This window comes from Schistocerca americana, chromosome 2, assembly GCF_021461395.2.
Source record: "Schistocerca americana isolate TAMUIC-IGC-003095 chromosome 2, iqSchAmer2.1, whole genome shotgun sequence".
Classification (NCBI taxonomy): Eukaryota; Metazoa; Arthropoda; class Insecta; order Orthoptera; family Acrididae; genus Schistocerca; species Schistocerca americana.
The window spans coordinates 769,896,585-769,968,673 of NC_060120.1; the positions used below are offsets into that span (position 1 = coordinate 769,896,585).

General features: G+C 38.7%; 1 protein-coding gene across 1 annotated transcript; it reads right to left on the minus strand.

The window, feature by feature from the left end:
- Positions 1–4,013: 4,013 nt before the first annotated feature.
- On the minus strand, positions 4,014–47,030 carry LOC124595123 (DNA polymerase delta subunit 3). Its single transcript, XM_047133721.1, has 8 exons — positions 46,818–47,030; positions 46,642–46,697; positions 41,827–42,084; positions 39,396–39,555; positions 22,233–22,391; positions 21,026–21,470; positions 14,748–14,936; positions 4,014–4,494 (listed from the first exon to the last, which is right to left on the minus strand). Exons 1-8 carry the CDS (start codon positions 46,887–46,889, stop codon positions 4,286–4,288), a joined length of 1,548 nt encoding a protein of 515 aa, XP_046989677.1. The 5' UTR covers positions 46,890–47,030; the 3' UTR covers positions 4,014–4,285.
- Between the last annotated feature and the right edge of the window lie 25,059 nt (positions 47,031–72,089).

Below are 72,089 nucleotides of genomic sequence, written 5' to 3' on the forward strand. Positions count from 1 at the left end.
GTGCTGGTTGACCGTCCAAAGAATGCCAAAGTATTGTAAAACCACTGGGTCCTACGGCGAAAGGTCGCAGTCAATGGATGATTTTTTTTCTTTTCGAGGAAGTGTTGAAAGAAGAGAAAAAAAAATCCTTGAGGTCTATGTTTATGTGCTGCTCCATGACTCTGCTGTAAATATCTTTATTCTTTGCTTTTGTGTAACTTCTGTGTTTTTTAGTATATGTGTTTTTTTTGTATCCAGGGTGTATTTGTAAAGTTAATAAAATGTTTTCTTGATGCGAGATGACACACTGCGATCTTCCTACCACGAAATTCTCAGCCCAGTCACAAGTATAATTTTAATTTCATACTCATACGATAGTACTTTTGTTAACTGGTGATACTTTCTGGAATGCATTTTGGAAGTCAAAACACACTGCATCTAAAAATAATGGCACATGTAGGCATGAATGACACCTGCTGCATGGTTTCTTAGGACATCTTCAGTTCTTTTCGATTGATACTGATTTGGTGAAGGCAACTAGCATTGCATGCATGGTGCAGGCTAAGCTCACGATTTGTAGCATTGTACCCACAATTGATCAGAGTCATCTGGCTTGGAACAGAGTGGAAGATCTAAATCAGAGTCTCAAACGATTCTGAGAGAGTATCAGATGCAAATTTCTCAACCTCTGCTGTTGGGTAGAGAACTGTACAGTTCCCCTTAATAGGTCACGTGTGCACTACATGCACAGTGCCAACTAGGGTATTGGATTGTGTGTGGTATGCACAGGAGGATTTTTTACGTTAGAGGAACCCTCCTTGGAATCAGAGACAAACTACTGCCCAAGATCTTTGTTCTCAGACTGGGTATAGAAAAGATTAAAATATGAATAAACTCTCAGAGTGCCCAAGGAAAGGTCCCACAATTAGTACCACTTAATGATATTTATAATGCCCAGATAGTATTAGGAACAGAACACTGCTGGAAACCAGAAGTGAATAGCAACAAAATCCTAAGATCAGATTGGTATATTTATCGTAGGGCTAAGTTAGTCGTCAATGGTGACTATATATTTCTTGCAGTACAGAATTCAATAATATCTAGCGAGGTTATCATGGAATCTGAAAGTGAATTAATCTGGGTGATGTTAAGCATCAAAGGTGGGTGAAAAATAGTAATTGGAAGCTTTAATAGACAGTCTGAGTCAGGAGCTGTAGTTATAGGGCAATTCAGAGAGAACTGGAAGAATACTGTTAATATCTTTCCTGATCATGCTGTCGTCATAGATGACTTCAAATTGACAGGTATTTGTGCGACATTATTCTGAATGTCTTGTCCAAAAATTACTTTGAGTAGATAATTTAGAGAACCATCTCAAGAAGATAACATCTTAGACCTCCTAGCAACCAACACTTAATGCGCAGGAAGATGTCAATGATCATAAGGCTGTGAGAGCAACTATCATTACAGGTAAATGGAAAAAATTCAAAAGCATCATTCAATATGTCTCAGACAAGCATGTACCAAGCAAATCCTTAAGGACAGGAAAGATTCACTGTTGTTTAATAGTCTCGTTACAAAACTGCTACATAAAAAAGAGAGCTTCATCACAGACTCAAGTGAAGTCAAAATGTACCTGACAAATGAAAGCTGAAGGAAGCACAGTGAGTGTAAGGAGAAAAATGAGAGAAGCATTCAGCGACTTTGAAAGTAAAATTTTGTCAACCGATCTGACTTAAGTCCCTAAGAGGTTCCAGTCTTACATGAAATTGGTAAACTGTTCAAAATTAACTATTCAATCACTCAGTGACCATATTGACACTGAAATGGAAGATAACAGAGAAGTTCGTAAAACTGAATTCAGGTTTCCGAAATTGTTTCACTGTGGAAAATCATAATATGGCCCCTCCTTTCATGCATTGTATGAATGTCAAAATGGCAGATATTGAAATAACTGATTGTGGAATAGAAAAGCAACTACAGTTGCTTAGTAGTGGAAAGGTATCAGTACCTGTACGATACTACAAAGACCATGCCAAAGAATTTGCTCCCTTTCTACCAGCAGTTTATCATAGATCACTGGAGCACCAAAGGGCACCTAGTGGAAAAGTAATGTGTACTCATACCCATCTTCAAGAAGAGTCACAGGACAGATGCGCATAATTATAGGCCAATTTCACTTACATCAATCCATTATAGAATTATGAAACATGCTCAAGAATTGTGAAGTTTCTGGAGCACAAAAATCTTCTCCATAAAGATCAACATGGATTTCTCAAACACAGATCTCGTGAAACTCAGCTTGCTCTGATCCTCCATGAGATGTATAGTACTATAGACAAGAGCACTCAGCTTGATTCAATGTTTCTTGACTTCATGAATGCATTTGATTCCATCGCGCAATGCTATTTAGTGAAAAAATATGAGCTTACCGAGTTCTGGACCAAATCTGTGACTGGATTCAAGACTTCCATGCAGAGAGAACTCAACACGTCGCTCATAATGAAACAAAATCAACAGTTATAAAGTACTGCAAGGAAGTATGATAGGACCATTACTGTTTACAATTTGTGTACATCATCTAGTAGACAGCATCAGAAGATCTTTCATACTGTTTGCAGAAGATCCAGTTGTGTATAAGAAACTAGCAATGCCAGAAGAGAGTATCATTTTGCAGACTAATCTACAGAGGACTGATGAATGGTGCGGACTCTGGCAGCTGACCCTGAACATAAATAAATGTAACATATTGTGCTTACATACGTAAAAAAACTACTATTGTACAATTACATTATTGATGACAAATTGCTGGAAACAGTATCTACCATAAAATATTTAGGAGTAACAATCCTGAGACCCTATGCGGAATGACCACATAAAACAAATAGCAGGAAAAGCAGATGACAGATTGAGATTCATAGGACGAATCTTAAGTTATAATTATCCATGAAAGAAGTGCCTTACAACGCAAATGTTCGACCAATTCTAGAGTATTCTGAATCAATCTAGGACCATTATCAGGTAGGACTGACAGAAGACAAGGGAAGCTCCAGTGAAGAGTGGTGCATTTTGTCACATGATCGTTAAATGGTGCAAGAATGTTACAGAGATGCTTAACAAACTCCAGAGGCAGATCCTGCAGAAGAGGCATTGTGCATCATGGAGAAGTTGTACAATTAAAATTCAGAGACATTACTTTCCAGGAAGAGTTAGACAACATATTTCTTCTTTGCACTTACATCTCGCGAAATGACGACAATGAGAAAATGTGAGAACTTAGAGCTAATGCAGAGGCTTACTGACACTCATTCTCACCATGCGCCATTCGTGAGTGGAACAGGGAAACAGGGAGGGGGGGGGGGGGGGGGGGTAAGATAGTGGTACCAGAATACCAGAAGTACCCTTCAGCCCACACCATCAAGTGGCTTGTGGAGTACTGATGTAGATACAAATCTGAGATAGTAGTGTGTGTTTGGACAAGAAGGGAATAGAAGCTTTTGAAATGTGGTGCTACAGAAGAACGCTGAAAGATTAGGTGGGTAGACCACATAACTAATGGGGAGGTATTGAATAGAATTGGGGAGAAGAGAAATTTGTGGCACAACTTGACTAGAAGAAGAGATCAGTTAGTAGGGCATGTTCTGAGGCATCAAGGGATCACCAATTTAGTATTGGAGGGAAGCGTGAAGGGTAAAATTTGTAGAGGAAGACCAACAGATGAATACACTAAGCAGATTCAGAAGGATGTAGGTTGCAGCAGGTACTGGGAGATGATGAAGCTTGCACAGGATAGAGTAGCAAGGGGAGCTGCATCAAACCATTCTCTGGACTGAAAACAATAACAACAACAACAACAACAACAACAACAAGTGTCTCACAATGAACTCACGTTCTTAATATATTTGAGGCTTCTTGTTTAAAGCCCTGAAAGTGAGTTATTTTCATGTGCTTTGGTAAAGCAGCAGACAATCTGTAACTGCATTCCAAAATATGACATCAAATTATAAAATTTTAAGTGTACTGTTTTTAATAATCATATGTTTTTGTGTACAATTCTCTCAGAACACAAATAGCTCAATAATCAATCCATCAATGAAAGGCACATTACATTACAAATTTCTTTCAGGATGTATATACATGCAGAATAACAAAATAAACATGTTCATATACATCTTGGGTCACTAATAATAATAGCAAAAAACCTGAAAATATGTTCCTTGAATAGAATTAAAAATACACATATATCTTACACTTTTGTAACACTACTATGTTACACGGGGCTCCAATTAAAATATATTTATAAAACTTAACTCTTTTTAAAAAAGTTCATAAGTGTTGCCTGTTTTGATCTCTGAGGAGGTGAAACCTTTTTCTTTGGGCTCTCTTTAACATTATTCTGAGTCTCTTTTTTGGTATTTTTTGGTGTGGATTCATTTTCTGTCTTCACTTCATTTTCTTTCCCTTGTTCATGATCACTTTCACTGCAGCTTTCATACACAAATTCCTTCTTTGTAACTGAAACAAAGCAGTATAGCGTGATTACTATTAAGAGACTAAAATTATTGCTAAATTATAGTGAGACTTAATAAAATTGTGTTTAAAAGCAATTCCTGCAATAAGTAAAATTCCTTTTTTCTACACTGATGAAAATTTAGCGGACACTAATGAACACAGAGTGTGTCCATAAAAGTTTGGAACTTTAAAACCTAGTATAAAACAGGATGACAGGAGCACTACATGCTACAAAATCAATTACTCGTGGTAATAAACACCAAATCTCTTATTTTATGCCCAACTATTCATTCCTTGTGGTATATGTGGAATAAAATAAAGAGAAAAGTAGATAGATGTCATACATCCCCTGAGATGCGCTTCTCTGTCTAAGTGCTTGGAATACTATGTATGACAGTCTGACCACTAACACCTATACAAGAGTCAAATAAGGTACAATGACTTAAAAAAAGAAGGTAGTCTCAGCAAGTGAGAAATACAATTACATAACTTAAAATAAATGAAAATCCTGTACAAATATGTATGATCTTGATAGTGGAAAATACACTCCTGGAAATTGAAATAAGAACACCGTGAATTCATTGTCCCAGGAAGGGGAAACTTTATTGACACATTCCTGGGGTCAGATACATCACATGATCACACTGACAGAACCACAGGCACATAGACACAGGCAACAGAGCATGCACAATGTCGGCACTAGTACAGTGTATATCCACCTTTCGCAGCAATGCAGGCTGCTATTCTCCCATGGAGACGATCGTAGAGATGCTGGATGTAGTCCTGTGGAACGGCTTGCCATGCCATTTCCACCTGGCGCCTCAGTTGGACCAGCGTTCGTGCTGGACGTGCAGACCGCGTGAGACGACGCTTCATCCAGTCCCAAACATGCTCAATGAGGGACAGATCCGGAGATCTTGCTGGCCAGGGTAGTTGACTTACACCTTCTAGAGCACGTTGGGTGGCACGGGATACATGCGGACGTACATTGTCCTGTTGGAACAGCAAGTTCCCTTGCCGGTCTAGGAATGGTAGAACGATGGGTTCGATGACGGTTTGGATGTACCGTGCACTACTCAGTGTCCCCTCGACGATCACCAGTGGTGTACGGCCAGTGTAGGAGATCGCTCCCCACACCATGATGCTGGGTGTTGGCCCTGTGTGCCTCGGTCGTATGCAGTCCTGATTGTGGCGCTCACCTGCACGGCGCCAAACACGCATACGACCATCATTGGCACGAAGGCAGAAGCGACTCTCATCGCTGAAGACAACACGTCTCCATTCGTCCCTCCATTCACGCCTGTCGCGACACCACTGGAGGCGGGCTGCACGATGTTGGGGCGTGAGCGGAAGACGGCCTAACGGTGTGCGGGACCGTAGCCCAGCTTCATGGAGACGGTTGCGAATGGTCCTCGCCGATACCCCAGGAGCAACAGTGTCCCTAATTTGCTGGGAAGTGGCGGTGCGGTCCCCTAAGGCACTGCGTAGGATCCTACGGTCTTGGCGTGCATCCGTGCGTCGCTGCGGTCCGGTCCCAGGTCGACGGGCACGTGCACCTTCCGCCGACCACTGGCGACAACATCGATGTACTGTGGAGACCTCACGCCCCACGTGTTGAGCAATTCGGCGGTACGTCCACCCGGCCTCCCGCATGCCCACTATACACCCTCGCTCAAAGTCCGTCAACTGCACATACGGTTCACGTCCACGCTGTCGCGGCATGCTACCAGTGTTAAAGACTGCGATGGAGCTCCGTATGCCACGGCAAACTGGCTGACACTGACGGCGGCGGTGCACAAATGCTGCGCAGCTAGCGCCATTCGACGGCCAACACCGCGGTTCCTGGTGTGTCCGCTGTGCCGTGCGTGTGATCATTGCTTGTACAGCCCTCTCGCAGTGTCCGGAGCAAGTATGATGGGTCTGACACACCGGTGTCAATGTGTTCTTTTTTCCATTTCCAGGAGTGTATTTTATTACTTGTGCAGTTATAACTATCATGATAAACAAACAAATTCTCCTCTCTAAAAATGTAGGTATGACTTTCGTGCCTATAGAGAACTTCAAAAAGTTTCTGTGCAACAGAAAAATTGAGAACATGCCAGCTATGCTCAAGGCAGGGATGTGTGAGAATGAAAAATCAGAAATAAATCTATTTGGTTTTTGCTGCCAACAGCTGAGTGACATATGCAAGCAGTCTTATTACTCAGCAGTGGGAAAACACAAAAACTGTCAATGTAACAGTATGTTATGAATATAATAGAGGGAAACATTCCATGTGGGAAAAATATATCTAAAAACACAGATGATGTGACTTACCGAACGAAAGTGCTGGCAGGTCGATAGACACACAAACATACACATGAAATTCAAGCTTTCGCAACAAACCGTTGGCTCATCAGGAAAGAGAGGGAAAGACGAAAGGATGTGGGTTTTAAGGGAGAGGGTAAGGAGTCATTCCAATCCTGGGAGCGGAAAGACTTACCTTAGGGGGAAAAAAGGGGTATACACACACACACACACACACACACACACACACACACACACACATCCACGCACATACACAGACACAAGTCTCTTTCCTGATGAGGCAACAGTCTGTTGCGAAAGCTTGAATTTCATGTGTATGTTTGTGTTTGTTTGTGTGTCTATCGACCTGCCAGCACTTTCGTTCGGTAAGTCACATCATCTGTGTTTTTAGATGTAACAGTATGTTATACTGTATAAGCAGAATTGTACCCTGGGGGTCCGTTAAAGTAAGATAAAAAGTGCTGTCTAGTAAAACACCACAGCTGTAGGACATGAGTTCCACTGATGGACTAATCTACTTTATCATAATATATAAAAATGATATATGATCACACGACGATTACACACTGTAGTCATTCATAAAAATGAATGTATCATGTAAATGTATAAAAGATATAGATTCCAGTAGTGTAATGACAACACTTGATACCTACATTAAGGGGAACATAATTATTAAATTGCAGCTGTCACAACTGATATGAGTCTCTGCAATTTCCTAAAGGGCAGCGTCACACACATCCAAAGGCCACCATCAGCAAGGAAGGAGCATTCATCCAAAATATCTATACACATACACCACAAGCATCACCACCATCTGGTACATCCTCTTGCCAAAGAAAGTGGCATGTCAGAAACACTTTACCTCATCCGAAAGTAGGTCCAATATGAAATCAAACAATGGAAAATCCAAGATGGAATGCAACAATATTATGAGAAGGAAAGTTGCTACTCACCATATAGCAAGACATACTGAATCGCAGATAGGCACAACAAAACGACTCTCACAATTATAGCTTTCGGCCGTTAAGGCCTTTGTCAACAACACACACACACACACACACACACACACACACACACACACACAACTGTAGTCTCAGGCAACTGAAACCACACTGCGAGCAGCAGCAGCAGTGCATGATAGGAGTGGTAACTGGGTGGGGGTAAGGAGGAAATTGGAAAGGGGAGGGTTAGGGATAGTATGGGGGAATGGCAGACAGCAAAGTGCTGTACATTAGACTGAGGGCAGTGGGGAGGGGAGGTGGGCGCAAAGTAGCGGAAAAGGAGAGAGATAAAAAGACTGGGTGTGGTGGTGGAATGATGGCTGTGTAGTGCTGGAATGGGAACAGGGAAGGCGCTGGTTGGGTGAGGACAGTGACTAATGAAGGCTGAGGCCAGGAGCGTTACAGGAATGTAGGACGTATTACAGGGAAAGTTCCCACCTATGCAATTCAGAAAAGCCGGTGTTGGTGGGAAGGATCCATATGGCACAGGCTGTGAAGTAGTCATTGAAATGAAGGATATCATGTTTGGCAGAGTGTTCAGCAACATTGTGGTCCACTTGTTTCTTGGCCACAGTTTGTCGGTGGCCATTCATGCAGACACAAAGCTTGTTGGTTGTCATGCCTACATAGAATGCAGCACAGTGGTTGCAGCGTAGCTCATAGACCACATGACTTAGTTTCACAGGTAGCCCTGCTTTTGATGGGATAGGTGATGTTTGTGATCGAACTGGAGTAGGTGATGGTGGGAGGACGTATGGGACAGGTCTTGCATCTAGGTCTATTACAGGGATGTGAGCCAAGAGGTAAGGGATTGGAAGCAGGAGTTGTGTAAGGAGGGACGACTATGTTGTGTAGGTTCAGTGGACAGTGGAATACCACTGTGGGAAGGGTGGGAACGATAGTGGGCTGGACATGCGACAGCATGAGATCGCATGGACTTGGCTAATGTCTGAAGCAGTGCTGAAGGGAATTCACACCATAAATCCTGCAGGGCTGTCCACAAATCCATAAGAGCACGAGGGGGTGGAGATCTCTTCTGAACAGCATGTTGCAAGGCACCTCAGATATACTCAATAATGTTCATGTCTGGGGAGTTTGGTGACCAAAAGAAGTGTTTGAACTCAGAAGAGTGTTCCTGCAGCCACTCTGTAGCAATACTGGACGTGTGGTGTGTCGCACTGTCCTGCTGAAATTGTCCAAGTGCATCGGAATGCACAATGGACATGAATGGATGCAGGTGATCAGACAGGATGCTTATGTACGTGTCACCTGTTAGAGCCATATCCAGACGTATCAGGTGTCCCACACTCCAACTGCACATGCCCCACACCATTACAGAGCCTCCACCAGGTTGAACAGTCCCCTACTGACATGCAGGGTCCATGGATTCATGAAGTTATGAACATACACGCACACAGGCATCCACTTGATACAATTTGAAACGAGACTCATCCGAAAACATGTTCCCAGTCATCAACAATCCATTGTAGGTGTTGATGGGCCCAGGAGAGGTGTAAAGCTTTGTGTCATGCAGTCATCAAGGGTACACGAAAGGGCCTTCGGCTCCAAATGTTCCATATTGATGATGTTTCAGTGAATTGTTTGCACACTGACAGATGGCCCAGCATTGAAATCTGCAGCAATTTGCAAAAAGGCTGCACTTCTCTCACGTTAAATGTTTTTCTTCCATCGTCACTGATCCCGTTCTTGCAGGATCTTTTTCCAACCACAGCGATGTCAGAGATTTGATGTCTTGCTGTATTCCTGATATTCACTGTACACTCGTGAAATGGTCATACAGGAAAATCCCCACTTCATCGCATCGCTACCTTGGAGATGCTGTGTCCCATTGCTCAAGTGCTGACTATAACACCACGTTCAAAGTCACTTAAATCTTGATAACCTGCCATTGTAGCAGTAGCAACTGACGTAACAACTGCACCAGACACTTGTTGTCTTATATAGGCATTGCTGACCATGGCACCATATTCTGCCTGTTTACGTATCTCTGTATTTGAATATTTATGCCTATATCAGTTTCTTTGGTGCTTCAGCTTATTTCAACTGGACAACTACCAGTCATCATCAGGTGAGCCATCGAAGATTGAGGAAGATGTTCTCTGCTCCGCCTTACATACTGGGCTGATAATACTGCTACTCATGCGTCAGAGTAATGGTGACAGAAGTACCACACTGACCGGTGGCAGCACCCTCGCTGTTGGAATTGCAAGAATCAGCTGTCTTCAGTATTGACACTCGCCGCAGTCATCGGAGTACTCTGGCGTCTTTGTATGGAGCAAATCTTGTAGATGACCGAATTCGACATATTATCTACTGGTAGCCACTGTCATGGTTAATTAGATTTTCCGCGTGGCTTATTTCAATGGATTCTTTTATAACAAAGTCCCAAAAAGATGTTGCTGTGCCCAAAATTAATGTTTTGTCATATTCCAGTGAATGTCCATTGGAGATACAATGCTTCACAACTGCAGACTTACTGGGTTGCAGAAGGTGAGTGCAACGTTTATGTTCTGCGCAACATTCTTCCACTGTGTGTGTTGCCTGTCCCATGTAGGCCATACCACCCTGGCAAGGTATTCTGTATATTCCTGCCTTCCACAATAACAATTTATCCTTCACTGATACCAGCAGGTACAAAATCTTAGATGATGGGCAGAAAATCACTTTCACCTGAAAATTACTAAGGATTCTTGCAATTTTGAAGGAAATATTTCCAACAATGGGAAGAAAAGCCGGGTACTTTGCTGGCGCATTCTCCTTTTTATCCGCTCCTGGTTCTTGGTTTTGGCTGAGAATGCCCTGTTAATTTGCCAGGTCAAGTATTCATTGTCTGAACACTGTCCTTAAATGTGCAAGCCCTTTAGGTAAACTATCTGCATCCAGCACTGTATGAGCCCTATGTACAAGGGTTTTAAGCACACTCATGGTTTGGGGTGGGTGGTGACAAGTTGAAGAGTGCAAGTACAAATCAGTGTGAGTGGGCCTACAGTAAACAAAATGTCCCGGAGAGCCATCACTCTTCCATTCAACCAAAACATCCAGGAATGGGTAACAACCATCTTCCTTCACTTCCAAATAAATTGAATGTTCTCATGTACGGAGTTAAGAGGATGTAAAAACTCCACTAACTTGTCTTCTCTGCAGGGCCACACTATGAAAGTATCACCCACATACCTCCAAAAAACAGCTGGTTTTAGAACCGCTGATTTAAGTGCTCTTTCCTCTAAATCCTCCACAAGAAAGTTAGCCACCAGGAGAGACAAGGGGATGCACATGGCGACACTGTTGGTCTGTTCAAAATATTCTTGGTTAAACATAAAATAGATTCAGGAAAGAGCATGCCGAAACAAAGCAGTGATGTCCAACTGAAACTGTTTACCAATTAGTGCCTAGGAATCAGCAAGTGGTACCTTTTTAAAAAGAGATACAACATCAAAACTCACTAGAAGTTCCAAACTACTTAGCTGGAAAACTCCCAGTCTGTTGATAAAATCGGCAGAGTTCCATATATGATGTGGACATTTGCCAACCAATGGTCTCAGCAAGAAAGCAAGATTTTTGGCTAAATCATATGTGGGGCATCAATATTACTCACTCCACATCATAAAGGAAGATATTTGTGTACTTTAGGAAAACCATACCGTCTTGGTGGTACGCTGCCTTGTGGTCTTAACCACTTGATGGTCTCTGGAGGTTAAGGAGTGTACACATTTTCTGTTGCACATATGCTGTAGGGTTGTGATCAATCTTCCTGTACACAGTATCACTAAGTATGTCATACACCTTCTCCGTTACTCCGATACACACGCGGGAATACTATCAGCATGCCATATAAGGTGGAGTGGAGAACGTCTTCGTCAGTCTTTGATGGCTCACCCAAAGGTCACTGGCAGGTGTCCAGTTGAAATATGGTGGAGTGAAGTTTACGACGACTGGCTGCAATCCCAAAATCTCTTCGGGTATTTCCTTAACCAATCTTCTAAGGTAAGTCGTACGGTCAGTATTGCCTTGCGCGTTTCTACATTTCTCTGGAATCGAAACTGATCTTCCCCAAAACCCAAAGTTTGCTTCTACCAATTTTTCCATTCTTCTGTAAAGAATCCTTGTTAGTATTTTGCAACCATGACTTATTAAACTGATGGTTCAGTTATTTTCACACCTGTCAGCAACTGCTTCCTTTGGTATCAGAGTTATTACATTCTTCTTGAAGTCTGAGGTTATTTCACCTGTCTCAAATATCTTGCACACGAGTTGGAAGAATTGTGTAATGTTTGGCTCTCCCAAGGCTATCAGTAGTACTGATGGAATGTCATTTACTCCCACGGCCTTGTTTCGACTTAGATCTTTCACAGCTTTGCCAAATTCTCATAGTATCACATTTCATATCTCCTGTCTCATCTTCATCCTCTTCCATTTCTATAACATTGCTTTCAACTTCATCTTCCTTGTATACACCCTCTACATACTCTTTTCACTTTTTAACTTTCCCTTCTTTGCTTAGGACTGGTTTTCCATCCAAGTTTTTGATACTCATGCACATGCTTCTCTTCCCTCCAAAGGCTTCTTTCATTTTTCTGCAGGCAGTATATATCTTTACACTAGAAAATATGCTTCTAAATCCTTACAATTGTCCTCTAGCATTGCTGCTTCACAATTTTGTACTTCCTGCCACTCTCATGTTGTAGACGTTTGTATTCCCTTTTGCCTGGTTCGCTTGCTGCATTTTTAAATTTCCTCCTTTCATCAATTAAATTCAACATCTCTTGTGTCATCCAAGGATTCATGCTAGACCTTCTCTTTTTACCTATTTGATCTTTTGCTGCCTTCACTATTTCGTCTCTTAACGCTACCATTCATCTTCTACTGCATACCTTTCCCCTGTTCTTGTCAACCATTGCCTAATGCTCTCTCTGAAACTCTCAACAAGCTCTGGTTCTTTCAACTTATCCAGATCCTCTCTCCTCTGGGAATGTCTTAAAATTTAAAATCTGGATTCTAAATCTCTGTCTAACCACTATATAATCAATCTGAAACCTTCTGGTGTCTCCAGTCCCCTCCACATATACAACCTTCTTTTATGATTCTTAAACCAAGTGTGAGCGATGATTAAATTATGCTTTGTGCAAAACTCTACCAGGTGGTTTGCTCTTTCATTCCTTTTGCCCAGTCCACATCCGCCTACTATTTTTCTCTCTCTTCCTTTTCCTACTATTGAGTTCCAGTCCCCCCATCACAATTAAATTTTTGCCACCTTTACCTATATGAATACTTCATTTTACTTCATTATACATTTCTTCAATCTCTTCATCATCCCCTCACCTCACTGCCTCAGCTTCCTCCTTGCCCCAACCACCCTAACTGCTTCACCCATCATGCACAGTTGCTTGCAGTTTGGCCTTGGCAGTCAGGGACAGAGGTCACATGTGTGTGAATTTTGTTTGTGCAAGTTGCATATTCCAGAAAAAGCCCCTGAAAGCTTACTTGTTTAGCAGTCTTTTTTTATGCCTGTCTGCAATTCAGCACTTCCACTATATGGTGAGTAGCATTCTAATACTGTCATTATTCCATCACTGACTTTCCATTGTTAGATAAAGAGTATTCACAAATGAACTGCATGTTTCATCATAAAATTTGTTTATTCAGTTCATGAATGTTACAGAAATCACAAAAAACTTCAGTAGAGACTTTATGCAATAATAGGGGGGAAAATTCTGATATGTCATGTACCCTCCACCACACACTGGCAGCTCAACTAGTACAGATGACGATGTCATTTACTCGCAAGCAACATAAATTATGATTGTGAAGAGAATGGATATTTTATCATTTTGAGAATGGCAATGATTACTACACATACATCAGTATCTTGTTCAATTTGTTTTGACAGAACTTCACCTACTCACTACCTACAACAGCAATATGAGGAAAAGGAAGATTTTCAAAGAAGTAAAATTCATAAAGCTGTTTCTGGATAATATACAGATAGTAGTACTATTGGCCTCATGAACTCTGAGAAGAAGGAAGGAAAAAGAAGGAAGATAAGGGTGTAACATCCAGTCAGTGAGTGGGTCATTAGATATGGACTACAAGCTTGATTGGGGAAAGATAGGGAAGGAAATTACCCACATCCTCTTCAAATGAACCACTCCAGCATTAGCTTTTAGTACATTAGGAAATCACAAAAACCTTAAATCTGGATGGTCAGATATGGACTAAAACTACACGCGTCTTGGACAAATTAGACAGATTAGGGCTCATTCGGATGCATAGAAAATTGTTTTTCCTTCTCTCTACATGTGAGTGGAACAGGAAAGGAAATGACTAATAGTGGTACAGAGTATTCTTCGCCATCCACATTATGGTGACTTGTAGATTATGTATGTAGATGTAGATGCACATGCAAATCCAATGCCTTAACCACCATGTCATCGGTAGGAAAGTCTCCAACATGGCACAGTTATTAGTGGTAGAACGGTTCAGTGAGAAGTATTAAGGACCACATCACCTACCTCTTCATTCTGGATACAAAAATGTTGTTATTCCAAATCAGCAGATCTACGACTGTGCACGGAAAGAGGTGACCAATTACTCACAGTGTTTCAAAACTGACACACACAATTCACAATAGGATATTCATCAACAAACAACTAATTCTCATTTCACACTGAGCTTAAATGAAAAATAACTGACCTCTCAAACAGCCATTTGCACAAACCTCTAGGCACTTCCCTGAATGCTTTGAATGTTGTGTGAATCAAAAAAGTAAGTTGTTCACTACACATAAAATTTAAATATCACTACTACTTACAAGTGAAAAATATGTAGTAAGGGGACAGTATTAGGTCGGATATTATCAGAAAATAGCACACAGAGTAAAGAGATGAAGGAAACGCACATCTGTAAAAGAAACTCTGAGTAGATACTTACTCATATAGCCATCCTCATCCATAAATGTTTTATCAACCAACTTCCGTATGCGTTTCCGACCTTTATTGAGTTCTTGCTGAGGAGTGCATGGTATTATGTCTTCCATGTCACTTCGCTGGGATGGCAATTCAGGTTCATGTTCTTCTAATGGTGGTGGTGATTCGGGAATTTCTTCTTTCTCAAATATATCTGCAAGAAAATACTTGCATGAAATCCTTAGGTTAACTCTGATTTCTTGATAACACTTGTCAGTTAATACAATAATTTACACACACACACACACACACACACACACACACACACACACAAAGAGAAACACACTATATTGTGAAATACATGCAGCTTGCTAGTTTTCTGGCACTAAAATATGGAAGACATATTTCTATCGTTTGATGACAGTTAACTAAACCAAATTGCAAAATGTTACATTTCATGCCAATAACATCAGAAACTAATCATCCATAAAATTCTTTCAATGGCATTATATCATTAGGCTGCTATTTGGTTGGGATCACAGAAAGACACTAATTTCTCTTTAATAGTAAGTGGCTTATATGTATCAGCCATTACACAGGGGATGAATTGCAACTTGAGAACTGATAATGTAGTCGAATGACAAAAGTATGGAAAATGGGTGTAAATCCCAGAAGCCAACAAAGATGTCATTTTCACTTCAGGAGAACAGCTTGACAATTCACTTCATCTTTCAGATAATTTTTCTTCATCTCTGTTTTATATGTGAATACAGAAAACTGCATTTAAAAGTTTAAAATTTTGCCAACTTTGAGTAAAAAGATTATCTTATGAATGGCTGAATAGCTTCTGTACACCTCTTTTAAGACCTGAATATGAAGCATCACACCCAATGTGTGTCAAATTGTCAATGTGTTTTTTTCTTTCTTTGGTTCAGTAACATGTATATCTACCAATAATAGCAAGGATATTGAAGTCATTGTTAATGCAATAATTTTAAGCTTAATGACATCACAAAGTTTGTGAAATTATTACAAAAATAGGTACTGGGGTTAAAAGTGCAATTACAGAAAGCATCTTTTAGAATGGCCAAAATGGGATTCAAATCATGATCACTGCAATCATACATTCAAGGAATTAAATGCTGAAAGTCAAGTACAAAGGCTGTTTAGTCTGATGATCTCATCGTGGATGGAATGTTAAACCTCAGACTCTCATCCTCCCAATTGAAAACAGCTTTGGTCCATGCCATCATTTAAGTTTCTCCACCCACCGATGAAAATCAATTATTGAGTTTAGTTCACCAATACACTCACTCATGCAGCATATTGGTTCAGAGCAAATGGTTTCCTGCTAAATGAAAATAAAACTCAGCAGATAATCTTCACTCTAAGAGACAAGCCACTATCTGATGACCCTAGTTCTGTTAAATTCCTGGGAGTTTATTTAGACGAAAAGTTATCCTGGGGACAACATGTAAACTATATTAGTAATAAGCTATCTAGAGTAATTTATTTATTAAGACAACTCAGAAATTGTGTGCCTGAAACATACATCAGATCATCTTATTTTGCATTTCTCCAAAGTATAATATCCTACGGCATTATCTTGTGGGGTAACTGTAGTCATACACATGACATCCTATTATTGCAGAAGAAAGCCATTAGGATAATTACAAATTCTTCACATAAGGCTCACTGCAAACCCTTATTTACTAAACAAAAAATTATGACAGTAATAAACCTCTATATATACAATGTCTTAATCTTTACGAAGAAGAACCTACAAGATGTGAAACGTAGAGAAAACGTACATTGTTACAACACAAGAAGCATCAAACACATATACACGCCTTACCACAGATTATCAAAATCAATAAATAGCTATGAAGTCACAGGGCACAAACTATTTAATAAGCTGCCACATGCTATACAGGATCTTCCTGAACATACATTCAAAGAAAGACTGCATGAATGCTTTATTGCCCACCCATTCTATGATATCAATGAATTCTTCAACTGTAAAATGCAGTAATCCAACAGATGACCCATTGTTCATTTATTGTAATATAAGGTAAAATATTTCAGTAGTCAATACCTTATCACAATGTATTATAAATTGTATCTTCATTTGACGTCGTCAATCACTGTAATGGCTTAAAGACAATAAAATCTTTATTATTATATAGTCTGTCTTACACCAGCTAATGTCTGCTCAAATGATTGCAACATAGTGCATCTTGTGCACATTTCTGTTCTAGCATTGGCAAACATAATACTGTTTACTGTTGCACTTTGCTATAAACTACATTGCAGGCACTGCTAATGCAGCACACACTGTGAGGAACATTGAAGTGTGTACATCATAGTTAAAAGTTACCTAAAACAAAATGGGTTGACATATCAAAATATTTATGTTCTGAGTGCTTGAGCATATGTTATGATTAGTGCATTTACCAACCGTCATTTTTTTTTTTGAAGTTCTAGCACGTATATGCTTGGCGGTTACATAGTGGAGTTTTCATACTTGAATCTCACAAACGTTGTTTGAGTGTTACAAAACAGTTTCAATTGAGACTTATTGTTCACTTTCAGCTTGTTAGAGTAACGATGACAGCGGAAGTCATTCAAGACATTTGTGCCATGTGTGGGGCAAGCGCTATCAGAGAAATCATGTCAGAAAATGATTTTTTCTATTAAGGAAAGACTGTTATGGTATGAATGATTTTCCACATTCAGAGAAGTCTCAATAATTAGAAAATATAATGAACTGTTACCACTTAGCCTTCCTGTAACATTTTCATTTAACGGGCAAGGTTCAGAAGTTATGTACAGGAGTACGACATGGTCTGATTCGAAACAATAAAACTCAAAGGGGTGCTCTATCTTCGTTTTTGCTTGAACATCCTCAATTCATCCATCTGGTAATCCTATGCAATGCTGCTATTAGTGATGAATTATAGTGTCTTTATGTTAATTTCATGAGAGGGAGTTAACAGCTAAGCCCAAACAGAAGGCGTCTCCTCAAGCAAGCGGCTGCGTGAACAGCAAATATTTTGCAACTTTTGGTACAAAAAGGGTGCTATCTGCTACAAACTGCTCGCCAAGTGTGTTCATCGAAGCTGGCATTTTTTGCCAACAACTGAGACATGTTTTGGTCTCAGTGTTGGAAGAATTATCTTGAAAAGTACATTGCATGTTGCTCAGTGCCTGCTTGCACTTGGTCGATTTCACAAAAGAAGTTATCAAAATTTCAAACCTGGCTTGGTGGCATTGTTAGCTCTGAATCAGTAAGTTTCTACAAGCATGGAATTTATACACCACCTGCACAGTGTCAGCTGGTGAGAGAATATATTTTTTTATAATTAATTTTTCTCTTCTGTTTACCGTAGTATTCAAAAAAATAATGGAAAGAAAGCTATAAAAATATGTGCTGCACTAACACAAATGAATTACTAGTTAATATGATAGCCTAAGTACAAAAGCCTATTTTAATAAAACACTGCATTTTATTAAAACAGTCTTCTGACAGATAGCTGTAACACAAGCAGGGCTAAATCACCACCAATTAGTAAGCATTACACAATTCAGCTTTCAAAACTGCCTGTGTCTACGTGCTATGCAATATAGTATTTCCCCTCCTCACTTACAATCATCATACTTATTACGAAGGTAATTTGGGGATATACAACGTCCGTTCCAAAGATTCTGAAACTTTGCCCACAAAGTTTCTCTATGCTTACCTTTTATTTATTATGCATGGTCTCCTTCGAAATACTCTCCTCCACAATTGATACACTGCTCCTAATGCTCTTTCCACTTCCGGAAGCAGTCTTGGTACGCCTCTTGCTGGCTCACACAAAGTGCTGCCTGCAAATTTTCTTTTATCTCATCTATCGCTGCAAATCTTTGTCTTTTCAATGGGGTTTGCAACTTTGGAAATAAAAAGAATGTCTGCAGAGGCTATGTATGGAGAGTACGAAGGATGAGGCAGCACAGTGATTTTGTTTTTTGTGCAATAGTCATGCACCAACAAGGATGAACGTGTGGGTGAGTTATCGTGATGCAAGAGCCATGAGTTGTCTCGCCACATTCCAGGCCGTTTCTTTCTCACAGGCATCACAACCTGTCCTGATAATATCTTCAATTAACAGTTTGTCCCTGTGGTCCGAAATCATGATGAACTAATCCTTCAGAGTCAAAGAAAACTGTCAGTATGGCTTTGACTTTTGACCTGCCCTAATGAGCTCTTTTTGGTCTTGGAGAACCTTTCTCGACCCATTGCGAAGATTGAATCTTGGTCTCAACATCATAACCGCAGACCCACATCTCATCACCAGTTATGCAGGACATCTCGTTCTCATCTGTGCGATCCAAAAGCTCTTCACAGATTGTGAGGTGAGGGTCTTTCTGGTCTTGCCTCAGAGCTGTGGGACGAAATTGGTGCCAACACGATGCACTTTACAAGATGCTGTGTCCGGATTTCAAGACATGATCCAACTGAAATGTTACATTATTCTGCAATCTTTCAGACAGTCAGTCTTTGATTGGCATGCACAATTTCACAGACATTCCTAACATCAGGGTCACTAGACACCGAAGGGTGTCCTGAATGAGGGTCATCTTTTGTGAACCATTTGGAACACCGATTATGGCCTAAGCACTCGCTGCCGTAAGTTTCCCACCTCATTTGGTGTGTCTGTGTAAAGACTTTCTTGAGTTTCTCGCAAAATTTAATGCAGATACGTTGCTCCTGTAACTTTGCCATCTCAAAATTTGCAAACTATGCAACACAACATTCTACTCAATACAACACTGAACAATAACTAAGAGACATACAACAACGAAACTTCTGGCAGTTACACATTAAACACAGGCATGTGCTGGGGTGTCAACCGCATTTCACTCTCACAAACCAATGGCGCAAAATTATGAATGTTCTGGAATTTTTTGAAAAGACCTCATACTTCACTAATTTACTGTTTCAAGAAGACTTCAATAACTGCACTAAAAATAGATAATCTGGTTAAGTCTCCACATCTAATTGAGTGCAAGCTGACAGTCCATCACACAACTTATATATTTATCACACCAATTCGTGACATATAACTTGCTTCACTGGCAGTGCAATAATTTAAGAAGTAAGAAGCAAATAACGTCTTAAGGCTCATCTATCTCACCTGATTTGCCAGCAATTTTTCATGCAAAACAATTGAAAATATCAAGACAATACTGTTAGATCTTTCAGTCCAAAAAGGATATCAACTGTGTTTCTACATAAATCATTAACAGTGAGTCAGTAATGTAATGCTGATTTTGCACAAACTGGAAGATAAAGATGAGAAATGTGAACATTCAGAAAGCAAAGGAAAGATGCAGGCCACTCAGAAATCAAGCAACTGGCAAGAGATGAAGAAAATACAAATTATGAAACTTGGTATTGCTCATATGGTCATGTTTCTGTAAAAGAATTAGAGCAACTAAGGTCCTGTTTTAGTTGAGAAACATTTTGAAAATTACTTGACAGCAAACAAAAAAACTTTTGCTACAATAAAGCAGCACACAATGATAAGGTGAAGGAAGCCCTGAGAGGAAATGACATATCAGTGGTCTCCATATATTTACTAGGAGCTACTATGGTAGAACATGTACATCACTGATCAGACAGACTTACATATATAAAGATAATGGATATTCCTGTCTGGAAAAATATATAAAATACGAGAAAGGCAGCCAGTTATCTAAAGAGGAATTGTGCAAAGCACATAGAAAATAGTTAACACCAGTATTTGAGCTCTAGCGCTCTTTCTAGTGGTGTACACACACACACACACACACACACACACACACACACACGCACACACTCTCTCTCTCTCTCTCTCTCTCTCTCTCTCTCTCTCTCTCTGTGTGTGTGTGTGTGTGTGTGTGTGTGTGTGTGTGTGTGTGTGTTCCTACTAAAAAAAAAAAAGAGCAAGAGCTCCACAGCATTAATGGTATTCTACTACATGTTTGTGTGCACCACACACCAGTCCTCTATAGGTCAGTGGTTGTCTTTCACTTATTTTAAATATTCATATAAAGACATATTTGTTTCAGAAAGGATAGCTCACCTGAGTTACTGACTTCTCTCTTTCACCTTTTATACCTCTAGTAGTTTTCAACATTCCTGGTAGGTTCCCACATAATAATAACTGAGCACGGCCTTTGGCACTTTAGAGCATCATTAATGTTTGCAAATTCTGGCAATAAATATTATTCATTGACAAGAAAAAATTACAGTTTAAAGTATAGTTCAGCTGAACTTACCATCATCACTATCAGAGTCAGCAACAATGATTCTCTTCCGTTTCTTGACTGACTTTTCAATGTTATCATTGCCTTTTTCTTTCCTTTTATTTGGTTTCTTGCTTTTATTTGATTTGGTTTCAACAACTTTTTTTGACTTCATATTTACTTCTTCTGAATCAATTTTATCCTCTGAAATCTTTCTTCTTTTACTTGAAGTTGATTCTTGCTCTGATATTTCAGGAACTGACTTACGCTTCTTTTCTGGAGGACTGTCATTCCCTTTAGGTGATGGGCAATGGCCATTCTCCTCACTTTTTGGCTTCTCTCCATCAGGTGCTGCTTCTTTTGTTTGGTTTTTAAGAAGTTTTTCGTTGTTAGCATTTGTTTCTCCAACATTTTTATTGAAAAATGTTGCAATACCTCCACTCTTTCCCTTTGCAGTGGATTTTGCAGGTGCCTTTGACTGAAATAATACAGATTCTTTTAAACTCATACTAAAAACATATGAGCATCATGAAGGGAAAAAAATAATTTTTACATGGACACAACAACTGGACAAGCTTTCCTTGAGCAAAGAGAAAGGAGCTGTGGCAGAAAACATGAGTACTAAGCTAGACCTCTCAGAAAGTGCTGGACTGATGTTCCACTATTGTATTCATTGCAATAGCCAATATATGAAGAAAATAGCAAATTCTCATTTACTTTAATATGATACATGATGGCAGAAAACAATAATGTACTTTCCAAAACTAAATGTTAGAGCTGCACATCTAGGCAAGTTTGGCAGCCATCAAATCTGAGCGAAGGAATACTGACCGCTTCTCAGAGGTTTTTCTAAATCACTCGAGAAAAAAGAAATGATTGCTATTTTAATGAAACTAAGATTGTTATTTTCATTATGAAAAGGAAATTGAACAATGAAAAGTCCAGGACAGAATAAGAGTTCTACTTCTGAGGAGGACTTTGTCTGAAAGCTTAAATATTTCTCACATTCTTTTTTGTTGTGCCTGCCTGTGACTCATCGCTCCTCTTCATGGCAAGTAGCAATCTGTTGTTACTCAAAAAGATATTGTATAGAAAGCAAAAGCTCAAATATTGTTCTTTTCAATTTATGTCACTTTGGACACTGTTTGAATTGATTTTTTTTTTCTTTACGTACTTCGGCATGTACTTATTTCACTGTTTTTTAGCAGTTTTAAATGAAGCAAAATGTAAAAATACTTACACTTTCAGATGACTTCTGGACCTTGCTACCTCGAGCTGCAAACATTGCAGCAATACTTCCCGGTTTTGGACCATTTTTTACAACTGCACTGTTACCTTCTACAGTTTTTTCTGCTGTGTCTGCTTCACCATTGGTTACATGCTTGTTGGAATTTTCTGTCTGAAAAACCACACACAAAATATGTTTGTGATTAATGGAACAGTTCTAATTCGCTGAAGTGTATAACGAAACACTTAAACATTAACAGAATACGCTCACACACATAAAGAATGAATAAATATTTCATTCAGCTACCTTAAGAGAACCTAGGGAACTTCCTCAGAAAGCACTACTTATTACTATCTTTCGAAAGTGGACACCCATTAGTATATTAATGATGGTGGATGACTAAATAATTGCTTTCTCACTTTTTCAAGAAGCAAGAGATAATTGTCAGCTTTACAGCAATAGGTCATTTAAACTGCAAATTGAATTCCACAGTCGGTCTTCAGAAAAAAAGGATACTTCCAGCCCCACACAGTGAGACTGGCATGAGCAGCTATAGGTCACATGTACAGATACAAAGATCATTGATAATCTATAGGGGGGAAAAAAAGAACTCGATTTTCTGGCTGAAGTCTAGATCACGGGCAGCACCAGTCAAGACGGTGTGTCTCTAAAGGTCATTGGTCGCAATGCGTCAGTTGCGCATAGCCAATGGGAGGCAAGAAAAGAGCACAGCTTAAACTGCTGCAAGCAAAATGAGCAGCAATTAAATTCATGTGAAAACCTTCTATGCTGTGCTCTGCAGCTTGTAAGTATTTCTTGTTAACACATTTAATGCAAGTAAAATATTTAATTGGTAGACCAGCGATACTGCAGCATTCTCTGGCCTGAAGTTGAATTGTGTGTGTGTGTATGTGTGTGTGTGTGTGTGTGTGTGTGTGTGTGTTATGGGCACACAATGGCAGAGTCATCAGTGCCCTTACACTTATTAAAACAAACAAATGTGGAGATGAACTAAAACTGTTGTACAAGCATGCACTCAAAATGACCACACAGCCATTCTATCTCACATGCACACTCACATGAATTAAAACCAGTTAGGAGGGAAGATAGCCAATCAAGAAATTAAAACACAGAGAAAACAAAATGCAGATGAGCTAAAAGAAAAGCACAGGGAAATGTGACTGGCTGACCACCTGCAAAAAACTTTGGTGAGCTAGCGACCATGTTGACAAATTAAAAACATCTCTCTAAAATACTGTTAAAAATGTTGGACAATTCACAAAACTTTAAAACTTGAACCACATTTGTTTGAACATTACATATAATAGACTGTAGATCTGCCAGCAAATTCGTCGCTAGTTGGCAAATGAAATGCAGTCCAATAAAATGTGTGCACCATGATCTGCAAGCCACAAGCACCACACATTGGAGGGTCCTCTTGCTGGAGTAAGAATCCATGCATCAGAGGGGCTGATTGTATATACAAAGTAGAATTAAGTTCCTAACTACAGAACTAAACGAGTGCAGTGTCAAACAGCTCTTTCAGTGTTTATACTTCAGTATACACACAAGATAAGTCCTAGTAGTCTACAGGCCCTCAACAGGCAAATGGATTTAACTTCAAAATATTGATTACCTTAAGTCAAACTGCAGCCTAGTTTTTCAAAACGAACTACTCATCTTATCAGAAATGTGACCCAACACTAATTACGAGGTTATACACCAAGAAACGGCATGAACAAACTAGGAATAGAGACTGGGTCACAAGAGAAATGAGCAAGCAAAAAGAAAAAGATTTGTCTACGATTTTACCGTACTGGGGTCACATTTCCGAAAAAATATATGTACGTTCCAAAAAATTAGGCTGGAAATTTGCTTGAAGACAGCAGACACTGTAGAATAACGCATTATATGCAACACAGGATAAGAGCCAGGCATATAACATATCCAGAGCATATACATTAGTATATAGTGACTGTGTTAGTGGTGTTGAGAAACAGCTCAAATCGTTAAAATTGAAGAACGCTCGAGGGCCCGACGGAATTCCTTTCAGATTCTACAGTGAATTTGTGGTTAAACTAACCCCTCTTCCAAAGATAATCTATCGTAGGTCCTTCAAACAAAAAACCATGCCCAGTAGTTTGAAGAAAGCACTGGTCGCACACGTCTACAAGTAGGGTAACAACAGTTATCCATAAAACTAACATCCAATATTATTAACACTGATTTGTTGTAGAATCTTAGAACATATTCCGAGTTCAAACACAATGAAGTATCTTGAACAGAATAGCCTCTCCCAGGCCAACCAGCATGGATTTTGAAAACATCAATTATGTGATGCCCTACTCACACTTTTCTCACATTACAAAACTGAAAGCTTTGGATCAAGGCAGTCAGCAGACGCAGTATTTCTTGATAGTCGAAAAGCATTTGACTCACAGTCCGTACTAGAATATTGCTCAAGCGTGTGGGACCCAAGACACTGAAGGTATACAGACAAGGGCAGGATAAATGGTCACAAGTCTGTTTGACCCTTGGGAGAGTGTCACAGAAAGTCTCTTGAAGATAGGCATAAACTACTCCGGAGAAAGCCTAACGACAAAGTTTCAAGAACCAGCTTTAAAATATAACTCTAGGTGTATACACTGTGAAGCCCTACATATCGCTCTCATAGGGATCATGAGGACAAGGTTAAATTAATTACAGCATACACAGAGGAAATCAATCATTCTTCTCATGCTCTGTATGTGAATGGAACAGGAAGAAGCCCTAATAACTTTTATAATGGGATGTACCCTCTGCCATGCACTTCACAGTGGTTTGCAGAGTATTGATGGAAATGTAGGTGGGATAAGTTTTATGTTGGGCAAATAAGGAGAACCTTCAAGGTGAGGTTTAGAGAACATATTAATGTTAGTGAATCCAATGCTTCAGCATTTAGTGCTCATTTAAGAGAATGCGAGCATCTGTTAATGACATCACTAAAAACATCATCAGTCTTCACAAGGCAAAAAAATGTAAATTACTGAACATGCAAGAAGAAATTGAGATATACACTCACATGATGAGACATCCTGACAACATCCTTAATGAACCGACAGTTACAATGTACATACAGGATGTTAACAGTGTCCTCCATTTCCTGTGTGTAAAACCGACTAATTTGATATGAAACATTTGCTCACCATTACATCAAGGTCCTAGATGACAACTTATATGACAGACACACATTTTCCACTATGTCCTACTTACTCTATATGTTGTCCGTGACAGGTAACATCAGTTTTTCTCTCTTTATTACACACTGACATACTGCACTGCACTGCACTAATGAAAGGACTGGCATATAGTCCTAGTATGGCAGAGGGTAAGCAACATGGCTGCTGTTCCTCCTTTATCTGCTTTGGTGATGTGGTGACCTCACGTTTGGATGGGCATAGCGCTACTTCCTAAGGTTGGCGAAGTACTCAATGGCAGCCTGATCTGGGGCAGGCTTTTTCCTGCCAGAGCACCACTCTTCCTTCACCCACTTCTCCGAGACACGGTAGACGTGCTCCCAGTCCCAGGGGATGAAGATAGGGTGGGCGTTGATGAGTCGCAAATCCTTCCGGGACATCACTTTGTTCAACAAGCTATGGATGTGGCTAAGGTCATACTGTTGGTGGGGAAGGGGAGGATTGGGCACATCCAGTGGCAAGAAGGGGTATGGACTGCCCCAATGGGGGTACGATCCATCCCTGAGAGGCACTGCAATCTTCTTCCGGAAGGGCTGCATGCTGTGCTCGTTTGGGAGTGGCAGGCACTGGGGCAGGTCTTCCTCCTCTGTCTCTTCCTCGTCTTGTGAGGAAGTGGTTGGCATCTCTTCCTTGGCTCGCAAGTCTGCCTCCACAGCAGGAGCGGAGAGCAGACAACTCCACATCCATCAGCAGATGCTCTGTCTCCTGCATTTCTGCAGGGGGCAGGGCTGTGGATGTCTGCGTGGCAGTGTCCACCCCCTCCGGCCGCCTCCCCGGGGAGGCAGCGGCAAGGACAGATGTCTTCTTCAGCACTCGCAGTTTATCACACGGCTGCTGGAGCTGATGATGAACAGCTGAGAGTTCTTCTTTCATTGCGGCCCGTAATCCCTCGCCAGAGTGGGAGGATGGGGCGGCTGTCTTGTCGCCAGACACTGCCACAGGACGTCTCACGGCATTCAGACTTCCGTGCTCCTTCAAGCAGCTATCCGTACTCCTTCAAGAAGCTGCAGCCGTGCAAATTTGTGGCGTGGGCTCCACCGCAGTTCATGCACCTGGCAGCCACACCATGTGGCTTGGGGCAATTGCGTGCATCATGCGCCTCTGTGCACTGAGGCACGAAACGGTGCCTTGCATGTTTTGGCAACATGCCCCAGCTGGTGAAATTTGTAGCACTGCAGCACGATGCGCTTCTGCATCGGCTGTTCCAGTGCAGCAACAAGCTTGCTTCCCTTTCTGTGTCCGGCCATATCGTTCAGCTAGTGATGTAGGCGAGCGACGATAGTGAAGTGAGCTGCAACCAGTCGAGCAGCAGTGTGTGTGTGTAAACTGCCATACTGTATATATTCTGCCCTTTTATACTAGTTGTGCAAACATTGTATTTAATACATATGTGAATGCATGGCACAGATGTATCTAGATACGATTCCTGGGATAAAAACAGATCTGTAATACAGACTCTTTGGCCTATACACCCACTCCATGTTTATATTCTGTGATAGTAGAGCCCAATGTGACCAGAAAATGCCACAGTTTAACTGAGTGGTTCCCAAACATCCTGAAACCTTTACCCCTGAGTGCAATCAAATATTAGAGTGTTTCCTCCAACACCTCTTCACCCCCCCCCCCCCCCCCCCCCATACAAATCATCAAAAACTCAAAAACATTAAAAGCTAACTACACTGCAGGATAATACAGAATTTTCTCTGAACAATTTCATTTTCAAAATGACAAAAAATAAATGAAATTTAGCTTTTGTACGTGTTCTGTTAAACCACAAACTAATGAGTCAATGAGACAACTAATACAGCTCATTTTTAACAGCCTTTTTCTAGAATGATGTAATTCTCAGTGCATTCCGAATGTTACCTAAAACTACTTCTCAGAAAAGAAAGCTAACTATCCACAATGAGGGTAGACACTCCTTAGAAAACATGCTTTCTTTGCAACACTCCTCTCTCTAGCAACACTTTCTTCAACCACACCCAGCACTCCCATTTAAAATCAGTCAAATCACAATGTGTGCACTATACTTATGTTTACTGTTAGTAAATCACTTTCGCTCCGAACTTTCCTCATCAACTAGTATAGCCACTGCTTCCCTGTAACTCCAGCTGCTTCTACCATTAGTGTTGACACCTCATTTACATTTGGTGCCTTCCCTCGTTTCATACTTTCCTGTGCTGATTCTACTTCTGCCCAAGTCAAATCCTTTTCAGTATATTTTCCTTGGTTTATCCATCTCTTCATTTGGTCTCCCCCTCAACTATCTAACGTGGATTTAAAAGGGCTTGCAGGAGCTCTTTCCACAATACTTAGATTTTTTTATCATCGTTTATTTCTTTCCCATTTACATAATTATAGTGGAGTTTTCATTCACACATTTTCTCACTGTCTTCACAACCCATATAGTACTTTCCTGTTGCTCTTGCTGTTTTCCTTCATCACACCTGTCCATTTTACCACCAATTTCCTCCCCACCTCTGCTACTATCTTCTTGGTATTGTATTCATCCTTTGCATCCGGTTTCCTTTGCTAAAACTACATGCTACACACTCTGTTCATTTCCTGAAGTGCTCCTTTAACTCTATCGCTTCACTGAAGTATTAGTTTGCATCTTTTAAGGTTTCTTGTTTTTCCAAAAACAAATTGCAGGGCAATTTTTTGTCTTAATCTTCCCCTATTCCTGTTCCATTGGCTCATATTCACTTACAAGTATCTTATTCCCTAAAATTTCCTAATACTTTACTCTGGTTTCCTCTTCTTTCAGTTTCCAGACATTTATTTTTTCCTCTCCTGTTCCCCTTAAGGGAAGTGCCTAACATTGCTTCTTTAAAATCAATGGAACAATTAGAAAGGTTTTCCCAAAGCACATACAAAATACTCAATATTACTACATTTATCCCTGTAATATTTTCTAAACTTTCATTCTCTTTTCTGCAGACTAATCAGCTAATCTGCTGCTTTTTTTCTGTGCAACAACCATGTTACAGAATAGATTGTAACATTATGTGATTGCCTTATCATTTTAAATCATTCTCTAATTGAGCAGTCACTCGGCAACAGCTACAGTCAGCAAATAATGTTGCGAGAATGTAAAAGGTGAACGTCCTGTGATGTAACGTGTTTATTGTTGAAGCACTGTCAGAGATGCAGCGAGTTAATGACTTTGAAAACAGCGGCTCGAAAAACGGGCAGAAGAAGAACACTTTTACACATTCTTTTGGTGTGCGATATTCTCGACGAACAGTTTCTCAGTAACTCATTTTCTCTTGTCTCTTGTAATTTGTGTCGGACGCGCATGTCTTGCCGCCATATTATTATTGTTAAAAATAATATTATTTTAGTGTAAAGTAAAAATGCAATACTGCATAGCAGTAGATTTATTGTGCGATGTGCATGTGAAAACGTCAAAGGAATTATTTTCATTACGAGAAGGGAAGTGCCAGTCAAAACGGCATCCATGTTAAATCCTTCACTGCAGTGTAAGTTCATCTATTAATTGCCATAAATTCAGGGCAAAATGGCATCCATGTTAAATCCTTCACTGCAGTGTAAGTTCATCTATTAATTGCCATAAATTCAGAGTTAAATGGAACTGGTGTATGGACTATTTATTTAGTATAGAATCTATGACTCACTCCTTCATGAAGTTATTTAATTTTCTTCATGTTTCTGCCAAATAGAGAGTTCACAGTCACGAATTCTTTCGTCGAAATCAGACGGAAGTTGCATGCGGAGAAATATTTTCTCCGCGCCATATTCTACTGATAAATGCATGATAAACTACGGTCCCTTAGGAAATTCATGTTGAGCTATCCAAAAATAATTATATTTTGAATAGGCATTTACTCTCCTCTGCAATGCAACTTCTGACTGATCAGACGATCCAACTAGAAACAGCCGCATACGGTCGGCATTCACAAATATATTTCCACCGCTGATTGTAGCTATATTTTACAGCACAAAAGTAAACATATTGTTATAATTAGGGACTATGAACGGGGACATTTATAACTGTATGATTATGTATACACATTACGTAAACATATCGTTATAAGATTCATAATGCAAATAATTTTGTTCTCTAATGCATTCGTCAGTACAATGACTCATTATTTCCTACAGGACATACCATGGTGAACAATAATGCATGTGATATTGGTAAGCTGCCATGTACAGGAAGAGAAAGACACCTTCCACATTGCCAAATAATACAACATGTTATTGTAGTCAACAATCAGATTCAAATGGATATGTTACATCATGTTTATATTTAAGCTTAGGAGAAAATTACAAATGATGGAACTTGTTTCAAACAAATTTTCAGGTACTTCTTGTATTTATGATGCTGCATTAGATGCTGCACAGTTATAGGACTAGATGCTTTACACTGAGCTTAACAGGAGACACTGAATAGTTGACATGGCATCATGACGACATGATTTTTCCCAAGTAGACGATTTCCTGATGACAAAGTTATCTAAACCAGTTACTACTTTTTAGTTTTAGTGGCATGTGGACTGTATTATAGTAATACAAAATTGCTGTTTCTATTTGAGCAATTTTCCCAAAACGTTAGAAATGCCACTCATAAATGTCTATACCTGCAAATTTATTGGGGTAAAAATTCAATAAATATGGAAATTGATAGTCTGAAGGCAATTTTCTGTGATCTCAAATTGAAAATAATGAAACAAATTCAATAAAGGTAATAAGTTCTCATACAGCAAATATCTAATCAATTATTTTAACAAACAGCAACTTTTTATTAAACTGTGCATTTTGAAAACCACGAATTACTGTTATCACAGCGACAGCGACGGAACACAGTAACATTCACTTTCTTGTGATTTGAGTGCTTTCCTGGCAACAGAAAATTAATGTTTCCTAAATTTTTACAGCTCTGATAATTTAATTTACAATCCAGTATACAGCTCTTTCGATGATGTTGCAAGCTTCTGCAGTCCATTTTTAACTTCAAAAAAATTAACAGAAGTCCTGCATTCAGATTCACATTACAAAAAGTCAATGAAAACAGTGAATAAACCCACTTGCCTGATTGTGAAGCACTTCATATTTATTGCCCTAGTGCTTACAGTCGCAGATCCACAACTACATCATTACCACAAATCAGTGACAGTTCAGCTCCAACAAATAATGTTGTTGCTCTATGAATGAAACTGTGGCCTGCAACAGCACTGTCTGAAGGAGAGCTGCTACCGCCATCTAGGGCAGCTAGTGCCGATGTGATTGGAAGGGGACTAAGACTTATTGGCTGATACTGATTAATGAAGGAGGAGACACAAAATAGCTTCAACAGGGTCACCTTCCGACTTGACATGAACAATAATTTATAGCTACTAGCTCAATCAATGAAGACATAGTCACAAGTTTTTGCACACTGCAAGGAGGCAGTGTCCACAACAGAATGCTAAAAATCCTGTCCGGTGGGGTGTGAGCATTGGGGTGGGTGCAGGATGGGGATGCAGACGTTTTAAGGTCACTTTATGTTTTTCTTGAAATAACTCAAAAACTGTAGCTTCTAGTGAAAAATGTTTCCCATACAAAACTAAACCACATTAAATTTTATTATTTTCCCCCACTAAGACTAATTATTTATCCACTGTAGGGGACGGAAAATTGCAGATTATTAAAAATATTGTTCTAACAGTACAAGATTAATATTTATCTTTAAATGCAGTGCGTTAAAAACAAATTTTAAATGTGTGTACGACGTCTAACGTAACGACATTTGGAATTCGGATTTACTGCAAACTTCGTACAGTACTCCATGAGGACAACAAAAAGTGTAAGCAGTAGCGCGTACTTCTCGAGCGTTATTGAGAAAATTGCAAGATAGTTTTGGTTGCCAAATATGCACCTGTGCGTGGGTGTTATCATCATCAAGCAGCGGCAGCCGAGTGGTTAGCGTCCAAGCCCTGTAATCGTTGGTCACTGGATCGAGTCCCGTCCGTCACTTTTTGTTTTTTTCAAACTCAGTCATATTCTTTACTATTTATATTACAATTGATATAATGGGAAAAATACGTGTAATCAGATGAACTTTTATTAAATTTACAATGTTATTTGGCAGTCTACAAAGTTTTATAATCACAAATAATACAATATTAATAACTACTGACTAGTAAACGACCAACGAGGGGAAGGCCATGCTCGCAGCAATGATTTCTGCCAATGTTATGGTAATTGGAGAAGAACTGTATCGGGCTACTATGGAAATGTTAGGAGAAAAAATACTCATCACTGACGAGGACCTTATTCATTTTGATGAAGTAGACAAAGAAGATCAATTCCGTAAAGTCAAAGAAAATTCGTCCGACGATGAAGATTATGAGCCAGCAGAAAAGGCATCAAACGGCAATTATGTTCCGTTGGAGACCAAAATAAAAGTTGTTAAACTGGCGAAAGAACACCCCAAATGGAGTCTTCAAACTCTCCAGATAAAAGGGTCTAGAAGTTGACAAGAAAAGTAGAATTGAAGAGATGGGAAGAAAACATAAAATCTGGAGGATTAACGATTGATAAATATTCGATAATTAATTCATGGACCTATGACCGTTTCGTGGAGTCTCGCCAAAATTATTTGCCAGTAAGTGTTCATTTTTATCACTCTACATCTAATTTTCTATATCTTCAAAAACCTCATGCGAAGAAATAATTATATTAATAAAATGAAACTTTGATTTTACTTTTCAGGTAACAACCAGAAACCTACAGCAGTGGGGTTTGGCTGCTGCAGGCCAATTCCAATCGGAGGACTTCATCTTCAAAGCATTGCTTTCATGGACAAAAAAAAAGTCAGACTATGGCACAGAATTCGGCAGAGGAAGATCACGCAGTATGTGAGCTTGAGGGAATGTGTGTGTGCAGAAGAAACGCTGGAAGCCACAAGAAAGTTTCAATTGCAGATGAAGGCAATCATCCGGAATTTCAAAAAAAAAAAAAAAAAATTGTTATCAATACAGACCAGACAGGTTGCCCGTACCAGTCCACATACAACAGAACTCTTGCCGAAAGAAATTCGAAGACTGTGTTTGTCAGAAGGCGCAATATGAATAAGGTGACGCACTCGTACATAGCACAATATGCAATAACAGTGTGTGGCGAATTATTGCCGCACGTGTTTCTTTGTTTGCGAAAAGCCACGGGGAACTTTGGACCAAAGGTTCAGAACACTTTTGACAAATTAACTAAAAATCTTCCGAATGTCATCACAACAAGTTCGAAATCCGGGAAACTTACCACGCAGTTATATTGTTCGTTTTTATCTAGTGCCATGCTTCCCTACGTGAAGAAAGAAAAAATTCTGATTAACAATAGATTCTTGCAGGGGTCAAACGAATCCTGGTTTGTACAACGGAATTTTCACCGATGACGAAGGACTTGGAACATGTACGGTTCAAGTCGTACTTCTGAAATGCACGCCAGTTTGCCAGCCGTGCAATGTTTATTTCTACAGGCAAGTTAAACATCTCATTAAGCGTCTTCAAAATTGTTCTTATTTAATCAAAAGAGAATGAGAAACTGCTTCTTGTTAAGACATATTAAAATACGCCCGATACTGCATGACGAATTACCAGCGCTGATATTTAAGGAAATGCTGCGTTATGCATGGTTTGCTTACAAATTATCGAATGGAAGGGAGGTTTTTAAAAATGTTAGCGAGGTTTGTTTTTCCATGGAAAATCTCAAAACACCTTGCCTATACGTAAACATAGCATTTATTCAATGCAGCTGGAGCCATTTAACTTTATGTTTTCCATGTTTTTATGAAAAATACCATCCTGCAACTTGTACTCGTAATGTCGAAAGCAACACATAGTTGTACATCTTTCAAAAGCCGTCTGCGGCAGTTAAAACTTGCAGGTAACAAGTAGTTTCGGGCTCCTTTCAGGCATAAGGGATTTCTCAAATCATTGACAAGCAAACATTTTCAGTATAACTTTATGCGTTTGGTCATTTACTAGTCGGCAGTTATGAATATTATATTATTTGTGATAATAAATAATTGTAGCCTGCCAAATAACATTGTAAATTTAATAAAAGTCCATCTGATTACACGTATTTTCCCATTATATCAATTGTAATATAAATAGTAAAGAATATGACTGTGTTGGGGAGGGGGGGAGAGTGTCGAATGGGACTCGATCCAGCGACCAACGACCTACAATTATGGGGCTTGGATGCTAACCACTTGGCTGCCGCCGCTTTATGGTAATGACAGCCATGCACTGGTACATATTTGACGACTGAAATTATCTTGCGATTTTCTCAATAACGCTTGAGAAGTAAGCGCTACTGTTTGCACATTTTGTTGTCCTCATGGAGTACTATGAGTGTACGAAGTTTGCAGTAAATCCGCGTTTCAAACATCGTGGCCCCCCCTTGCAAGTGCAGTAGATCCACATTAAGGGATAAATTGTTTTTCAGGGGTTTTCTCCCTGATGTTGCTACAGCTTTACATGGCATGCTTTCCTTTCTGGGAAAGAATGTGTTACCTCAAAGTTCGCCAAATGTTTTGCTACATGAAAAAACAGTGAATACAAATAGTACCCAAGACTGGTGTGGTTTCTCGATCTCACTGCATGTATTCTGTCACTGTCTGCTAGATAAAATGAAATAGGCCTGCCTAATATTGCAGAAATCGTAACACACACTAAATAAACGAGACTGTTTTGGCACAAATGGTCATTTTTATAACAAGACAGAATATAATTCATGAAGTACCAATATCAAATGCCTATTAGGCCTACTGCAAGCAAAAAGTCTTATGTTGGAAATAGTTCTACATTTCATCTATAAGCTCTAGTTTCTGAAGCATGTGATCGAAAAGCAGTAGTACAAAATTTTTATATAAATTTGGAATCGTCATAGTCTTCCATAATATGTGTGATGTCCCCGTTTCTTCTCCTTCCTCGTTCTAACAATCAATATTGTCATCACTAATTCTGGAACTATTCCTACCAGAGTCAAAACTCATTCTCCGTTTAACTTCACTAATCCTGCCACAATCACTGGTTTAGTTATCCTGTGTTTATTATCTGGTTAGGTGTTGTTACATGTTCGCACAATGCATTTTCGTGCTAATCCCAGAACAGAACTTTAGCGACAGTCAAACTGGCCCTTACTAGAGTAGAGGTCTGGCCAAATATTTTCTGCCAAAATTTCATTTTCTTGGATACAGTGAGAAGATAATATGTAACCTTTCTTATCTGTTATTCCTGTTAGTCATTTATTTCCACTCTGGTAGTCTGAATCTGTGGATTTCGCTAGTAATCATAACAATGCTGATCATTCGCAAACCCAGTCAACCACACAAACAGCGATTGGCATTCACCCATTCCGCTTTATTCCGCTCATCTCATATAGCCCTGTCCCCTTTTCTCTGCAGCAAAGTTTATTTCTAGACACGGCAGAAATTCCTGTGGCAGAGACATCACGTACACTATACACACATTCAAAAATCAACTTATTCATTTAGAAATAAGGTATACTGTGCATGGTAAAATAGTGTTATCCAAAACCGACATCGAGGCAACTGTGGTGCATCACGCGCCATAGATGAGAGCGCTCAAGAACGGCTATGGAAATATGTACCAGTCGAAAAGATGTGCAACTATTGAGCAAATGACTGCCCAGGTGAACCAATGGATCAACACATGTACAGATCTATTTTTGGGGACCATGTCCACCTCTGCATGCTGTTTGTTTTTCCTCAGCACAATAGTATCCATCAGCAGGACAATGCAACATGACACATACCTCGCAGTGTACATGCATGGTTCGAAGAGCATCAGGATGAGCTACTGTTCTCCCTTCACTATAAAACTCCCTGGATTGAAGCCAACACGACAATCTGTGGGACCATCTCAATTGGTCTCTTTGCACCATGGATCCTCAACCGAGAAACCTAGTGCAGCTGGCCTCGGCACTGGAGTTGGCATGGCTCCAAATCTCTTGTCAGTACCTTCCAGAACCTCAATGACACTCTTCCTGCACATCTCACACTGGCCCACACTGCAAAAGGTGGTTATTCAGGTTTTTGACAGGTGTTCACATTAATGTGATTAGACATTTTATGATCCTCTATACATGCAACAGCAGAAAATTGGGATGTACGTAAAGCACTTGCATGGAAGTTCTGCAGTAAGGCCGTGTCGTATGTGAGCAACAGAAGCGCAGCGACATCAGGCGAAAAGCTTGGGTGTCCTGCGTGCGTGCGAGCAACCAAGTCCCGTTACAAGATGGTTGCTTAGAGCCAACCAGCTGTTTCTATAAAACAGCATCCCTAACCTGTAGAATACTGTAGCTGGAGAGTAAGGCTACAGAATTAGGTTTACCAAAGAAAATAAAGCGAAAAGGAATGCTTTGCATGGAATTTACAAAGGGAGGAATCTCCATGGAGAATTTCACAAATATCAAGTACGAAGATCACTACACAAATTCTTCAAATACACGTGAATGAGCAGAGGAGCATTTGACTATCTCATCAATAAATTAAGTACAAATGTTTTTTACATGATCAAGAACTTTTAACAGCCAATAAATGCGGAGGAATGACTACTACATGACTGACTATGCTAAATACAAATGTAAGTACGGGATTGATACCAGTGAACAAAAGCTAGCTGTGGTGTAGGGGTAGCGTATACAGTTTGTGATTACATGGTAGGAAATAGTCCTGGGTTCGATTCCGAGTCCTCCTTATATTTTTACTGATTCCGTAACAATTCTGTATATAAGTTTTATGTATACTGTTTACACTGCATTGCTAAGTATATTTTTAAGAACTTGCCAAAGAACTTGATCTTCACACCTATCCCAGTATATCACACTCACTTAATTCCTAATAAATTACAATGAACCATGAAATTTTACAGATACTTCATGTTGTGAATGTAATTCATCAGCAGTCAATGTTAAGGCCAAGTGCTGCAATTACTCTAAATAGTCTGTAAAAGTAAAGCATAAAAATTTTTTGAAAAGAAAGTCAAACATTTTGTGTAATGATTTGTCTAAAAGTATGAAATAAAAAATATTAGGGAAACATTTGGTGCACCTCATTTTCTGTTCATGATTTCGAACATCCTTCAAAGGCACGTAGAACGTTTCTCTGATCTACTCATTTAATAAAATATTTGACTGATTTCTTTCATTTCTTATTTTCAAGTTTTATTCAGAAAGCATGATCTTACTGACTCCTTGTTTGCCTTCCTAACGTACTTGATTCGAAGGAAGCTTTTTTGACATTTAAATACCGCTCCAATGTATCTTTTTATGTGCAAAATAGCTAGGTCTTGAACTGATTAACTCTTTTTGACATTGCATTTACAGCAGCTTTTCGTGAAATATTTCAATTTTTCCTCAGCTCATTAATTAAGTCTTCATTAATTACCCTGATTACTTTCAAGAATTTAAATATTTTTGTGCCAAATTAGACTTCATGCTGGTCACTTTGATACCCCGTTTACCTGTTTCTCTCCCTTTGTTTGGCTATGAAAATTTGGACAAAACCCCATGCTTTTATAGTGTTAATCATTTGATAAAATAGTCCTTTCTGCATGCTGTCATTTCCAAAATTCATCGTTTCAGTATCTTGAACCTTTTATGAGATACAACGATTTTTACGCCACTTGATTCCTGAAGCGCAGGAAAGGTTCGGGTGCACCGCGAGTGAACCGTCCGCAGATATAACAACCAATTTCTCAAGAATGAAAAGATATATCATTCTGGTCTCAACTTAAAATACAATTTAGATATATTGGTTACATTTCATATGCAATAATGTATGGCCTGTCATTTAGTTATGTACAACATGAACCTGGTAGGATACTACTTCCATTCTACACAAGAGTATGCGACAGAACTTGCCCCTCTTCTAGGAGCAGCGTACCATTAGCCTCTGGAGGAGTGAAGCATTCCTAATGATTGGAAAAAAGCACAGGTCACACCTAGTTTAAAGAAGGGTCATCAAACAAACAAACAAACACACACAAGTATAGGCCTATATCTTTGAAGTCAGTCTGTTGTAGAATTTTGGAGCACTGTTCAAGCTTGCAGTTTATGATATTTCTGGTGACCAAAAAATCTCCTCTCTAGAATCAACATGGGTTCCAAAGACAACGATAGTGTGAAACCCTGCTCACTCTGCCCACCAAACCCAGAAAACAGTAGATACAGGAGCCCAGGATGGTGCCATGATCCTTGACTTCCAAACGGCATTCAATACAGTTCTATACTGCCCTCTAATGAACAAAATACGAGCATACAGAATGTCTAACCAGCTGTGTGATTAGACTGAATCATTCCTAGCAAAATAACATAGGTTGTCATTCCCAATTGAGATAAATCTCCAGACATAAAAGTGACTTCGGGCATATAGGCATATACTAAAGGAGTGTTATAAGTCTATTATTTTTTACAACAAATATAAAGACATAGCAGACAACATAAGAAGTTAGATGAGTTTTCTGTGGATTACGTTGTTATGTGTACGGAAGTCACAACGCCAGAAAATTGTAGGGAAATGCAGGAAGACTTGCAGACAATCAACACTGGTGCAGGGATTGGCATTTGGCCCTCAACATAAGCAAATGTAATGTATTGTGCATAAATAGACAGATAACACAATTGCAGAGCAATAGCTGGAAACAGTCACAACCTTAACATGTATGGAGCGATTTATAAAGGAACAACAGCATAAAACTAACTGCAGTAAGGCAGATGCCAGAATGAGATTGATTGGAAGAATCGTCAAGAAGTGCAGTCCGCCCACAAAGGACAAAGCTCGCAAAATCCTGGTTGAAACTGCACTTGAATACTCCTCATCAGTCTGGGGTTGGTACAAGACATTATCTTCACAAGGTCAGCTTATTAATTAATGGGGCATCTTAATGAGCAGATCTGGCTTAGTGGTAGAGGGTGGCTGGATGCTCTTCATATCACCCCCCACCCCCACCCTGGCACAGATTCTGTCTATCTTAATGGTCTGTGTCTAGTGCTACCCCATGTGCAACTGTGTGAACATTTTCTAAATGTTTGCGAATCATGGAACTGAAGGGGGATGTGGGCATCAGCCTGGTATTCATGTACTTGGATTTGGGAAACCACCTAATGACAACATGCAGTCTGACCGGCACACCGTCCCTCATTGTTAATCCACAGCCATCAAACCTCTTTATCTCATGGAGGCACTTTACTAATGTGTATGGCTTTTTTTTGCAGGTACTGTACCAGACAGGACTGATAGAGGAAATACAGAGCATCTAATGAATAGCAGCAGGTTTCATCACAGATTCATTTAGTAAGTGCAAAAGCATCATAGTGAGCACAGCCAATTTCAGTGCCAAATGCTGAAAGAGACATGTCCTGCATCATGGTGTGTTTACTGTTAAAGTTCCGAGAGCGTACTTTCCTAGAAGAGTCAACCAATACTGCTTTCACCTATGTATATCTCACAAAAAAGAACATGAAGATGAAATTAGAAAGATTCCAGCTCAAACGGAGACTTATCAACAATTGTTCTTCCCGTAAACCATTTGCAACTGGATCGGGACTGGAGGGGGGGGGGGGGGGGATGATTGTGGTGCAGAAACCACCTTCTAGCAAACACAACTGTCAGAAATTTGTAACTTGATAAATAAATGTTAACTAACATCTAAAAATGAGAAAATAAAACAATTTCATAATGAAAAACATTTACAAGCACATAGTCAGGGCTCTTCAAAGCAAAATATATGTATGTCTGAGTTGCTTCAAAAGATCATTTTTGTCGCCTCTCAAAATACTGATCTTTCCTCCTGGGACATCCTGCATAACATAACAAAGTTACAAAGACTATATTATCAAAAACCAAACACCATGGTGGCATGAATAATGTAGAGGAGCTAATGGAAGGTATTTTTATCAAAGTAATTACATTTTTGGTTGGTGATTTGGATGATGGAGCTTTCTTTGTAGGACCTGTTGGCCACTGTTTGGAATCACTGGTCACTGTTGCAGCCTCTGCCTTTATCCTTAACTTCGATAGTTCAGAATCCGTTCTTGGCAGGCACTTGCTACATGATATGGCAGGTACCCTAAAATATATGTAAAAGTCATTAACAATTATTTAAAAAGATAAAGAAATCAGGGAACATTCCTACATTCAATCACAGTAAAGAAAACTATGATAATGTGTCGGCTACTACATTACGTCTACTGCGGCATTTAAATTTCAATATGCTATTTTTAATAGGCACCACAGTAATCTATGTGCAAATTTCATTACTATTTATTACATTGTGTTTCAGAAATGGTCTTCACATCTTTGGTCCATTAAATGCATACCTGGTGGTGGCGTGGTCTTCAGCCCTAAGACTGGTTTGATATGACAGTTAATGCTAAAACTTGTATATGCTTGTAATTACATCATATGGCTCATGCTAGATATATCTACTTAGAACTGAGGCTTCCTATTCTGTTCAATTTATGCTCATGTCTGTTACACACCAGGTAGAAAAAACAACCAACAGATGTGTGAAGTAATATATGTTTTCCAATGAGATTGTGATGGGTGATTGCTGCAGGCAGTGCCGATGCCCAATGAAGAGCAAGCAACCCCTCCTTGGCATATACAAGGTGGTGGCAGCTAAGGTACAAGAAGTGTGATCCCTGTGTTGTCAGAGGGCTGAGCCAGATGGGTACATAACATCCCCATCACATGGACTGGCTACGTGTGGAGGAGACCTGGCGATGGGGAGGGGGGACCTAAGGCAAGGAAGGAAGGAGGGAGGGGAGAGGAACCATGTTGGAGACCCAAATGGCTCACACTACAAAGTCGATTTAGAAAGGGAGGTCAAATCCCGGGTGACAACAAAGGGAGAGTGGAAACATGAGATACAAGAGTGAAAGCAGAACCAAGGGAATGGCCGAGTTGTCATAAAAGGAAACACTGAGGCAGAAAGAGTGTGTGTGTGTGTTAGTGTGTGTGTGTGGAGGGGCGGGGGGTGTAGAGGGAGGTGCAAGGATAGGAAGGAGAGGATCAGGGGAAGGGATGTAGCCTAGGAGAGAAGAAAGGCTGCAATAGCTCGAGCCCCATGCACACTACACACGTACCCAAAAAAGAGCTGTGATCCCCCTGGGAGATATTTCTATTGGCTATGCATGGATTATAATGAAATTAAAGTTGTCGCCTACACACTGAACTTCTGGGACTCCAGAATCAAGGAATCTGTGGAAATACGACCACCTGATGACAGGATCAATCTAGATGGTAGTTTCCAGTTGGCTAATGCATCAAATCTCGTCACTGAGAAACTTTATGCTTGGTGTAACTGACTCATTCATGTCATGCAGTACAAAGAACAACAGTCCCATTTCCCAAATCTCTCTGGTTCTTTACCTTACCTTTCTACCAGGATGCTGATTCCGAAAGCTTGCACATTTCCTTAACTTCTATACATTTTCTCCTGCAATAGCTTTGTGCATAGACTTTATCATTTCATTATATTATATTTTCAAAAATTGATTATTTTAGTTGATACAACAATAAGGAAAATACCCTCCAAAGAATAAATGTGCAGATTTATGGGCACTTATCACACTCTACTAAGCAAATAATGTTTTGGGAACAGATAATCATACGTTAACAGTAATGTAACACAGTTAAATATAACCACGACATAGAGGCAGCAGCAGCCCACATTATCACTTTCTTAAACAGGCCGTCTGATAATTTGTGCAAATAATTAACAAGCAGTTTCTCAGCAGGAAATGAGGTAATTCCTTGTATAAGTGCACTTATGGCATACCTGGATTTTCTTATGCTTGCTTACTGCAGTTAGTAACTGTCTGCGCAATGACTGTTGGAGAGCGAACAAGGATGTGGGTAGCCAATGATAGTGCTCATTCGTAATTTCCTTTGCTTCTTAAATGAAATTAGTTCATATTTTGTTTAAGCTGGGGCATTTGTCCCACCCTAACCACAGCCTCAGAAATGGTAACATATTCAGAAGAAACAACCAAGTATTTCAGATAACCAAGATTATAAACTTCACTGATTCTCAAGGTGCTATTAAGTACCAACTAACTACAAGCTCAAAAACTGTGATATATGGGACAAATAACTATGACAACCGAGGTTATGAGGCTGAGCAATTCTCACTGACTATCATATACTATCACCCGATTGGCTATGACCAATGATAAATCGATAACAGCAGCATGCGAATTAAGAGCCAAGTACAGTGTAAGTGCACTTTAGTTTAATTCTTAATCCTATCTCACTTCAGCTTTGAGATCTCTTGCTTTCCTTCATGTTCTACATTATATTAGTTACAACAATGATACACATATTTCAAGTAACTTACGGACTACTGTCATCCTTCTGGAAACTATCAACTTTATACAGGTCACAAAGGGCTGTGTCATTCTTCACTTTCTGCACACTGTATATGTGTTCCGAAGTTATAGTTTTGAACTGGTCTTTTAATTTCTGCAAGTTTTCTTCCTGCACAACAGCAACTTTGCACCCACCATCATTCAACAAAACCCCACTGATAAGGAAGGTTTTCTTAATCCCCGCAGTCTTTGCCTCTGCACTCTGTGTCGCAAACGCATACAGCAATCTGGAAAAGAACAAAACTGGGTCATTCCACATCAAATCAGTCTAATTTAAAACTGGTCCCCACCTGATCATCTACAATTTTGTTAAAACTTTTACCATAGCAGCAGGCACAACGCAAAAGAAGCCCTGTAAAGCTTTAGCTCAGATGTGCTGTACTTCTGTCACCACAGCCATCAGCTTCCAGGCCACTCTGCCAGTGAGGGTATTATCATGAATAAATCATCATGTTTGACAACTCTTTTTATGAATTGACTATTATAGTGAGAAACCTGCAAACTGATGTTTCTACTCAACTTTTGGTGTACCTTAAACTTAATCATCAAATTTGACCAATGTCTGGGGTCAAATATCTCAAAATGTTAGCCAATCAATTTTGTTTACAACTAGTTCTGCTGGGGAGAACAGATTTTTATCTTCTAGGCACCTGACTTTGATTGTTGGTATCTTTTGTTTAAGGGGTGCTACTACTACTAAAAAAAAAAAAAAAAAAAAAAAAGGTAATGCCATCACCAAGGGGCCTCACCTGATAAAGTCATCCAACATCCACTGGTGGGTCTCTTCGTAGAAGTTCCCAAGCCTGAATTGTGTTGCTTACCAGGTTCACAAACCTGTTACAGTGCTTCTAATCAGGTTGTCAAGCATAACGTGTGTCTGGCACGTTCCTAAGCCTACACTAGGTTTCTTACCCCATTTCCAAGCCCAAGCTGCTCCTTACTATTGACCTGACTTTAAATTTTTCTCAATACTGGATAAAGTTTGCTAAGGAGAAGTTAAACTGGTGTCCTGTCAATGTTAGGGATGGAGCAGGAATGTTGGTGACAATATGCTGCTCAGGAACTCTGTAATGGTCTTTTCTATATGGCCAAGAGAATGAACGTGCAGGACCCCCAGCACGCATGAAGTCCATTAAAACATCACTCTGTTCAAGTGAGATGTCATAGATATTCCCAAGCCATCATTTATTGTCATAAATACATGCTACATAGTATGTAGGTTGGAGATTCAAAATCTTTTCATCAAAGCAGTTTGCAATATATTGGTCAGGGTTAGCAATAAAAGATGCTGTATCATCTGAAACTTGCTGATATGAATTCATTTATCAGTCCACACAAATTGGTGAATATCTCACATTCCTAAAATCATTTGGCCATTTTCAAACCTTTCTTCTTGCAGTATCAACATTTTTTTTATTACGTATGTTGATGGAGTTCTTTAAATTTTTGTGTAGGGCAACAGAACCAACAGTGATTTCCCCAACTGTATTTTACAGGTGTTTGATCAACCTTTCCACATAAACGTGCACAGCAATAGCGTTATGACTGAGGGAATCACTGATTACGCAAATATTCAAATTTTTGAGAGCTTCAGCACCTTTATAATAAATAACAAATGGCTGTAAAGTGGCTTGCCTCTTTTCCCAGTGGAAGGGTTGCGCCACAAATGAACATTTTTCTGCTAAATCCATTGAAGCAACAACTTCTCCCATTTCTGAACTGTCCCTGATCATATTCAAATGTTGGCTTTGTTGCTTCGCAATGCAGAACAATTTATATTTCAAGTCCATATAAACTGGAATTATATAAATTCCAGTTTATACAATTTTAAAAATAAACTGATTCTCATTAATTCATTTACATCATCAAATAAGCATTTACCACGACAAAGTTTTCGATGCTGCTGAGCCACAGTCATACGGCATTTTTTTAAAAGATTTGAATTTTTATTGTACCGAAAAAAAAATACAGTATTTTCTTTGGTACAATCAAAATTTCAGTTTTTATGCCATTATTGAGGACAAATCTAGAAGTTCTTAGACCATTAACATACTGTATCTGGTCAAGTCAGCCCAAATCTAGATTGCACAGAAGAAAAATACACTAATGTAGAGTGAAATGGTTATGTATTCTGTATATATATATATATATATATATATATATATATATATATATATATATATAAAAAGAGCTTACCTTTGGAGCTAAATATTATTCCTAAAACATAAGATACCAATAAGTGAAAACAAGCGCCTAGGAGATAAAAATCTGCTGTTTTTAATAGAGCTACTGACTCGTCACAATTTTTGGATATTGGTCAAATTTGATGATTAAGTTCAAGACACCATGTCTAGATCCAAGTATCTCAATAACTATACAAACTTGATAGATAATGTTAATTACGTGGTCTAATATCAACTTTATTAATACATAAATCAATTATCACGACAGGTTTTAGGCAGTAGATGTCAATGGCTATAACTGGGACGGCCTGTGTGTGCTAAGCTTTCCTCCCTCAAACGACATGACTTAACAAATGAGCCCCTCAAAGCAAAGTGGTGTAACTCTCATTACTCTTGTTTTGAGATATTTAATGGTGTACCATGATTGTGATACAAAATTTATAATTACTTTTTGATCATGTAAGTCGTCAGAATCGATTTTTCTACCTCAAATTAGCAATTACAATAAACCCGAGCCAGTTATAGACCTAATATAAGGGCGCAAATGAAGTTACACCACTTGTGACAAACAGGTAAAGGAATTTATTTACTATGAAAATATACATGGCAAACAATAATGCCGTATTTACATAATTTCTCATAATGTCTGTTACTCATCACCAATAAAATCATTTCCTCTCAGTGGCCCAATGTTTTCAGCAGTGTGAAAAGAAAGAACACTCATAGTAGTGGTGATGAACAGGTGGAATGAAGGGCAAAAGTTCTTACATGTCCTTGTTCTTCTTCTCTTCTGCAACAAGCTGTGTACATGTTTCCCTTAGGTATATTAGACAGAGAAATAGTTATTCCTTTTTTTACATACAGTCTTCAAGTCCAATTTGCAAAATCCCATGTCAGTAGAAACAATTTCCTTGAAAAATTGTGAATGGGTCACTCTTCTGTTACTGAATCCACTGCATCTTTAGCCATAACACTCATGGTTTTCAATGTCTTCCTCTTAGTGACCGACTTTTAGCAATCTTTCCACAGACAAGTAGTAATGGTTTGCTGTTACAGTGATATGAAAGGGATATTTTCCTTGAATTGACAAATAATTTTGTACCGATCAGTTGGACATAATATCTGTTGCGTCTTCTGCAGTTTCATATTGACGTAAATTCACCGTCACCAAGGAAATAGGAGGGGGCTACTTTCCATGAACATTTGGTCTACAATTTCAATGTTATTCTATACATTTAATACTAGTTTCATGATTATTTTCCAATTCATCTTTCGTTCTGTGTGAATATCACTGTACATAACAAGTTTTGCGGACTTCGTTTTTGTTTCTATGTGTATGGTCAAACAAGCACCAATTCCTTGAGATCACTTCATTCTACGAGCAGATATCTTGAATAACAATGTAGGATTCATTTACATCTGTAACATCTAACTTCTTGTGCTTTACATTAGTAAAAGTATCAAATGCAAGGCACTATTACTTCTGACTTTAAGTGATAAGAAAATAGAACATACTGATAAGAACTGGATGGCTCTGAATGTTCTGGAAGTTATTCATCTCTGGATCCATTATCATCCCAAATAATTCGTTCCCCAATACTGTCATCATCACTGTAACTCATGATGAATCACACTGAACACATTTCAAACAATAAAAGTGAAAGCCTATTGCTGAAACAGACTAGATCAAACATCCGATCAAAGCCAGAAAACTCAAAACAGCAGCAAGCACAGAGGTGTAACTCAACTACACCATTCAACTCTTAACTTATAGTTGTCTCTACTTATGGCAGAAACTTGTTGCGGTTGTTTTGTGAGTTATTAATTAGACCATCTGCATTGTTAACATAAGGCCATTTGCTGAACAATATCTAAAGGAGTGATACTACTTGTGATTTACAAAGCTTAAATGTCCGTCAATAGAAGTGTTGTGGTTACCTACTTTAACACAGTTAATAGTCTGCTTGATTACACATATTTATTACCTTTTGATTTTGCAATTTCTTATAATGAAAAAAAAAACAAAATCACTACATAATTAATTTTGACTCTTCACTATTAAATGATGACCAGTTGCAGCTATCTTCAGAAACCATAACACATGGTCAGTGTATGGTGAAAACTAGTGATAATTACAAGCATGTTACAATAACTGTCTAAAATAAATAGGAAAAATGTACAGTAAGTGTTATTTACGATTCTAACAAGTCTGATCAGGAAGCACCTACAGTAAACAATCTAAAAAACTGTTGATCACTGGTCGGTTTTCGTAACTATCCGTTTCGGAGTCACTACGCTCAGACATTGGTACTAACTGATTCATTAAATCAGTGGAAATTATTTTGCCATTAACGCAAACTCACTAAACGGTGCGTAGATCTGAAGGTGTACTAAACTTGATGTAAAACACATGCAACAAAGTGTGTGAAGAAACTCATAACTTAAATGCACTTTTTTCCACTTTCTTGAGGGAATTAATTACAATTCTGAATTTAGAACTTGCTGAACTGTCACACAAAATGTGCAAGCAGCGTTCCATGTTAGTTTTCAGTAAACAATTTCGCATCATTATCGTAATCAGTGCCAGTATAACACACTTACTGCTTCGCCGTGTTCACATGCACACCCAAAGTCTTACTAAGCCATTTGTAGGTAACCTGAAAAAGAAGAGTTGTTTATAAACAATTCTGTAAGTCTCGCCATAAAATAAACTTCATACAATACAGTGACATGATTCGAAAAATACGGCTGAAATATTGGCGACCCTCTTAACTTACCACTTTATTTTCATCGAGAACAAATTCTTCAATATTCTGTATATATAAACTTTCCGTTTCTTCGTCCAACATTTTGGCGGTTTTCACAATCGCATACCAAAGCACCAACAACAACGTAAATCTCTGACAAATGCATTGATTCTTTGCGTAACGTCTACGTGAATTTGACAGTTCATGCTCAATTCCACAGGCATTGAAAACTTGCACATGGACGAAGCTTCCTGTCTCAGATCAAAAAGAAACAACGATGTGCCAGTAAGACATTCGGTCGGAACGCACCTAAATGACGTTCCAGCACCTCCCAGGAAACTTTTCTTGGACAGACTGGAAAAGGTCGGCATCGGGGATTCAAAATAGTACATAGGTATCAAATCGCAGTGTAACTGCATATAATTTGCCGCCAACTGGTGACCAACGTGACACACCTGTTGTATACATTCAGACTTGTTGTTTTCTTGTTTTGATTACAAGAAATTATGTTTTAAAAACTTGGACAGTATTTTGTAAAAAAATGGTTTCTCATTGTAAGTTTTATCAAACGTTTTCAAAAATCGAAACTTGAGTTTTTTATGCTTGGGCTGGGTGAGGGGAATTGTATGGTTGAAGAGGTGCGATACGGCACCAACATTTTTTGAAATTAAGCACTGCAGTCAGGAGGATGAATCTAGGTTCAGTCTGCATATGACATTACTTGCAAGCCATCATCTAGCCATTGCTCAAATAATTAATGAGCTGAAAGTTCATTTAAGTTCAGTTTTCGATATATACGCACACTTCGAATGTTATAACAATGGAAATGCATTTACAGACAAATTATGAAAGTATGCTGAGCTACAGAATGCCACAGTATTGGTACTAGGAAATTATATGTTCTTAGTCTTCTGTATCATGTCGGAGGTCGTACAGTTCCCTTTCAGAATCTAAAGTTCAGACGTTTATCTACATGAAACGGCCTTTTTTGCTTCACTGTCATTCTGTCTCCCCGAATTACTACATAGGACAGGATTTTGTAGAAAAGTATTTTAACATCAGATTTCTCCAGATTTACTGATATTATTTCAGAAATATTGGCTATCCATAAAAGATATTCTGTGACATAAAATAGTCACAGCTATTAATAAGAAATGGTAGCTGACTTTATATTTTAGTTTCATATATCAGTATCCTATGGACGAGTTCTAGGGCAATGGAATGTTGGATAGAGTGGTGAGGGTATGTGATCACCAAAAGCTGCACGCAAACTCCTGTCCCTCAGTGCTTCTGTAGGTCCATTGGGCGTGGAAGTGGGTGTTGGCTGATGCTATGGTTTCAGTTGGCTGAGCGCTTAAGTCCCAAGCTTCCCTAATGATGTAGCCACTGTCTCTATTGGTCAGATCACTGCCCACTCATATTTCAATTCCCTCCTTCAGAATATAGTCCCAAAACGACGAGGTCTGTATTAACACTTCCACTTCTTGGTACTTCATTCAGTCCCTTGTAGCCTAGAATGTTCTGCACCCCCAGATTAGGTTTGGTGGCTCTTCTATGTTCCTTCCATCTCTCTTTCATTGTCGGCACAGTCGGCCCGATGTATCTCTTACTGAATTACATGGCCTAGAGTAAACACCTGGTCATGGAGCCCCAGTTCGTCTTTTATCATACCTAATAGTGTTCGCACTCTCGGAGGTGGACGGAAAACATATTTAATGTTACTTTGAGCCAGGATTCCGACGATTTTGTTCCATACTTCGCTAGCATACGACAGATACACTTATCCTTCTCGTCGTGATCTATTTGCTGGGCCGGTACCTTTTCCTTGATAGCATGTCGTGTTGGTCAGTGGCCTTATTCGTTCCTCTTGAATACATCTTGAATGTTACTGAGCTGCCTTGCTTGGCTTTCTTAGTCAGATAATGTATGGGCTCTGTGTACCACTTTGCATATCACAGTCACTAGCTGTGAAGGATGGTGACAGTGTGGAGATACAGATCAATGTGAGTGGCTTTCCTGTATACACTAATCTGTTTCGCACTTGACTAAGAAGAAACCCCTTGAGTGTGAGCTCGCAAGTTCAATCTTTATCAGGGCTCATTTGAAAGTGTTGTGTTAATAATTATGTTCAAAAATGGTTGAAATGGCTCTGAGCACTATGGGACTTAACATCTGAGGTCATCAGTCCCCTAGAACTTAGAACTACTTAAATCTAACTAAACTAAGGACATCACACACATCCATGCCCGAGGCAGGATTCGAACCTGCAACCCTAGCGGTCGCACGATTCCAGACTGAAGCGCCTAGAACCACTCAGCCGCACCAGACGGCAACAACTATGCCAGGAAAAATATTAGCTGCTAATGACTCACCCTGTACATCTGGAGGGCGACAGAAAATGGGTGTCCAGGAGATGCAGAGATCAACCTTCTATGGGATGTGTGTATTACACTTCACAAAATGGACATCGTTGGCAACAAGAAACGTTCCAAACAAACCATTAACTTGAGTCATGAACACAGAATGAAAAATGGCGAGCAACAGTGATCAGAAAAGTTCGCACCATCAAGACCGAAGGTGAACTCCTTTCAAGACCGAAGGTGAACTCCTTAGGAGTTACAAACTGTGCAGGGCGTTCAGCTAGTATCCACTCTTAAAGAATGCATATCGAATCACATTGGCGTAATGGGGCGAATAGAACTGATGGAATGTGATGGCATTCAACCGAATGTAAAAAATCTGTTGTAGAGCTTATCACGAACCTGCATATCCTTCAAGGTGTAGCTGCAGATAGTGCTATAATATGGTTTATAGACAAGGGAAAAACAAATATCCAGAAGCTGAATTTGTCCAGTGGTGTGAACTGCAATGTCACACTTTTCATGAGGGATAGTTTGCTCTAAAGGAATGTGATTTATATACACAGACCACTCTTGCTTGGCCTGATGTAAATATTCCCTACTGCCCTTGCAAGATCATGCACATGAGAAACAATCGTAGGGAGCTGAGCACCTCCAACTTCTAACAGCACAATAAACAACTTTCCAGCCAGTTTACCATGCACATTATCAGTGGTCATAATTATATATGAATGATTGAGGCATTGGTGTTAGTTGGTACTTTCTTGGTACCTCTATGTTCCAGGCATACGCTTTTCCTCTTCAAATCCTGGTTGGTCGGAGTTGAAAACAAATTCCTTACTGAACTACAGGATACGCTTGTTTATCTCACTACAAATTATCGGGCCGATTCCGCAGTTTGCTGTACATTATCACCCTTGCCACTTTGTCTGAAATTTCGTTATCTTATGTCTTCCAATTCTGTAGTTATGTTCGAAGTTATACAACTATCCGCTGCTTCCTTTCAAATCACTGTAATCTATGTCATACGCAATTTGATGAGTTAACTTAGTAAGTCACTATCAAGCACATCCTGTAAACTGTAACGAGAATTCTTGAAGCAAGCAAACACCAGTTTTTGGAACAAATGTGCCTTGTCCTCTCTTGAATATTTGTTCATATGGTCATATTGTTGGGGACTCATTCGAAATCCGTTCATAATTGTTTTTCTGCTATCTACATCTACATCTAAAGCTACAAACCATCATGAAGTGCATGGCAGAGGGTACATCCCACTGTACCAGTTATTAGGGTTTCTTACCGTTCCACTCACATATCGAGCATGGGAAGAATGATTGTCTGAATGCCTCTGTGCATTCAATAATTATTCTAACCTCGTCCACACGATCCCTCTGTGTTCCGTACATAGGGGGTTGTAGTATATCCCTTGAGTAATCACTTAAAGCTGGTTCTTGAAACTTTGTTAATAGACTTTCTCAGGATAGTTTACATCTGGCTTCTAGAGTCGGCCATTTCAGTTCCTTCAGTATTTCTCTTCAATGAATTAGACAAACCTGTGACCATATGTGCTATCTTTCTCTATATTCACTCCATATCCCCTGTTAGTCCTTTATGGAATGGGTCTCACACACCAGAGCAATAGTCTAGGATGGGTCACACAAGTTATTTGTAAGCAATCTCTTTCGTAGACTGCGCTTCCCCAGTATTTTACCAATAAACGAAAGTCTACCACCTGTTTTACCCATGACTGAACCTATGGGATCATTCCATTTCATATCCCTATAAAGTGTTACACCCAGGTATTTCTATGAGTTGTCCGATTCCAACAGTGACTCATTGATATTATGGTCACAGGATACTGCGTTTTTTTCGTTTTGTGAAGTGCAGAACTTTACACTTCTGAACATTTAGAGCAAGCTGCCAATCTCTGCACCATCTTGAAATCTTATCAAGATCCGACTGAACATTTATGCAGATTCTCTCAGATAGTACTTCGTTATAAATAACTGCATCATCTTCAAAAAGCCTGATTTTATTGTTAATATTGTCTGAAAGATCATTAATATACAACATGAACAGTAAGAGTCCCAACAGGCTTCCTTGTGGCACACCCAAAGCTACTCCCACATCTGGCGATGACTCTCCATCCAAGATAACATGCTGTGCCTTCTTTACCAAAAAGTCCTCAAACGAGTCACAAATCTCACTTGATACCCCACATGATCGTACTTTTGACAATAAGTGTAGGTGCAGTACTGAGTCAAATGCTTTTCAGAAATCAAGAAACACTGCATCCACCCGGTTGCCTTAATCCAAAGCTTTCAGTAAGCTATGTGAGAAAAGTGAAAGTTGTGTTTCACATGATTGATGTTTTCATACACCATGCTGGTTGCCATACAGGTTATTCTGTTCGAGCTACCTCATTATCTTTGAGCTCAGAATATGTTATAAGATTCTGCTACCTTGTTGTAGATGGGTGTGACCTGTGACTTTTTCCAAGAACTGGGCCCAGTTTTTTTGTTTTGTTTTGAGGGATCTACCATAGATTTATACTTAGATGAGGGGCTGACTCAGCCGCATATTCAGTATAGAATCTGATGACGATTGCATTGGGGCTTGGAGCCTTGTTAAATTTTAATGATTTCAGCTGTTCCTCAACATCACTGACACTAATAATTATGTCATTCATCTTTTCAGTGGTACGAGGATTAAACTGGAGCAATTCTCCTGGGTTTTCCTTTGTAAAGGAACATTTGAAAACCGAGTTAAGCATTTCAGGTTTTGCTTTGTTACCCTCAATTTCAGTTCCTGTCTCTTATGCTGTGGATGATCTTTCATGTAGGTAATTATGTTCGGTACTCGCTCCTTGGATAACAATTGTCTGTTACTATGATTCACTGGAGACAGGATTTGTGGCTCTCTGTCTATAAGAATGATGAACTACATGGCTCAACAACTGTTTCAATATCACTTTCACTTGTTAAGCATATATAGTCATCATTGTAATCCCCATGTACGTTGTCTGCACAGTCGAGACTGTACAACACTACTGAATTTCAAAGAGTTCAGATGTTGGAGGAACTAACGTTTTTCATTTCCATGTGGCCACACCACAAGTGTGACATCAACGTATTTGAAAAAGCATGTAGGCTTCAGTGGACCTGTTTTCAGAGCTGTATCTTCGAAATCCTCCATGAATAATTTTGCTGTAAATGGTGACAGGTGACAGAGGGCATCCCACGCTGAAGCCATCCTTTTGTACATAATAGGTGCCACTGAAAAGAAACAATGTTGATGCGAGGACAAATTCGATGAGATTAGTAATTTTCAGGTTGAATTTCTCCCTGATCAAGTTGAGGGAATCAGCAAGCAGAACTCTGGTGAAGAGAGAGGCCACATAACATTTGAAAGCTTTCAAATTTGAATGAGAGAACAGAAAAAAATGGTTCAAATGGCTCTGAGCATTATGTGACTTAACTTCTGAGGTCATCAGTCGCCTAGAACATAGAACTAATTAAACCTAACTAACCTAAGGACATGACACACATCCATGCCCGAGGCAGGATTCGAACCTGCGACTGTAGCGGTCGCTCGGCTCCAGACAGTAGCGCCTAGAAACGCACAGCCACTCCGGCCGGCTGAGAGAACAGACATGCAGAAGTTTTCAACTACTGTTTGTCTTTCTCTTATGAATGATGATTCCATAATCTGAATACAACTTTTAAGTTCCTTCTCTGCGCATGATGCAACACTTTAAACAAGCAGGCTTTATCTAAGCCTACATGACTACTCCACAGTTTACAGTTAAGTGCCTGGCAGAAGGTTCCTTGAACCACCTTCAAAGCTATTTCTCTACCACTCCATTCATTAACAGTGGATGGGAAAATGAATGTTGAAATCTTTCTATGGAAGCTCTTATTACTCTTATTACAGCGATCATTTCTCCCTATGTAGGTGGGCATGAACAAAATATTTTAGAATCTTGAGGAGAAAATTGATGATTAAATTTCGTTAATATATCCTGCCCCTAACTCGTTTACCATATCTATGACACTCACTCCATTATTTTGCGGTAATACAAGACAAGCTGCCCTTCTTTGAACTTTTTCAGTGTCATCTGTCAAAGCTATCTGATTCACATCTCACTGCACAGCAATATTCCAGAAGACGACGGTCAAGTGTAGTGTGGGCAGTCTCTTTAGTATACTTGTTGCATCTCATAAGCCTTCCGCCAGTAAATCACTTTGTTTGGTTGGCTTTCCCTGCAACATGATTTTTGCAACTTACATTACTCATAATTGCAATCTCTAAGTATTTAATTAATTTCAAAGCTGTTAGATTTGTTTGATTTATTGTATAAACGAAATTTAGCGGATTCGTTTTATAACTCATGTGGATGACCTCATACTTGTCGTTATTTACGATTACTTGCCGCTTTTCACACCATACAAGTATTTTATCTAAATCATTTTGCAATTCGTTTTGATGTTCTGATGACTTTACTATATGGTAAATGACAAAATCACCTGCAAACAGTCTATTATGGCTGCTCAAATTGTCTCCTAAATCAGTTATATAGATTAGCTACAGCAGATGGCCTGTAACACTACCTTGGGGAACATCAGATGGCTCTTCTGTCTGACTTGTTGACTTTCCATCAGTTACTATTAACTGCAACGTTTCTGACAGAAAATCACAAATCCAGTCACACAACTGAGATGGTACTCCATAGGCCTGCAATTTGATCAGAAATCGCTTATGAAGAGTTTTGTCAAAATCCTTCTGGAAATCTAGAAATATAGAATTAATCTGAGATCCCCTGATGATAACTTTCATCCCTTCATGTGAATAAAGAGCTAACTGTTTCACAAGAACGATATTTTCTTAACCTGCGCTATTTGTCAATAAATCGTTTTCTTCGAGACAATTCATTATGTTTTATAACAGAACGTGTTCCAGAATCCTACAACAGATCGATTATAGTGATATGAGTCTGCAATTCTGTAGATTAACCCTGTTTCCTTTCTTGAGTTTTCGTGTGATGTATGCAATTTTCTTATTTTAAAACATGAATCCACTTTCAAAGAACGAATTTTTGGGAAGTTTCTGCAAGTGAAGTGTATCAGCAAAAACAAAAATGTCTTTGCAGACCAGTGGGATTTCTGACGGAGACATTGTTAGTAAAAATACACAGCTCTCCCCACAGAGCACAATTTCAAGCACCCAAACCTGGAATTAAAGAAATATTTTTTGACCATGCTCTTTAACTACAACTGATTACTCAAAATGGTATTTCCATTTTCTTTGATTGATCAGAATTATGGTAAACAGACTACTTTCAGCAGCCATTGGTGCCCAGTTCCATCACACTATTATAAGGCCAAATATCCTTTCCCCTCCTCACAAAACATATTTGGAAATACAGATCCGTTTCAAAAAAAAGTAAGAGCTACCATCTATTGAGCATCTTTGATATTTTGGCTAAATGTTTCATAAGGAACAGTACATTGTGAAGTATACTGAGAAAACAAACACTGAGGCTCATTTCCAAACTGTATTCGGATCTGGAAGTAGAGAATGCACTTAATTAAGCAAATTTTAGTAAGCTGTAAGACCTATATTTCTCAAAAATTCTGAAGCTAAAATGTCATATTTTCTTGAAGAAATTCCTCTTTTGTTTTGAGCAGAGACTGAACCTGCCCTGTAGTGACAATTGTTTATAAAATTCGCCTCCTTTTTGTTGAATGTCTTTGCATCATTTCAGAAAACTTAAGTTGAGACTAAAGAGAGGGTTTTTCTGCTTCAGCAATTTTTGTTCGTCTGTTCAGCTGTCATCATGGTTATTTCTCCCTCTAATATATTGATTTCTTTACTGTAGCGTATGAAGTACTCTTGTGAAATGTGATGCAACCTTATAGCATTTTCTATAACGAATGAATGTTCTGCACTTCGAGCTATGCTAACAGCCTGCTGCATACTTTTTGTGAGAGTTACTGAACACTCAGTGTACATTTCTATTTCTCATATCTTTGGTTTCTAAATTTTATTCTATTATCTTGTGCAACACACTGAAATGTAACAGGGGTAAGTGCATTTTCTTTGGTGAAAGAAGTGATACCGTTTCATAAACTTTCCAATAAATCATTGAAACTATATGGTTCTAGAGATCTATTCAAGTTCAAGTGTCTGTGATATGTACATATGCAGATGAATCAACGAATGAAAGTTGATACCAAGGCCAGAATGGAACCTCAATCTCCTGCTCACTAAGCAGATGCCCTAACCACTATGTCACCCTAGCACAACGACTTTGCAGAGATGCATGGAGTACCCTAGCATGCCTCCCTCCCCAGTCCAAATTCCCATTCGCACTTCAGTCCACTTCGTATCCCCCTAAAGGAAATGTTTATATTAGTAGTATATGATATTACTGGTCAAACAGAAGCAGTTATTTGAGTTTTTATGATTCACGGTTAACAGATGCAAATTTTTGGGGATATTTTTTCCATCATACATAAGTGAAGTATTTTTCAATAAAAGTTTCATCTCATCATTTATTTGAAAAACAAGGAGTTATTAAAAACAAAGAAAGAGCTTTATTTAATTGTTTCACATTATAGTTTTGTGTTACACAATCTGTTAAATATGGAATGTGTAATACACAAGTTTCTGAAATTATGAAGGTTTTATCTAAAGGACTACAGGGTAAACTTTATAACTCAGTACTTAGTTTACCACTCTTCTGATTGTAGCTAGGTCATTAGTTCCATTGAAAACATTTTATTTACAGAAACATAATTAAAATTGAAATAGCAAACAAAACATTATGTAAAATTTCTATAAAACTATTTGAATTAAGATTAACATGTCTTTATTGTGATTTCTCATTATCATCTTTTCAGCAAACGTTTTAATTTGTCTGAAATCTTATTGGTTGAAAAGTTTCCATAGTCTTTTGAAAATTTATTATTCTGTTTGGTTTGGTTGTTTGGGGGAAGAGACCAAACAGAGAAGTCATCAGTCTCATCAAGATTAGGAAGGGACAGTGAAGGAAATCAACAATGCCCTTTCAAAGGAACGATCCCAGCATATGCCTGGAGCAGTTTAAGGAAATCACAGAAAACCTCTATCAGCATGGCCAGGCAAGGGATTGAACCATCGTCCCCCTGAAAAGTCCAGTGTGCTAACTACTCTGCCACCTTGCTTGGTATATTATTCTGTTAAAATTCATATCCTTTTTATGAAATTATTATTATTAAAATTAGGATATTCAAGAAAATCCTGGGGTCAAAGAGTAACCTACAAACTGAAGCAAATCACCCCAAAAGTTAGTTCAGTTCAGTTTTTGTTATGATGCCTGTTCAAGTGGCGAGTCTGTCTTTTCTATATGATGTCATCTAGATATTGTTAACTAAAAATTAGTTTTGTAAGTAATATAAAAGATTATGAGGACAAATATGGATGAAAATAAATGACAAAAGTAAATTCACAAAGAAATATTTCATTCCAAATTTATAAATCTGGCCCATCTTTGACAACAAAGTCACACATCAGCTGTAGACTGCATGTAAAGCTAAGTAAACTTATTTAATACATGGAAATATTCCTTACCAATTGGATTTATAAAGTGCCATGTCAGTATATTGATTACCAGAAGTGCAATTATACTGACTGAGGTTAATGTAATTTATGAAATGAACACTGCAAGATTTAGTTGCCATCTGAGTTCATAACAAATCTATTGCATGTTTGAGATTCAGTATTTCAAAAGTATTGCTTATCTGGGTAGGAAGTTTACACCATCTAGGTATTTTTAGAGTAGAAATTTCGTCATTTTTCAGATTTATAATTTTTGAGGTAGTCTTGTGCCCAGCTACTTAAAGGTACTGTTAAGCAACTCTCACAAAAATACTCAGAACAAATTATCATATTTTCAACACCAATATTTTCATTTTGACACGAAGTGTGAATTGTTTCTTTACCCAAGTTTTCATCTCATGAGAATTCATAGCATTCACTGATGCACATTTCACATTCCTGTTCATATTTGCGTACCCATAGAAAATGCAATTTGGCTTTTAAGTAAATAATAAAGAAATTTAAGTAAGTGACTAGAATTTGCACTGATATCCAAGCTGAAGCCGCATTCACACATGCAACTAAAGTAGCACAAAGGTTCATGGCATGCTGCAGTGGCACTATGAGTTGTCATCGACACATGACACCAAAAATTCTATGTAGTGGCACAAATTTCAATATGGCAACAGCTGAGATGATTCAGATGAGAATTAATGCTATACAAATAACATTAGAGCTGAGTTAAATACAAGGAAAGGAAAACTGGTGTTGGATTGGAAAATTGATTTCTAGTGGGAAAAATGAGCCCAACAAACACTTTTATAAAAGAAGTAAAATCTGAGAACAAAAATTCTGTTGGCTTGTAAATATAACCCGTAGATGCACTGGTCAACTGATATATTAGAATTTTATTGTATCCACTATTAGAAGCATTTAAAATACTTCTAATTTTCAGTATAATGTCTGTTGCATTACACCTGGGTGCTAATTCCCCACATACTGTCCGCATTTTCCTCCATCGCCGAACTAATCCTTGATTCTTCAGGATGTGTCATATCAAGATTTCATGTACTAGATTGGCTAGATTGGGAGATGAGTGTAGCAGATACTGAAGGCCTATTGTTCCCTGAATTACAGCTTTATTGAAATGCAGCGGAACGATGGGTGGGTGGCATCTAGACATACCTATTCAACATATTAGTTATCTATTGCCAAAATTTACCAGCAACTGACTGAAAAGTTTATAAAGTTCAGTACATAGCTGAACCAGTTTAAACAATTAATGGAACTCTTGGATCGACATAAGATTTAAACTAAGTTTATTCCGCTAAACATTAACCAGAGCGATTATTTGAAACCAGGATGGGGCAAGCAGACATGTGATAAAATATCAATGAACAGTGCCACTGGATACTGATGTTCATTTAATAAAATAACACCATTAATTTATCGAAATTCAAACGAAGCTCTATAACTTCATTATTATTATGATACTAACATTATTGTTCATAGGCTACATTCACTGTTCAACATTACTCACGAATTTTACTAAGCCATATGTATGGCTAACTACAATATTTTACAAATACAGGTACTGATGAACCTTTAGAGTGCAATGTTAGTGAAGGTCCTGAGTCACTGCCCTAAAAGCAGTGGATGAGACTGAGTTGTTGCCACTGCTTCCACAAAATAAACTGTATTACCTCTACAAGAGTTACTGGGGTTGAGTCCTCACTGTATTCGCACTATGAAGATAAGAGCAATTGATAGGTTGTACATTCATTGGGAAAGTAGATCGAATGTTTTTAATATTACTCAAACTTTTGCTCATTTATTGTATAAAATAGATGTATGTAAATTATTTGCATTAAGTACATATGTATCATGTCTTTCTTATCCTCCTACTTGAGCATTCAGACTGGAGAGATCACTCCCCATTCTCCTACAATTTATGTTTTTAATCTTGATCTTATTATTTGACACTTTCTCTACATAAATGTCAGTAGTTAATCTTCTGAAAGAATATTTCGATGCTAAATTGCTTCTAACTTGACTTGCATTTGAGTGCCAATATCTTTCTTGCTGCTTCATTACGAAGTTATTAATTGTATAATTGCAATAGTTTGTGATTTTTGTCATTATGGTATATCATATTACAATTCTGAGTAGGTGACTTGATAACTTTTACTGCAAGCTAGCCAGCGACACCTGCATTCCTAAAATGTGGTAAGTACTTTTTGTGTTGTTAATTTTACAAGTTTTACTGGACTTCCCTTTTTTCAAGGCAAATATCCTTAACAGAATTATCATATCAAGAAACCATTATGACCAGTAATATTGCTCTCTCAGGGCTGTAACCTATGCTCATGATTAATAGTGTGCTACCAAGTACTCTTAAGTTGTTGTTTCTATTTTACTCACAATATTTTAGTGACTGATTGAGCCATCCTCTTCATGTGCTGTGGCTTTTGCTATTATGTTCGAGACCTAGGAACACGGTCTTTAACACCGAATTTCTTTGTGAGAGATGAAGATGGCTCGAGGTGTAGAGTTGGAGGTCAGTGTATGTGGGTTTTCTACACACGTAGTGACTCAGGAATCTGCCTGTTCTTTTCTTAACTGACAGATTGAGGAAAGGTAGTAACCCTCTTTTTCGAATCCAACTGAGAATTTTATATTATGGTGGATGGCGTTTAAATGTTCCAGTAACTCTTCAAGCTTTTCTGCTCCATGTGGACACATTACGAATATGTCGTCCACTTACTGATAGAAATACGTCCACTTCAACTTGGCGGATTCTAGAGCCTAGTGTTCCATGTATAAGTTCGTCATGATAGGTGATGACACACTACACATCGTCGTGCCATCGGTTTGTTTGTAATATTTCCCGTCGTGTAGGGAATAAGTAAATCTCAGAACATCTAAAAGTTCTACGAAACAATCGTCCAACTTTTCCACGATTAGTTCCAAGGAATCAGAAAGTGGAACACTCATAAAGAGCGAGACGACATCGAAATTGACCATAATATCTATATCCTAGAGCCACTGAGTAGGTGTACAAAGTCAGTGGGTGTGGTATTCGCGGTTTCCCATATATTCCCTGAGAATGGGTTTTAGGAATTTTTCCAGCTGGTCTGTAGGTATGCCAGTATTACTAACTATAGGTCTTGGGGTAACTTTTTTCCTTGTATACCTCGGAAAGGCCAGGGTGGCTCCACTGCTTGTGTTTTAAGAGCCTTAAAAGTGTTTTCGTTGCAAGCTTAACCCATTGTCACAAATCATCTTCCTCTCAATTTTGTCCATGGGATCGAGTCCTTTCTGTCTGTATGCAGTGTCGCTCAAACGACCGAAAATCATCTTATTGTAGCACACAGATGATATTAGGAGTATAGTAGGGCAGTGTATGTTTGGCATAAAATGTCCTGACATCAGCGTCAGTGCTCTCTTACGCGGTATCATATTAAGCTGAGACAATTGTGCATATTATATTTAACTTGCAGCAGCATCAGCACTTCATTATCCCCAAGGCCATTCCAGGAAGCATGAGATCCTGCCATTTGCTGAAGTCATGGCGAGGAGGGGAGGGGAGGGAGGGGCCCTATGCTTCTGCATATTTTGCATGATGCACTCCCCCTCCATTCTGAGTGCCCTCCCCTCCCCCCCTCCACTCAGCTGCCAATGGCGTGCAACTCAGTTCTCCATGAGCATTCCTTAAAAAAATAATGTAGTTGGATACATACCATCATTTATTGTTCAGCATGAACCACTGCCAGCAGCAGTCATCAGCTTGGATGTAGAAGAAGAATATCGGTGTGTATTAAGTCGATCCATTTCTAATTATTGTTGCTGTGTGTGTATCCTTTACTATACTTCTTTTTTTGCTGTAATTATTACAGATGCACAATACCAGCGGCAGCCCATAAGATGTCTTCCGTTTTTGGATTATATTGTAGCATGAGCAGAGCAGGTGTAATGAGCACCTGGCCGAGTGCTGAACAAGGACAGTTAGTCACAGCTCAAAGATGGTCTTTCCAACCACTGAGACCTGGTGTCATTTGAGTACGCCATTGCACAACCACAGCAGCCAAGTTCCACAAGAGTATTGTAATTTTCTAATACATACAATGTAGCTGTCAGTGTTTCTAAATGTGTAAATGTAGGTTTGAAGCTTGACAATGACTTTTAAGTAGTTGTAGAGGTAGGAAATGCTCAACATGCCAATGCTAAAGTGCAGTATTCGTGCTTTGAGTGAGACTATCTATGCAGTATGGTGCAATATAGATAGGAAGAAGACAGATGAGTATGATGCATCTCATACTGTTATTGACATTCGTATGTATGGTTGTAAAGTGTCTACAGCAGGAATATATCATGAGGTGTTGCTGAAATTAACCTCATGGAACATGAAAATATGTCTAAAACATCCCAGTGTCGTTAAAGGGAAAGGTTTGTATTGTGTATTATCATTGCCACTGACAGACTGTGTCATAGGTATCAGTAATTGAGAGGAATTTAGTATGAAGTTGTTGAGTATTTGCCCAATAACACTCATAAGAACTGCAGTGTTACGTGCTGTGGCATACGCTTCATGGCCTTTCTTTCCTGTGTATCTCACTCCAAGTCCACCGCTATTTGACTTGTCACCAACACTGCCAGTCTCTTTTAACTCTTCATGCCATTTTTTGATGCTCATCACCTTAGGAAGATATCGACCACGTGCACTTCGGGACCGTCGCTCAACTGTAATAGATGAGCATGTTTCATGAAATCACAAAATACGTTTCGCTTCCTCCTACATAGACGTACTTCTGCCTGTAACAAGAGGGAGAGAGAAAACAACTAACATGCTAACAGAGCATGTGTGGAAATGTATCCATAAAAGCTTCATGAGTTAAATTGCCATCTGCAAAAAAGCGTATAACTGTATCTCATATAGTTCCTTAGAAATAATTTTTGTAATCACAGAAAGACTTTATAAGTATGTTCATCCTGTAAGGTTTCTGCAGCAGTTGTCAATCTCAGTGAAAACTTTCTGAGCATACTGCCACGTCGTCTCACAGAATATTTAAAATAATAAAATAAACTGAGATGTCGATCGGGTTGCAGTAGCCTTCCTCAGCGCATTGATAAATTAGCTGGGAAGTGAGTATTTCAGGACAAAAGCTCTTCGAATGGTGTCACTAGGTCAATAACGTCACATTTGTTAGACTTTATTGTCCCTAAAATGGTATTGTTGGGTGTTAGGGAGAGCTGAGAGAAAGAGAGAGAGACATACAGAGAGAGAGAGAGACAGAGAGAGAGAGAGGGGGCGGGGGAAGTGTGGCAGACTGCGTGTTGTTCGCCTTGGTGGCCATTGGAGCCCTTTAACAATCAGGGATGAATTTCGGTAGTAAAAATGCTGAAATTCACATCAGGCATGTGCATATATTTTGTAGATTCCTTACAGATAACAGGTGTCACTCTAATTTAACTTTCAGCCATGATGTCATGCAAAAATATCAAACTACACCTTCGCCGAATTTTTTTCCTTTTTTAATAGTTTGGTCGAGCGGTTCTAGGCGCTTCAGTCCGGAACCGCGCTGCTGCTATGGTCGCAGGTCGAATTCTGCCTCGTGCATAGATGTGTGTGATGTCCTTAGGTTAGTTAGGTTTAAATAGTTCTAAGTCTAGGGGACTGATGACATCAGATCTTAAGTCCCATAGTGCTTAGAGCCATTTGAACCTTTTTTCATTGTTTGTTTCGCATCTAAGTAAGGACATACACAGTCATCGATACACATTCTGCTACCTCTTCACCTACATACTCAGACACACATACTCTTTCTCTCTCTCTCTCTCTCTCTCTCTCTCTCTCTCACACACACACACACACACACACACACACACACACACATGGGACGTATTCACCCATGTACTCGCACATACATGTTTTAGGCACTGTTTTCAACGTCAAGATAAAAAGCAAAATTGTAAATACAGTTGCATCACATTAAAAGGTGACCTGTACTTCTATTTAAATAAGCGTAATTGCTAAGAATCGTGGCACAGTTACACAAGTCAACAGACAACAATACATATTGATAACATGTTGTAGTTGAAACAGTTTCTGTAGGTGGTGTGTCTGATACGCGGTGTTGTGATACGAATGTACAGTTCAGGATTAACTTTTTAAATAACGAAATAACTTATACGAAAGAGAGTATAAACAAGACTGTATTTAACACATCAGATAACCCGTTTGATATTGTGGAGTTTTCAGCAGACTGGTCTTGTATTTGGGATGACGGTGGCTCTAATCTCCAGTTTTTTTTTATTTTCGTTTTTTGTGGTTTCCTTGAAACACTTCAAAGGCCGGGATGGTTCCTTGCATAAGGTAGTGGCCGATGACCTGCTTCATTCCTGTCAAATCAACCTTTAAGAATGTAAATGCCTGTATGTATGAACTTATCTTCTAAAACTTCAAGACAATAACATGTCCAGTACTCTTGTAAAAGTGAACTACTGATTAATAAAATTACTACTATATTTTAAACATAGCTGCACAACAGCAATGGTTTCACGTAATAAAATTTAAACAGCCAACCATTTGCAATGGATAAAGAAATTCTTTACCTAGGTTTTGACAAATATAAATTTGTCTTCTTCAGAAGGCAGCAATTTTACATTTGTAAGAACTAATGTACCATCGCCGTTTTTACAATTTTCGGCATAGATCTATGTGTCAAAAATAAAATATAGCCATAGAATTAGGGTTTGTCACGTAAATATAAAATAGCTCATGGATCTTGCAGAGCTCACAACACGAGTCCTTACTAATGTGAAATTGCTACCTTCTGAAGAAGACAAATTTATATTTGTCGAAACCTAGGTAAAGAATTTCTTTATCCATTGCAACTGGTCGGCTGTTTGTAATTTTAAAATTACTACTACTATTACTGCTACTACTACTACTACTACTGCTGCTGCTGCTGCTACTACTACTACTAGCACTAATATCATTACCGCACCTGTAATGAAATTTTATGAGCGTGATGTTGGAAAACATAGCAACAGATATAAGTGAATCTCTTTATTATGCTAGTAGGTCAGATTTACGATTGCTTGGTATCCTCTTCTTTACCACAGTCGCATAGTGAGAACGTGGCCAAGCCAATGCGATGTAGGTGTTACATGTAGCAGTTCTGGTTTAAGATGAGGTGCATTTTACCATACTTGGGACTTCTGCAGCATTGATCTTTCACAGTCCAGAACACAGTCACCAGTATCGGGCACAGTTTGGCATGATTTCTATCTTTATGCTTGTGTGACACTTGCCAAACTGCGTTTCACTTACCCATGATTATCAGCCTGACTTTGAAAGTACTTGCAGCTTAATTAATAAAGTCAGCCATAGTTTTCGATTCGTCGACATGCTGCAGTCATTCACTGACTGAAAGCACCCACTTTTTAAATATAAACTGTAGTCACCGGTAATGCGTAACTTTAGCATGTGGAACTGCAACGTTACTTAGATCTTCGTACTGGCATTTTCTTTAAGGGCGTGTTCACAAAATCCTCCCAAAAAAGAACGATTGAAAATTGCTACACTCAATATCTTCACTCACCAACAAATGTCAAGAACTAGTAGATGTTATGGGCAGTCGTAAGCTCAGGGTATTGGTTAAGTGAGACAAAGTGGAAAAGCTGTGCAAAGAAATCACTGAGAAATGGATATGTACTGTACATATGTACTGTACTGGGGTGGTAACAACAGTGAATCCAAAAATGGAGTTGGTGTCGTCCTCCATAAAGATATAGACATGCACACATCAAATACGTGAGTGACAGGATCATCGAGATGAGACTAAGGGCTGGTAATACACAGCATACTGCTTTGCAAATATACGGACCACAGATAGGATGCGCCATGGAGGAGAAAGAGCATTTCCTTAATGAGCTTGAAGAACAAATAACAGAAGAGAAGACCATCGTTACGGTGCTCACGTTGCTAAAGAAAGACTAGGATGTGAAAACATCATCGATCCTCATGGTCAGGGGAACAGAAACCCGGAAGGAGAGAACCTAATTGATTTCTGTGTGTGAAACAACCGTACAGAACATGCGGTATCAGAAGAGGGAAAGCCATAAAATAACAAGATACAGGTGGAATGGTAAGCTCAATACTATGATAGACTTCATAATCACTGATAGAAAATATGGTCAGTAAGATACAGATGTTAGTCATACCCTTTGAGTGCCTAGATAGCAACCACTGGCTATTAACTGCTGACTGCCAAAATTAAAACAAAAGAGAATGCCAAAGATTAAGACTTGTTAGAGGACATGGAAAAGAATAGAAACTATGAAACACGAATAACAGGCACATTAACCAAAACTGAGAAAGTGGGAGTAGAAGAAGAATGGTACTTATTCAAAGGAACCCTTGTTAGAAAAGCCACGGACATCTGAGGAAAAACGAAAGAGAAGGACACACCTTAGTAGAATGATTGGGTAAAGACAGAAGTAAAAGATAGGAACGTACTGAAAAGAAAATTAGACCATGAAAAACAGAAAACAGATGATAGACGAAATGAATTAGCAATTGAAATCTAGCTCAGGAATACCGGAGAAAGAAATTACCTGTAAAAAGACCGATCCAAGGAGAAAACAAAAATGCTGGGAAGACTTTACTACAAGGATAGAGAAAGACTATCAGGGAAGTAGGAAATTACTACACAAAGTAATAAAGATAAAACTAAATGAATATGTAAATATCCATGCCCTGGAAACAGATGACAATAACTTAATACAAACAGAGGTACGGATCAGGGATGAAATGTAAAAGTACTCCAACATGCTGCTAAATGGAAATGGGGACAACACAACCATGAACGACTGTAAAGTCATTAATGAAGTCCAAACCAACGGATTCCCATTAACATGGTGTGAGGCAGAATCAGCATTAAAGAGCATGCGGAAAGGAAAGTACCTCTGTTCTGTCCAGCTTATAGTTCATCGTTAGGTACTCACATCCACACAAATATTTTGGCTGTACCACTGTGGTATAGTGTTTTAGTTTAGTTTTTCTAGATATGCATTTGTTGTTGTAAATATTTTTTGTCAAAGCATATGCTCTCTCTCCATTTTGTTAACTTTTGTATCTACTGCAAATTTTTCTAATCCATTCTGTTGTATAGTTCCTCCAAGATAATTAAATTCACTTACTCACTTTATTTCACCTGTTTGTGTTTCTATGAATTTTGATGTATTTTTTATATTTGTGGTGAATATTTTTTTCAACTGAAATTTTAAGACATGCATATGTTAGATTTTCTGAAAGTATTGCAAAATCGTCTGCAAACGCCAGGCAGTTCCATTTGATTTGCTTCCTAGAAGTAGTGGTTCAATTTTGTGACTTTTTATCTCCAAATTCCAGATCCTTACATTTTTTCTTGAATGCAGTTAAACAGTAAAGGTGATACGACACCACATTATCTAATAACAGTTTTTATTTCAAATGCCTGAAACACTTCTTTAATAAACTGAACTTCAGATATTGTATTCAGAGTTTCAGGAATTAAGTAGTCAAATTTTGCTTTAACACCAAATTGTTATTGATTTTATATGTTGTTTCTCTGACGACAGATCAAATGTTACCTTGAAATCAATAAATGAGACTATTATAGGTTTGTTGGTTAATATTCTGGGCCGAAATATTGTTTTTAAGATAAGAATCTGTTCTGTGCAAGATTTTCTCTTTCGAAAGCCATCCTGATATTCTCCCAGTTGTATGTCTTAAATTTCTACAATTCTGTTCAGGGGAATTCTTGATAATATTTTGTATGCTTCTAGCATAAATGACACTCCTCTGTAATTGCTAATATTTTCTTTGTCTTCTTTTCTTATGCAGCAGGAGAAGTAACGCTTTTTTCCACTCTTCTGGAGTCGTCTTTTTATCCAAATGTTCTCAAAAACCTGTTGTCTTTGGTTCTGACTATTTAAATAATTCTTTTTATACTCTGCAATTTGACGTTTCTTTTCTTTGTTGTCTGAATTATTCTAAATGTTGGTTCATGCCAGTCACCTTTCTTGTTGTCTCATTTCCTTCTCTAAATCTTTCTATATTTTCTATTATCATATTATCAGTGGTGGAGTTGTATCTCATTACTTTTTTGGTTGCATTTTTGTTTAAGAAAGGAGAAATTGTATTTTAATCTTAGAGAGATGATGATGTGAATAAATTCCCCATTTCTGATCATTTTAACATTTATAATTTCCATGGTATTGCTTTTAGATAAGGGTAAGTGATCCAGTTGAAATTCCCCTTGGTTCAGATTTAGAAATATTCAAGTTTTAGCTTTCCTCAGTAGTTTGCAAAAATGTGTGGACATCAGTTTTAAATGGGCCATTTTTCACCTATTAATAAATTTTTCGCCATTTCTATTTGTTCTTAAGTGTTCTGCACATTCGCCTACGGTATTACTAAATCTCTTTTATTTCTCAGCTTGCACATTAAGTTGTTGAGAAGCATTTGAACAGTGTGTTTAGGTATATCGGAGATTTCACATTCTAACATGCTAAAACTGATTTACTTTCTGCATATTTCTCCTGCTATCATTGTTTATTGGAGCATGGCAGTTGTTATAGGTTTTATTCTTGCACTTTATTGTCAACATGAACATTCTTTCTTATTTTGACATAAATTCTGCTATAATATATACTCTATTATGCTCCAAATTAAATTGATGAAATCTGAATGGAAACACCTTAGAGATAGTTGCAGAGAAAAACTTAAGAAAACGCCACAAAATGAGGACACACGATTCAATGAAAAGTCTCCACTAGGCCTTGGTTGCATCACATGACTTACTCAAAAGGTATCTTAATTTGAAGAGCTATGCACAGTTCCTTGTCAGTAGAAACAGAACCAGTGAGCCATGTATTATCTCCAGAATTTTCATCTGTCAGTCCGTATGTGTCACGAGATGATCATTTTGAGAGGTCGTTATTGGCTCCAGTCGATGAACTATTGCCATTGTCATGCATCACATCATTAAGGAAAAAGAAAGAAAATTAGTAGTAAATATACTGAATTTTTGCAACTCGAAAAGGACAAAATGCTTTTGGTGAAGGCACAGCAAGACACTGTTGAAGAGGACGATGCTAGTTAGTTTCTGATACGTCAGACGAGCAATATAAGAGCCTGACTGTAGGGAATTGGAGGCAATGAGCTCTATGCGAAGTTCTATTCCAAAACTATCAATGTGCACAAATTTATAATACCCTATCATTACACACGATTTTTCTTCTGCTTTTATACTCCTGCGAAAATTTGTGTCCTGTTTCGAAGTTTTGTCCTGAATCTTCTGAAAGACAGTCTAAAATGTATTATGATTTATTCTGTGATATGAACAGTTTTTCAGGAAAAGAAAAAGGCTTTCCTAGATGTCCTTCGCTATTTACGGGATGCACCCATATATTAATGTTTCTTCTGCTGTTCACAACTAGACGAGTCACTGCATTGTCAAAATATTACCAATAAAATAATAAAGTTATTGTTGTATACGATAACACAACTGACAGGCGATGAAGAGCCGATGGCTTCACCTGTGGTATCTATAACTTTGTACGTCGGCTGTCGAAGAGAGAAGATTTCCTTGCAGGTGCAGCTCAGCCCACCAAGGGGAAAAAGAAAAAGAAAGGACAATGGCAGGTACAATAGTAATTTGTTTACCTGTTTTACAGTGTTTGAGAGTATGCTGAACCTGCCCATTATTCTTTCAGTGAATCGTTTCTAATGTCCTCGAAGTCGATGGAACTTTAAACCCTAATGTTTCTTCTGTCCTTCTGTTAACTCTGAAAAATCGGACTGGACACTTCTTAGAGACAGAGAGGAGAATTTAAAAATTTGACAAAGTGAGATCAAGCAGTTCACAGAAAAGTCCACCGAAACGTAGTTCCACTTGCCCTTGTTTTCATCACATGAATTTCTTAAAAGAAACATTGTTAGTAAGAGCTATCCACAGTTCTTCGAAAGTGAATGTAGGGTCGAACTAAAGGACGTAATTATTTATAACGTATGAAACTTCCTGGCAGATTAAAACTGTGTTCCGGACCGATACTCGAACTCGGGACCCTTGCCTTTCGTGGGCAAGTGCTCTACCAACTGAGCTACCCAAGTACGACTCACGCCCCGTCCTCACAGCTTTGATTCCGCCAGTACCTCGTCTCCTATCTTCCAAACTTCACAGAAGCTCTCTTGCCAACCTTGCAGAATTGTATGTGTCACAGTTCTGAGAGGTCATCATTGTTATCGTAGATGACGTATCACCACTGCCAAGCACCACATAGTTAAGTGACAAGAAAAAAAAATGTTGGGGAAGAAATTGAACATTTTTTGCAACTCAAAAACGACAAAATACTTTTTATAACGTATGTTTCTATTCTCCCACAGAAATATGGAATTGAAAAGGAACATCTTGCAAACCATGAAAGTGAAAAGAAACATTTTACACATTAGTCAATTTAGAAGTAAAAACATCTAAAAATGTAATTCTGTCTTTTGTCACTTGGTGTTTTCATCTCCAATTAGAAAGCAATTAAGTGAAATGTTCAGGCTTTTATTATCGTCCATACACAACAAAGTCTCATCCTACATTATCACATTATATTAGTCTTCTGTCCCAGTTCGAAATACGAAATGTATATTTTACTAATTGTAGAATGTGTGTGTTAAACAAGAAGATTTTTTCACATGTCGCAATCAGTGATGAAAACTACAAATGTTGTAATGATACATGCACAGTTACTCAGACCATCTTCATTTATTTAGTCCAATAATTTCTGAGTATCTGTAATAATAGAAAACTGAAGAGGCATATTTTGTTGCATTCGTTTATTATTCTTCAAATTCAGATGGTGAAACCGAAATGGTAACACCTTAGAGACAGTTACAGAGACGAACTTTAAAATCTTGGCAAAATGAGATCCGGTGATCGAGGGAAAAGTCCATCGAAATGCAGCTCCACTTGGCCTTGGTTTCATCACACGAATTTCTTAAAAGGTAGCTTAATTCCAAGAGCTATGCACAGTTCCTTGTCATTGGAAACAGAACCAGTGAGCCGAATAGCATTAGCTCAAGAATTTTCAGCTGCCAGTCTGTGTATGTAACAAGATGATCATTCTGAGAGGTCATCATTGGCTCCAGTCGATGTACTATTGCCCCTACCAAGCAACGCACAATGCAGGAAAAAGAAAGAAAGTTAATGGGAAAAAATTGAACATTTTTTTGTAACTCGAAAAGGACAAAGAAATTTCACCTGTCAACCTGTATGTGTCACAGTTCTGAGGGGTCATCATTGTTGTCGAAGATGTATCACCACTGTCAAGCACCACAACGTTAAGAAAAAAATATTGGGGAAGAAACTGAACATTTTTTGCAACTCAAAAACGACAAAATACTTTTGATGAAAGCACTACAGTTCATTACTGAAGATGACGACGATAATTACTTCCTGATGTTTCTCAGCAGTCCAGTAAACTGTCTTCTTCTTCAGAGTTAAACGTTTTTCAAACTTAAATTACAAGAGCTTGACTACAGCGAAATGGAAGCAGCGTGTTTTATGCAAAGCTCCATTTCAAAACAATGATTGTCCACTAATTTTTCTTTCCTTGACGTTATATACAATTTTTCTTCTGCTGTCATTCCTGTGAAAATTTGTGTTCTGGTTCGAAATTTTGTCTTGAATGCTCTGCACGACATACTGAAATGTATTGTGATTTATGCAGTAACATGAAAACATTTTTTTAGGCAAGTGTCTGTCAGTATTTGTGGGATGAATCTATAGCTTTATATTTCTTCTGTGTTTCAAGCTTGGACGAATCACTGTATGGTTCAAAACCCAAGTCACTGCACTGTCGAAAACAGACTGGCTGAGGTGAAGAAGTGATGGCTGCTACGCCTGTATTATCTACGATCTTGTTCGTCAGCTGTCGACTAGCGGGGATTTCCTCGCAGGTGCAGCCCAGCTCGCCGAGGGGGAAAAAACTGAACCTGCCCTTCTTTAACGATCTCGATGTCGACGGAACGTTAAACCGTAATCTTCCTTCCTTCCTTTCTGCTAAAACAGAAAAATCGGACTGGAAACTCCTAAGACATAGAGATGAGAATTTAAAAATTTGGCGAGGTGAGATCAAGCAATTCAAACAAAAGTCCACTGAAACGCAGTTTCACTTGCCCTTGGTTTCATCATAAGAACCTTTCAAACGAAATATTATTGCTAAGAGCTACCCACAGTTCTTTGAAAACGGATATAGGGTCGATCTAAAGCAAGTAATTGTTTAGAACTTGTCTTACTGCATTCTCACAGAAGTACGTAATTGAAAAGTTCATCTTACAAAACATGAAAGTGGAAAGGAATCTTTTACGAATTAGTCAACTTAGATGAAGAAACATCTATAAATGTAATTCAGTTTTTCGGCATATCTCCAATTAGAATGCAATTAAGTGGATTGTTGCGAGCTTTTACTAGTCCACACAGCAGTCTCAAATTAATATATTCTTCTCTCCTAGTTACAAATACAGACTATACATTCTACCAAATTATTATATGATGTGGACAGTAAACAAATGCTCGCCTTTCAAACGTAAAGTTTTACCATTGTAAAACTGTAGCAGATGGTTGTCGAATATAATCAGTCTTGGCCAAAGGAAAAGTTCGTACTTAATTGGAGTTTTCTGGTCATGGATGATTGAAACCACACGGGAGTTCGCTATTAGGCATGCATTGATGGTTAGTACCTCGTTTTTCTATCTTGTAGTGTTTGACACTAAGAAAAAGCCATGCAAATTCCATAGGCTTACGGTCGCGGCGTTGACTCCCTGCCGCCGTTGGATAAGCAGCTGCCAGCAGCAAGTCGTATACCCCTAGCTTACTTATTTGTTACATAGTTTAATTCTTAATTTCTTTGCGTGTTTTTGCGTACTTGCATTGTTTAATTCACAAATTTCGGGCGTATTATGGTATTTGAGAGTTGTAGCATCGCGCTTTAGTGTTTACTTCGTAGATTCTTACTTAAATTGCGTGTGAGTTTCGTATAGGAGGTGTAATCTCGAGTTTTAGTTACTGTAATCGTAAATTCAGGCAGATTGTAGCGCAGTCGTTAGGCATTTGTACAGGTTAGTTCATACATTCTTTGCGTGTTTCCCTTGCGTTATCTAGGCACGGACTCGTGTTTCAATAACTGTTGTTAAACATCGTTTAGAATGGACAGGGACTGTGACTGCTGTGTTCGGATGAGGGCTTCGCTCACAGCTGCAAACGGCGCTGACATCGGTCGCACAGCTTGAGGCTGTTGCTAGTGGGCACCACTGTGGGGAGCCGGA

Coding starts and splice junctions, on each gene's coding strand:
- LOC124595123 (XM_047133721.1), bottom strand. CDS start 46,889: ATGTTGGACGAAGAAACGGAAAGTTTATATATACAGAATATTGAAGAA. Junction 21,471..22,232: donor TCCAGAAGTCATCTGAAAGT/GTAAGTATTTTT, acceptor GTATTATTTCAG/TCAAAGGCACCTGCAAAATC. Junction 14,937..21,025: donor TGACTCTGATAGTGATGATG/GTAAGTTCAGCT, acceptor ATTTTCTTGCAG/ATATATTTGAGAAAGAAGAA.